Source organism: Alosa sapidissima, chromosome 1 (assembly GCF_018492685.1).
Source record: "Alosa sapidissima isolate fAloSap1 chromosome 1, fAloSap1.pri, whole genome shotgun sequence".
Taxonomy (NCBI): Eukaryota; Metazoa; Chordata; class Actinopteri; order Clupeiformes; family Clupeidae; genus Alosa; species Alosa sapidissima.
The window spans coordinates 28,789,055-28,861,143 of NC_055957.1; the positions used below are offsets into that span (position 1 = coordinate 28,789,055).

Sequence of the window (72,089 nt, forward strand, 5' to 3'; positions counted from 1 at the left end):
AAAGTTTCCAACTTAGAAAATTCCCGGAATTTTGCAACCCTAGCTATATACACCATGGGTCTCGTGCTAGCTACATTATGGATATTGTGCTACTGTTTATACACCTTATGCTAGCTACCCCATGGGCCTTTTGATAACTCTAGAGAAGACTCTAGTAGCTCCAACCATTGGATGAATTTCTTCTCTGGTTTATAATGGAGGCAATTTCAGGCCACCAGTCTGTCTCAGTGCTCATGGCATGATGGAGCTGAGATATAGCAGAGCCATCTGTACAGGATCAAGACGTGGGCCCTCAAGGTCTTACTACACATGTTCCAGTTGGTAGGGTTACTAATAGAGGGCTGCTGTGTAGCAGATTGTTTGTATTTGTGTGTTTGTGTTTAATTTGCTCGCCATCTATCAAGGTCAGACAATAGACTGTGTAAAAAAATTGTTTAAATTGGTTGTTAATCATCTGCTGACGAAGATGAAACAGAAACAGGGAAAAAAATGTGTTTGGAATTTTTAATCATAAAATAGTGTCTGGACAGTTTTTCATGCTTTGTGCCTAATTGTAATGTAATAATGATAAAAAAGTGAGTGTGTTTAATTAACTTGGGGTAAAAAATTGTCCTGTCAGCAAATATGATAATAGTGTTCTTCAGCAGATTCAGACAAGGGCGCAACTGTTTAGCGCTCCAAGGCTAAACTGTTCAAACACCAGGGAGTAAAAATATTTCAGCTAACTTAGTCAGTGTTTTGAGTTAACCAAGCGGAACAGCCCATTGTGGAGACATGTTAAACTTGTATAGTTAACTCTACAATAGAAATAGATAATCTATTAATTTGATCAAATATAAATAAATTCACTTACCGTATATACAAATACGTAGACTGACAAGTAAATATAGAGGATGTAGAGGTAGATCTGAAACCATGACTGATATCTACTGAAATGTAAAGTGACGTATTCCCATGTGTCAACTGAATTTGAGGGCACTGGGTAGGACCAGGCCTCAGGTCTCTGTGAAGGGATTGATGGGAGGATTTGTTTTTTACTGTGCCTCCTCAGGTCTATCACCAAGACGGCTGTGAGCGCGGAGATTCGTAAAGAGATTGAAGAAAACCAGAAGGTTAGTGGTTGAAACCTTAAGAACTTCCTGGCCAGTGATCCCTGTATGTTTGTGCTGTGTAGACTCCTACATTTGGCACATTGAAACGGTGGCAAGAGGAGCAGTCAAGAACATTGTTGCCGTTTTCTCGCAAATGAGTTAACAAACACATTCTAAGGGCACGCAAACAGTGACATTTTGTGAAACATCTGTGTTGACAAGAAGCTTTGACTTAGTTCACTGACACACCATGCGACACAAGCAAAACAAACGGCCACTCTTTTCTTGTGTGTCTACAACCCTCTTCTCACCCTCCACTCCTCCCCTGTCTTTTCAACTTGTGGTCCACGTCCTATCAGCGCTTGTCAGCCAAAGAAAGAGAGAAACGGATGGAGTAATTAACTTGTCTGTGACTCCTATAGACACACTTCCTTCATTGTTTTAGCAGTTGCGTTTACTGACTGCAGTCATTTCTCATTGCCTCCGTAATGAGGGCATGTAATAGGCCTCTTTCTCATCCTGTACAGTAATTGCACAACATGGAACATGACAAATGGACTCCTTTTCTCTCTTTTTCTTTTTCGTTTTTTTTTGTCTCCCCTAATGGCATTTATCTTGCGGTAATGAGGCTGGATTTGCAAACTAACCAACAAGAGAATGGAAAATGCTGTAATATTCGCATACACAAAAGCCCCCAGGCTCAGAGCAGTCTGGCAGAATTATAGATCTCCTTGGCTTTGGTTTCCATACAATTATTTGCAAACCCATTAATTTAAGGCGCTTTTACTGGTGTGCTACCAGAGTGTCTTTGCATATTTTGTTGCAGTTCTCATCTTTCCTTTCAATGCTTTGTTGTAATGTCTTTGTTGAAAACCACTTTTTTGATTTGGCCACACAATTCTTTTTCACATGTTTCTCTGCCGAGTCCACAACTTGCCACATATCCGATCCGTCTTTAGTGCTAGTTGTCCTCCACTTGTGCTTCTCCTGCAGCGATTAGTTAAGTGATGTCAATAGCTCATTCTGTAACACTGTCCTTATGGGTAAATGTCTGGATGAAGTTTTTTGGCATTAGTCTATTTAGAAGTAATTCTTTTTTATTTTCTGTATTAGTTAATTAGTTTACTCCATTAATCACAAAGTGTTATTTTACTGTTACTTTAGTTAGTAAAACTATCTAAAGACAATTTTACAGCAGTTTCCATGGCATTAAATGTAGGGGTATGGTTGATCAGCCATCATTGATATAGTTTTCTTCTCTTTCCTCTTTTCTTCAGTTCTTTAAAGGCACTCTGGGTCTTCAGCCAGGCGAGTCGGCCTTCTTCATCAACGGCCTCCACATTGACCTGGACGCGCAGGACATCTTCAGGTCAGCAGCACTGCGAAATACAGGCCACAGCTCCTGTCACGTTGTTATTATTCTGTGACGCATTCATTAGTCACTATCCCACTCGCTCTGTCCGCGCATGTCAGGGCCGGCGGCTGCAAGTGTGGATGGCTGTTCCACCGCGGCGTTAATCTGCGTGACCACTCTCCGTACTCTTGTCTGGATGAATTATTCAGACAGTGGAGAAACTGCAGCACACCATAGTCTAGCTTTCCCCAGACTACCGCACGCGTGCACTCATAGACATTTCACACACCTAATGAAGATCTTGTCTGTGGCTGTAATTGTTATGCACATACCGGCATCTTCAGCACTCACTTGTACCTTGCTCATCCTAGCACAACCCCACACACTAATGCCTCACCCAGCTAATGCCAGTCCTTATACAGTCACATCCCTTATTATGATTATGTTTGTGATGCAGTGTCTGTGATTATGATTGTGATGTGATATCTGTTATTATGATTATGTTTGTGACGTGGTGTCTGTGATTGTGATCATAGTAATGATGCGTTGTCTGAGATTATGATTGTGATGCTGTGTGAGTATGTGAGTGATTATGATTGCAACGTGGTGTCTGATTGTCAATATGATTGTGACGCGATTGTGATGTGGTGTGTAATTATGATCATGATTGAGACACGGTTGCGATTAAGATTGTGACACCATGTCTGATTATGAATATGACATGCTGTCTGATTGTGGTTGTCCTTGTGGTGTCTATGAATATGATTGTGATGCGGCATCTGTTATTGTGGTAATAATTGTGACGTGGTGTCTGTTTGTGATTCTGCCGCTGTGTGTGTGTGTCTCCCTCAGTGTGTTTGATGTGCTGCGTAACGAGGCTCGGGTGATGGAGGGTCTGCGCAGCCTGCTCATCGATACGCCCTTCATCCACGACATTCTCAAGCTCAACGTCCAGCCCTCCGACTCCGACTACGCCGTAGACATCCGCAGCCCCGCCATCAATGTGAGTTTGGACCATGACCTGGACAGTGCAGGACACATAAACGCACACTCTCTCCTTGTTTGTTGTGGATCAATAACCTGGCCTACATCTATAGACCAGAGATGGACAGTGTGTGCAATCTGTGGTATAACAAGGCAGCTGCAATGATAAATTCAGACAAATGGATGAATGCTTTGTTCTCGTTGCAGTGGATCAATAACCTGGAGACGGATCGGAGGTACGCCGGGTGGCCGTACAACGTCCAGGAGCTGCTGCGGCCCACCTTTCCTGGAGTCATCCGCCAGATCCGCAAAAACTTCCACAACCTGGTCAGTACAACACTACTGACGTATGTTGCTTTAAAGGAGTAAACAGGGAGAGTATGAGGGTTGCGACTGTAGTTACTGTGATGGTCAATATAATACAGACCTGTCAACAAAGATTAAGATCAACAAGATTAATGATCAGCATCAGCCTGGCTATAATGTGTGTGTGTGCGCTTCCGTGTGTGTGTGTTGCACCGCAGGTGATCATCCTGGACCCCAACCAGGAGAACTCTGCAGAGCTGCTGAGTGTGGCTGAGATGTTCTACAGCAACAACATCCCTCTGAGGTCAGTGTCTCCACAGGCTGGGCTCTCTGAAGGGTGGAGTACGTGTATGGATGGAGTGTGCTGATACTGGACACCTAGCTCAATGGCATGTGCGTTGTTGTTGTTGTGCAGGATTGGTTTGGTGTTTGTGGTGAATGATGAGGAGGACGTGGACGGCATGCAGGATGCTGGAGTCGCCATGCTGCGAGCCTTCAACTACATCGCTGATGAGGTGGACAACCAGCAAGCCTTTGATGCCATCATCAGTGTAAGTCTGCAAACAAAAGTGGATCACTTCATCAAGCTTTCACAAGAATCAAGCCACATCACATGCACTCACATTTCACGTTTTTTAAAAATGACTTTTGTGCAGTATATGACACCATGCTGTTGCAATTGATTACCTGACGTACATGTTTCAGTCCTTGAGCTTTATTCTTGAAGACAATATTAGTTGCTCATACCGCTATGTAAATGAATTTAGATATTTGAAAGATATTTGCAGTATGATCATTGTTTCTTAAAGATTGCATATGAAGGACTGAACTGAACTGAATGCATTCTTTGAGCACAGCACTAAAGCGATGTGTGTGTGCTGTGTCCCCCCCCAGATGCTGAACAGGGTCCCCAAGGGTGGGAATCTGAAGGTGGAGCACGTGGTGGGGGTCCTGGAGAAGAGCTACCCCTATGTGGAGGTCTCCAGCATTCTGGGCGCTGACTCAGCCTACGACAAAAACAGGAAGGTGAGCGACACCACCAGTGCTGAGTCGGACTCCGCATTCTAAAGCACTCAGTGACTGCAGCAGGCTGCTGTTCGTTAGTGTTATGGCACACGGCCACTGTTTTCTGGTCAAATCAGTGGATCTGTAAATATGCTTTTACTGCTTCAATGAAATATGGTCAATAGCTGAATCAACAGCATCTTTAGCCCTTTCGTGCCCGTGCCGAACATTCTATTTTTGGTGCTGGATGACCTTACACAAAAAAACTTATTTCTTGAGTATAATACATACCATCAATGGGATATACATAGCTGGCAGGCATTTCCGTCAAAATTTCAGTCTCGCCTTCAGCTGCTCCAACTACTACTGCCAGATTCTGCATTGCCAAACTTGAAATTAGGGCTGCACGATATTAGGAAAACATGCGATATGCGATAACATTATTGAGTACTGCGATAACGATATAACTTGCGATATTTAAATATTTAATGTTTTTCTCCACCTCATGTTTTTCTCCAACCTCATACGCTGCGCATCCCACGTTATTAGGCTACCGGCATGCCGAGTGCAGCAGAAAGTGAAAGTAAGGTGTTGCGATCACACAGTCCAACGAAGTAGGCTAAACAACTTTTACAAATAACGAATCCTGATTACCTCTCTGCTGCTGTCTGGGGCTTTTGCTAAATGCAAATCATGAAATACAAGCCTTACAGTGAAAGACAGATATCTTCTGATCCTATAACGATAACGAAAGAAAATGTACACAGAAAATGTATCGAAATTTATCGAAAATTAAGTAATCTTTGCGGTATGTCCATCGCAAATGTTGATATCGCGATAACGATAGATTTTACATATATCGTGCAGCCCTACTTGAAATAATAAGAAACTACTGACAACGGCAATGTCAATGGAGAAAAAGTGTACACAATACGTATTTCTCATTTGGTCAACGCTCCCTGATCCCTTCAGAGACTTGGTTCCCCAGTAGCAATGGATATTAGGGAGGGAAGGATATGGGAAGGGATATGTCAATGATCAATCCCAGAAAACTGTGAAACTGTTCTGGGGTCTCTTCGTCCCATGCCCCTGCACTGTGTGTTTGCATACGACGGCCTACTAAGCACAACCTCCCACCCGTTCCGGTTGGTAAAAACCACATATGCCTGGGACAACAACATATAAAAAACAACATAACAAGTCTATTTCAGTGTTTTAGTGGCAGTCTACACCACCCTGCGCACGCCACCTAAATCTATACCTTCTTCCTCCATCCTCACATGGTCTTCAACATTGTGAGCGCAAGCTCATCAGCAGTCAGCTACCTCTTCAGGCCTGCAAGGAGGTCTGTGTACGTCTTGTCATCCTCCATCTGAAACAACAGTAAAATCATACAAATGTAATACCTTTATTAATTTAAAAAATAAAATCACAAAACTACAGATGCGTGCGTGTGTGCACATACATACACAAGAAGAGGTAGCCTAAACTATTGAAGCATTCTGAGTAACTCAAAAATATTAAGTATGAAAAGTCATTTTATTACACATGGGTTTAGCTACCCTAAATCTGATTGCCTGGCTGGCATCAAGATAAAGACAGATTACATTTCACCTAGTAACTAACTGCTGAAATGCAATAATGACATTTCTGACATAATATGTGATTTCACATCATATTTTCTATAACTACATATTGAGAAGAGTAGAATATCAAGTCATGCCATCTTAGAAAATGTTGAGACAAGCACGTCTGATGTAGCAAGGTAAAACAGTTCACTACAAACTGCCTAGCAAGGTAATAACCCGAGGAGAGGCAATAAGTGAATTAGTACTACATTTCTGACAGAATCCGTGATTTCCCATCTTGTTTTCTACAACTACATATTGAGAGGAGTAAAAATATCAATCAACTTCATGTAGCAGCTAAGAGAACGCAACTTAGAAACGCGGCGCCACTGTTTTCTGGTCAAATCAGTGGATCTGTAAATATGCTTTTACTGCTTCAATGAAATATGGTCAATAGCTGAATCAACCGCATCTTTAATTATGTTTTTGTTGACCCGTGATTGAGTTCTAAAGCAGAGATTTCTCAGAACTCCTCTGCAGAGTCATCAGTCGTTTCTATATTTAATTTTTTGTGCATTAATGCGGTGTCTTTTTTTTTTTAAACCACAACCAGTTGTGTGTTTATTGATCGCTTTGAGAGACTGTGGTCTTTAAGCCAGAGCTGTTGTTTGTAGGGTTCCTTTGGTCTGGTATAATGCCCATGTGCCCTCCTTCAGGAGGGTAAGGCCTACTTTCAGCAGACTGGTGTGGGACCTCTGCCGGTGGTGCTGTACAACGGCATGCCCTACCAGAGAGAGCAGCTAGACCCAGACGAGATGGAGACGGTCACCATGCAGAAGATCCTGGAGACCACCACCTTCTTCCAGAGGGCCGTCTACCTGGTGAGTCCCACCCAGACACAGGCAGGGCGGCCAATGCATGAACAATATGCATGAATCTGTTCTGGGGACGGCAGGCAGAAAATTATGGTCTGGGGGATGATGGGAGATGATAGTCTGTAGGGTTTAGTCTGAGTCATATCCTATGATAAACAAATAAAGTTATGTTGGGATGGTTCATTTCATGTTGTCAAAGACCTAGTAGATAGAATTTCCAAGTATGTGTATAAAGCGGTCCTCTATCACTAGCCATGCCAAAATGTGACTAAATATCATTGGCAGGTGTTTGGAGGCTACGGCAAAGGCTCTGCTATGTGTAAAAAGTGTAAATGTGATCTCTCAATCTCTCTCTCTCTCCCTCTCCCTCTCCCTCTCTCTCTTTTCTTAGGGAGAGCTGGCCAGTGACCACGATGTGGTGGACTTCATCATGAACCAGCCTAATGTGGTCCCGCGCATCAACTCCAGGATCCTGTCCACCAGCAGGCACCACCTGGACCTCTCCCACACCAGTGAGTGTCCACCTCATCCCACCCTACCACCCTGCCATTATACCACCCTGCCATTATACCACCCTGCCATCATTTTAGTAATGAGGATTGTATTGCTAATTGAATACAATGAGCAAGACCCTAAGCTCAGACATCAGTGCATCAGCTCAATGCTCCCACATGTCGCTTTAGTTCACACCCCAGACACTTTGTTCACTGAGTGACTTTGTGCATTGTTTAAATTAAGTACCAGTAAGTGACTAGTACTGTAGGTAAAATGTGAGTAAATTAAAGCATTAAGGCTGAGTGAAATGTGTAAACTACTCCAAATCCCTCAGTAAGTTGGGGTTTGAAGAGCACTGATAGTCTGTGGCCAAAATCACAGGAGCATGCAGAGTTGCAGACGTTTGGAATTGTTTCTTTTCAGCACTGCTCGGGTCCCCATTATCACACGGCTGATTTTGTTCCTTTGTCACCTCATTCATAAAATGCACATGATTTACACTGGGCTGCCCTGGGAAGATTGGATTGTGTTTTTGAAAGAGCTGTACCGCTGGAAGGCCACTGGGGACCATCCCTGGCATTGGAATTCAGAGCGAAATGTGTTGTTGGTAGTGTGGGGTAAAAATCTGTTTGTTGAGAGGGAGACAGAAGTGAAGAATTTACATTGCCTATTTGTTCCAGCCATGAATACAAATCAGGATCCAAAAGCATGAATTTGAATTATGAATGAAACTTTCATTCATAACCATTTATTTTTCACAGTAACTAATACCATGAATCAGAGAGGACAGGTCAAAAACAAACCAAAAATGTATTCCCCAAATGTAAATCTACTTCCAACAGTTTTGTGTTTTTTTCCCCTCTCACTTTTCTGACCCCAGACAACCATTTCATCGATGACTACGCCCGCTTCCTCTTCCTGGACACGAGAGAGAAGAACACGGCGGTGGCCAACAGCATGAACTACATGACAAAGAAAGGTAAGGCTAGAGCCGACACCGATACCCATGTGAAATCGCCAACTCTGGGACGCAATGAGAGTTTGATGATAGATGTATTATCCTCTATCACCTGGTCCCTCAACACATACACACAAAGTCACTATGCTCAGTCCATTGGCCCTCTCTCTCTCTCACACACACACACACACACTCTTATACACAGAGACATGTAGAATGTGAAGGGCCCTGTACTGTTGCATTGAGATTTGTCAGACCTTATTTTTAAACAGCACTTTCTCTGCAGTGCACCCCCTAAATGAGGCCTTTTATCTTTCATTTTCTCTTGTTTCTCTCTCTCTCTCTTTCTCTTTGTGGTGCTATTAAAGGCATGTCCTCCAGGGAATCTTTTGGTAATTGCCTCTTCTTGCCTGAGCCCTTTAAAAGCTCTTGACTCATCTAGTCTCGTGTGTTTAACGTGACTAATAAGTGAAGCCTGCACCGTCCGCGACCAATGGATTCATTACGTTCCTGCTGCGCTTATGTGGATGTTAATGAACCATGCCCATACACACTACCACCCCTATGTGTGTGTGTGTGTGTGTGTGTGTGTGTGTGTGAGAGAGAAAGGGATCTCGACTGTAATCCCTTAGCCATTTCTTTCCCTGTATTTGTTATAGACGAAAAGGCATGTTGCAACAGACTAAAATCAGAATCATTACACGCATAGTTGTTTATAGATGTTATAGTTCTTATTTTCTGTTTTTCCTCTTTGTTTGACATCTGAGTCCCCTGTCTTTCATGGCTGTTATCTTAGCGTTTGCCTGTCCTGGAATGTCATGCCTGATATTAGGGCTGCACGATATATATAAAAAATCTATATCGACATCAACGCTTGCGATGGACATACCGCAAAGATTACTTAATGTTCGATAAATTTCGATACATTTTCTGTGCCGTGCGCATTCCATACAGTCTATGGTGTATTCACATTCTGAATGTCAACATATTTTACCAAGCCGATGCGGTCATGCTGCCCTAGAAGCCCGTCCCTACCAGTTTAGGTGTGTGGTGTTTTAGGTGTTGAGGCGGGAGCTAAGTCGTGATTGCTGAAGATAGTGAGTCGAGCGAGGTAGGCTACACTTGGGTGAAGAGGAATTGGTGACTAAAAGGAAAAGCATGTCTGTTATATGGGAATATTTTGGTTTTATGAAGGATGACGTGTTACAAACAGGCCCTAGGCCCATCAAAGGCTGGCAATGTGGAATATTCCACTGGTTGGTGCACAAGTGTTCAGATTGGCTGTCTATCCGTCTTTTACGAGGATTTTCTTGGAGCAGATCTTCCACACAACTTCGATAGCCAGTAGGCCTCTTAGCTGTCCACTTTCATCAGGCCATATATAGCCTAGGCTACATAATATTTTATATTGTTTATGTAGAAAATTATACATTTCTGTAATTATAGATTTACCCCCCCCCCCCCCCCCCAACCCTACAGTCTATGCTAGCAGCAAGCAGAATGGAGAAAAACATTAAATATACTGCTCAAAAATTAAGGGAACACTTCAATCATACACTGGATCGGTACTCTGACACTGTTTAGTTCTGAGCACAAGTAAAACTTTTGAGGCGAGTGTTTTATTTTGCAAGAACTGTCAGACATTCTGTGAATGGAGAAAAGGCTGGAAGGTTTACCAATGTGTTTTAACAATTGTGGAAAACCTGTGTTCCCTTAATTTTTTTGAGCAGTATATTTAAATATTGCAAGTTATATCGTTATCGCAGTACTCAATGATGTTATCGCATGTTTTTCTAATATCGTGCAGCCCTACCTGATATGCCTGTCTACTGATACTCTGTGACAGCTTTTTGTCCAAATAGATTTGTGATGACTGACCTGTCTGTTACAGTCAGTGACTTTTATAATGCACTCCTTAACCTGGGACATCATAATGCACTCCTTATTAGAGGTGAAAACTTCCAGACTCGGACAGGGAAAGTCCTGCCATGTTTTACCTGACCTATTAACCTCCAAATCTAGCAGTTTCTCCATCCATCTCCCACCTGGATTGGGCTAATCACCTAATTCATATGGCTACTTAATTTTTTATTATATACTTGATGAGATACTGTGTTCTTTGTATTACTGTTAATGGGGCCATTAAAAAAAAAAAAAAAACTCTGTTAACCTGGAGGTTGCACCACTAATACAAATATCCCATTTTCCAATTCCACCTTCTACTACCTTGTGTTATTGTGTATTTGCAGATGATGGCATCATCCGGCCAGTGACGTTCTGGGTGGTGGGCGACTTTGATCAGCCTTCAGGCAGACAGATGCTGTACGACGCCATCAGGCACATGGTAAGACGCCCATATGGCAGGAAGGACCAGCTGATGCCATTCTGGTATTTCCCCTTATTTCAGTTCCTTGATGGAGTTGGCGTTCTTGATCCATTCATCCATTGTCATGTAGCTATTCATCCATCTACTAGTATTTGATCGTGTTTTCTTTTCTATGACTTATGTGACTGTCTCCCATAACACCTTTTATGCCATGTTTGCATGTTTGAAGTAAAATTGTGTTACTGCATAATGTGTGCTCTTCACTGAAACTTGCCAGACTTTTGCCTCATGTCTAAGAGTAGATGTACAGGATGATGATCCATGGCATATGTAATGGAGTGGAGTCCCTGTGTTTATATGCCACTCTGCTTTGCTCTGGGCAGAAATCAAGTAACAACGTCCGGCTGGGCATGATCAACAACCCCAGCGAGAACCCCACCAACGAGAGCAGCCTGATTGCTCGCGCCATCTGGGCAGCCATGCAGACCCAGACCGCCAACAACGCCAAGAACTTTATCACTAAGATGGCCAAGGAGGAGACCGCTAAAGCCATATACGCTGGGGCAGACATCAGCGACTTCGCAGTTGGGGTACGAAAACCTTACTCAGCCTCCCTTCCTCTCTAGTGTTGTCTACTCCTGAACACTGAACCACAGTCAAAGATCACTGATTGCCAACTGCTCCACTTCAACCCTTTCTGCTGCAGTTGTTGAATTTCCCTGCTTCTATTGAGTAGTTTTAGTAGCAGGTTATCCTAGTTGCAGATGCCAATGTTGTGTCTGTAGCTCAGTGGCTAGAGCAGGCTGTTCAAAGGCAACAGCGCACATAGGGTTCCAATACGGGTCCAAATGCCCACAGGGACACAGGTTCGGTCCTGACCCATTGACCATTTTCCACCATCACTCCCATATCTTTATCCCACTCATAGCCTGTGAATGTCTACTGTCCTATGAAAGCCCCCGCCACAAACTCAAGTATAGGTGTCTACTTCTAAACAGTGAGCTAAAGATCATGTCACTGAAATGTGCAACTTCAACTGCTGAGTAAGCCAATATGAGTAATCATATTAATATAATCAAAGTTCCAGTTGGTCTCTTGTGTAATATGTGCACTGGTGCTTGTGTCTGTGGTGCAGGGCATGGATGTGTCTCTGTTTAAGAGCGCGTACAGCGGCCCCAAGGTGGACTTCCTGCTGTCCCACGCTGCCTACTGTCGGGATGTCCTCAAGCTACAGAAGGGTCAGAGGGCCGTCATCAGCAATGGCCGAGTGAGTGATTAGTGGTGACGCACCATAATGAGCCAATGCATTGCTAAAGTTACCATTTTTACAAAAGCTTTAATTTTGTCCATTATGTCAAACTGTGGGAACACGGATAGAAATGTTATACTTTTCCCTACATTTATTGACATCATTATCAGTACTGGGTACTATATCAATAATAATAATTTATGATATTTCTTGCAGATTATTGGTCCTCTGGAGGAAGGGGAGGTCTTTAATCAAGATGACTTCCTGCTTCTAGAGAGCATCATTTTGAAGACGTCTGGAGAGCGAATCAAGACCATTGTCCAGAGACTAGGCGTGGAAGAGGACAGGTATGACAACCAGTCAGCTTTTCATCATTTTTTTAATGAAGCCAAATTTTTCATTTCATTTTTAATTCTAGTCTTACATTTGTACCTGTAAGTTTTATGTGGAAGTTTTACTAGTGTGCATAAACATTTGGAGAAGTTGACAGTCCCTTTCTGGGTCAGCTCCTCAAACTTCTTAGAAGTACTGTGTGATGTGCGGCTCAACTTCTCGTCTCTCTTCCTGGAGCAATGCGATTAGAATGTCACACTTTCTAAAAGTGTAATCTCGGCGGTAATTACTATGTCTTAATGAAGTGTGTCAGTCGGGGGTAAAAAAAGAATCCATTATAGATGCGGCACTTTTAGAGTGTTTTCTGGAAGAGACGACAGAGAAAAGTGTGCTCGAGTGACGAGATGTTAATTATGGCCTCGGCAAAGTTCTGCCTGTCTGCCAATTAGCAGGGTGGCACTTGAAGTGGTATCAGGTGTCTCTATCTTCTCTGGCATCTGTCTCAATGACGAGTGTGATAGACAGAGGGTGTACCTGTTCACACACTCACACTTTTATTTTTGAGTTCCTCGGCAGGTATGTTTTGCTCAAACTAAAACTACTGCGTACTGTACTGTCCCCTTCCGTTTGCCCCCCCCCCCCCCCCCCCCCCCCCCCCCGCTTATTCTCCACTCTACCTCCAACTTCATCTACCTTTCTCCCTCCCTCTCTCTCTCTCTTTCTTTCTTTCTTTCTTTCTTTCTTTCTTTCTCTCTCTCAGGGCCAGTGATTTGGTGATGAAAGTGGACTCTTTGCTGTCATCACAGCCCAAAGGCGAGGCCAGGATGGAGTATGGCTTTGCCGATGACCGATACAGGTAGAGTCCTGCCGGAGGCCGGGCGCGCTTAATCACACGGCCCGCACTCACCTCCCCCCAGTCTGACTCCTCAGGCCATCTCCAAATGACTCAATGTCTGGATTTTTTGTCTCTCTCTTTTTTTAGTTTGTTTCTTTTTTGTCTTGCTTGTTTGTGTCATTTCTGTTGTTTCCTTGTACTGAATTAGCTGTTTTAGTAGGTTGTATGACCTTTGTTTGCTCACCTCTGATAGCTAGAGAGCAAGAGTATTAGTATCCTCGGCTCTAAGTTTTGTCCCTCCGTCCCCTGTAGTGCTGTGAAGATTAGGCCGAAAGAGGAGGAAGTGTACTTTGACGTGGTTGCCGTGGTCGACCCCGTGACCAGAGATGCACAGAAGTTGGCGCCTCTGCTCCTGGTAAGATTAAGAGCATCCCTTTAAAACTCACACATCATTTCCTGCGGTCAGAAACTGGCCCCTCCGCTCCTGTGATACCAACGTCCTCCTGTGAGGGGCGCTATCTGAGCCTGTGCCATTTTTCTCTCCTCAGGTGCTAAAGCAACTGGTCAATGTCCACCTGCGCATCTTCATGAACTGCCAGTCCCGACTCTCGGACATGCCGCTGAAGAGGTGAGACTCTGCTGGCTGGTGCAAGTGTTATGTTTCTATTTATGCTTGAGTTAGACTGCAGAACAGATTATATGGTGCCAATGTTGGCAGCATAATCATAGGTTGAGGAGGGTTAGATAAATAATAAATATAATGTAAATATATAATAATAATAATTTAAGGGTGTTTTTTTTTAAGTGATACCAATGCACAATGTAAAGACACATACAAGTTATTATCTGTGCACTATCAAACTGTACCCTCTAGCAGGCTGCTGGCGGCCATGTTGTTCAAGCGGAGCTATTTCTCTATGGCCTCTCCCCTCTGATCTTAGCTTTTACCGCTACGTGCTGGAGTCGGAGTTGAGCTTCCAGGCTGATAACAGCCTATCGCTGGGACCCATGGCCAAGTTCCTGGACATGCCCCAGTCGCCCCTATTCACCCTGAACATCAACACCCCCGACAGCTGGATGGTGGAGTCGGTCCATACACGCTACGACCTGGACAACATCTACCTGGAGGAGGTGAGCATGCTTCTGTGCTTAGGGGAACACTTTCTTTAGTGTGTTGTGTGGAAGTCATCATAAATGTACACAGTATTGCTCATGGCAATATTTTGCTACATATGCACCCAAAACAGCATAGTCTACCAACTGTGTTTTAGAACCTAGAAATGTAAATGCATACTGGTAGTGATTTGAATAACAATCTTATCTGTGTGTGTGTGTGTGTGTGTGTGTGTGTGTCAGGTGGACAGTGTTGTCCCTGCGGAGTATGAGCTAGAGTATCTGCTCCTGGAAGGCCACTGTTTTGACGTGAGCACAGGGCAGCCCCCCCGTGGCCTGCAGTTCACCCTGGGCACGGCCACTGACCCCGTCATCGTGGACACCATCGTCATGGCCAACCTGGTAAGGGGGAGAGAGAGAGACCGTATAACAGCTGGCTCTAAACACCAGGGTTGCCAGGTCTGCTACCTTGGTCTGCTACCTTGGTCTGCTACATGGTCACCAGACACATTCAGCAAAGAAATGTAGCCTGGGCCTCAGTAGTCTAAAGATGAATATCACTCATCTGAGAGTGTTTTGTTTTATTTATTTATTTATTTATTTATTTATTTTTGTAGTTTAAAACTGAGCAAAACTTGCTGGACCTCAGAAATAAGAGTTTACACACAGTTATACTTGTTGACTAGTGAGGATTATTTGCCTTGTTTATATTTTATAACCTGTAGTCTGGGGGTAGATGCTAGCCAGGTGGGCATTCTCTGGGTGCTCATGTTCAGTGTTGCTCTTTCAAAGACTCACACATGGGTCCTCTTAAAACTCGCCCACGCACACACACACACACTCACACTCACACAGACACACACACACTGTGGTTGGAACAGCAGGATCATGGAAGAAATTGGGGATTGCTATTGGCCTCAAAATACCGGCAGGCATCACAGACTGTCCTGAAGATGTTCTTATCAGGCCTGTGAGAGTTCTCTTTAGTGTTGCAGCTTTGTGCGTGCATATGTTTGTTTACTGTATGTGTGCCTGTGTAGTGGTGATGTTCTGTATCTCTCTCCTTCACAGGGCTACTTCCAGCTCAAGGCTAACCCAGGAGCCTGGGTCCTCAAACTCCGCAAGGGCAGATCTGAAGACATCTACAAAATCTACAGGTACAATTATGTGTGTATGTGTGTATGTACTGTACGTACGTGTGAGAGTTTGCTACTTTTGCTTTTCTGTTTGTGTGTGTATGTGTGTCCTCCTTTTGTGTGTGTTGTGTGTGTGTTTGTGTGTGGAGGTCATAGAGATATCTAAATAATTTACTGTCCTTGTCAGCCACGATGGCACCGACTCCCCTGCCGACGCTGATGATCTCATTGTGGTCCTCAACAACTTCAAGAGCAAGATCATCAAAGTGAAGGTGAGCAGGAGCCTCTCAAAGGCACCGCCTCTGCTGCCGCTGCCAGGAGGACAGAGGTGGCCTATGGGCTTTTTACGCCTTTATATTCAACTACACCTTTTTTTTTAACTGACCACTGAAACAGAACTGTGATTTTATTTCACTCTCATTTGTTAGTGAGAACAAATCCGCTTCACTCATGGTCCATTATGTGCTGTTGTGCGTGAATCACTCCGCCTGACATTGGGGTGGCCTTGGCAGGAAGACAGATGGCCAGAGAGAGACACAGACAGACAGACAGACAGACTTTTCAGTAGATAGACAAGGAGATGTCTAGATATACAGACAGGTTTGAAGACGTGCAGGGAAGAAGGAAGTTAACAAACTAATGGAGGAAGACGGAGTAAGGCAGACAGATAGAAAGACAGGCTCAGAGGAAGGCAGACAGACTGGGTGGCAGATAGACAGGCAGGCTCTTTATGTGTGCAGCTTCAGACAGCAACGAGCTGCAGCAGTTTAAAGGAGGCAGCCTGATCTCCCCTCAGCCCCCTTATTACACAGGACAGCCTGTCAGCTCTAATCACCACCTGTGTGTGTGTGTGTGTGTGTGTGGTCTCTGTATGGGGGCAACTTGTGTGTGTGTGTGTGTGTGTGTGTCTGAGAGTTCATATTCTGTTTGGAGGTTGTCTGAGTCAGTGTGTGTTTGTCTAAGGCCCTCATGTTGCCTGCATCAGTCAGCATGATGCCACTGGGCTTGGCACAATGTGTGTATCTTCTAGTAGTGAAATCATTCCTGTTGGATGTAGTTTCACCCATCACTGGAAGTGACAAGTATAAGGGAGTTAAGAGAGAAATAAAGCATGTCACTTTGGAGTTTTTACTCAAAAAAGGGAATACATTTGCTTTCAGAACAGTGACAAGTTGGACATTCCAACCTAGCTAGTCATAATACTTTGTTACAAGTACACAAATAACAGATAACTGCCTACACTTCTATATAGGAGCAGGCCAATTGACATGTCATATGGTCTGCTGAAGTGAAGCGCCATAAAGGATATGGATGTTGAGGCCGCCCTGCGCTGTTTAATGCGGTGTGCGTATTTTCGGTGCTGCAGGTCCAGAAGAAGCCGGAGAAGATGAACGAGGAGCTGCTGAGCGATGGTGCCCACGAGAACGACTCGGGATTCTGGGAATCTCTCACAAGGTACGAGTGAGAGATTACTGCAAGACATCATCACCAAACTGATTGTAAATCTCTGAGCACTTGATGGCAGACTTTTTTCCCCCTAATTGTTTTGCAGTCTGTCGAGCTGTTCGGTTGCATCTCTATGTATTGGTGGAGGGGGGTTTAATGGAGGCTCTCAGGTGCTCATTCTGTTTTTCGCTCATGCTTCAAACTCAAGTGTGTCATGTCCACAGAGGCTTCACGGGCGGGAGCAAGACGGACGAGAGCAAGCAGGAGAAGGACGACGTCATCAACATCTTCTCCGTGGCCTCGGGGCACCTGTACGAACGCTTCCTCAGGTGAGACAGAGGATGACCACCTCCACCTGGGTACACTCATTAAAAATGTCTTATTTCGATCAAATGTGAAATGGCACCTGAAGATCAGTCATTGATTTAACATTCTCAGGCCAAAGCTGAAACAATGACAGAACACAACAAATTGAGAGAATTGGCCTTGATTTTTTTTTTTTTTTGGTGAAAATGTCAGTCTGTCCCTGATGTTTTATTTAAGAGTAGGAAAGAGGAAAGTTAGTCTTAAGCTTTAGCGTGACCCCAGCGACATGGTGACATTCTCCGACATTTTGGTTTACTGCTGGAGGGATCCCTTCAGGATCAGGATGAGCTCGATTTCGAGTCCCCATCTCTTTCTCGGAGGGTTGGTGATCTTTGGAATTGCCTCCTCCAATCAGCCCCGACATCATTCCTGCTGATTGCATTCATTTCACTTGAAGGTCAGGGAGATGGCAATAAAGAGAGGGAGGAGTCCATCTGAAGTCTGATGACCAGGAGCTGACATTCTTCTGTCCGTATGTCTGTCTTTGCAGGATCATGATGCTCTCCGTGCTGAAGCACACAAAGACGCCCGTCAAGTTCTGGTTCCTGAAGAACTACCTGTCCCCAACATTCAAAGCAAGTATCTGCTGCAGGTGGCACTGTGAACAGCTGCACGTGTCAGATTGAAAGAGAATAGTGCGGGTTCATTTCCTCAGTCATATTATTGAGCATTATCATCTTGAACCAGAGAGCCCCAAAGTTATTAATTTTGGTTTTAATGATGAAAATCACTGGAAAGAGCTTATATTGTGTTGGTGCAGTGTTACAGAAAATTTGCCATTTTGTTCATTAGGAGATTGAAGATGGTATATCATCTTGCAAATAATATTGCATGTCCAACTAGTAGTTCCTACAGCTGGGTCACGTCTGCTCCTCCGTATTCATTTTCTCAGAAGTCAGGGAATGATCCCTCCAAGCTGTTCTCACTCTCCATCTCTCTCTCTGTCTGTTTGTCCATCATTCTGGAGATCTTGCCTCTTTTCATCTCTCTCTCTGTGTTTTTCAGGAGTTCATCCCTTACATGGCAGAGGAGTATGGCTTCCAGTATGAGCTCATCCAGTACAAGTGGCCCCGCTGGCTGCACCAGCAGACGGAGAAGCAGCGCATCATCTGGGGCTACAAGATCCTCTTCCTGGACGTGCTCTTCCCCCTGGCCGTGGACAAGATCCTCTTTGTGGACGCTGACCAGGTACCGCTCAGATAAGCTGCAGATGGTTAGTTCACCAGGTAACACAGTAATGCTGGAGATGGCAGTTGACCAGAGGGCCATACTACGAAGCGACTTATCCAAGTAGAAGTGATCGATGATATCAGAACACTGTATCTGCATCTGTGGTTTCAAAAGTGACCTGATCTTTACCTGGTAGTTCTTACCCTCAGGTGCTGCTCTGCTAGACTGTATTGTACCTACTCTTGCTCTAACAGGGGTCAGAGTCACTCTAGTCATGTTGAAATGCAGCTGGAGCTCACCACACCTTAGAGCAAGGAGTTGGGTGCAGTGCACTACTGCCCCCTAGGGAACATATATGGTATTTTTTTTTTTTATCATAATCATCATTAGACACAAAAAGACAACAATTGTAGGAATGGGAGAGGCAGAAGCAGTTTTTAGAGACTTGCACCTGCTGAAAGTGTATACAGTAGTACACAGTATAAGTATAAGTGTATATATAAGTATAAGTATATATACTCTTTTGATCCCGTGAGGGAAATTTGGTCTCTGCATTTATCCCAATCCGCGAATTAGTGAAACACACACAGCACACAGTGAACACACAGTGAGGTAAAGCACACACTAATCCCGGCACAGTGAGCTGCCTGCTACAGCGGCGCTCGGGGAGCAGTGAGGGGTTAGGTGCCTTGCTCAAGGGCACTTCAGCCGTGCCTACTGGTCAGGGTTCGAACCGGCAACCCTCCGGTTACAGGTCCGAAGTGCTAACCAGTACCACGGCTGCCCCAGTAGATTTTCTGTCATACAGCGCTGATATAACCGCTTGTCTCGCCATCTGTCCTCAGATCGTGCGCACTGACCTGAAGGAGCTACGTGACTTTGACCTGGAGGGGGCGCCGTACGGCTACACACCCTTCTGCGAGAGTCGCAGGGAGATGGACGGCTACCGCTTCTGGAAGTCTGGCTACTGGGCCAGCCACCTGGCCGGACGCAAGTACCACATCAGGTAAGGGCCGGCGCAGCGCAGTGGTGGCAAGAATGGGCTTAAAGATCAGAACCCTGAGAGCAGTCTAAGGAGTGTGTGTGTGTGTGTGTGTGTGTGTATATGTATGTCTTGTTTTTGATGTTTTGTGTGTGTGACATTTAAATGTGTTCATTAGTGAGGAGGCGGCAGCATTTTGGTGGGTGCTGTGTAAATTTGATTGACCTTTGCAAGTGTTTTTTTGCCCCTCCTGTCACTAGACTTGATTTTTGTTGTTTATGACAGAGGTGTGTGTGTGTGTGTGTGTGTGTGTTGCTCGAACTCCCTCTTCCCATTATTGTACATGTCCGTAAGGGAGATTATTGGTGCAGAAACAGTCATTTCTACAGGTACACTGCTATGTGTATGTATACAACACAAATAAAGGCTTTTCTCAAGTGCATTCAAGCACACTGATACACTAACATCACTAAAATAGCATAATGTAGATATTCAGATAGCCATGTTGTATGGTAAGTCAAGACCACAGATGACTACAGCTTTTACACATTTGTGAGTAGCCTCTCGTATTTGAGAGTAAATGCTGGTCATTTAAAGGAGGAAAGTTTCCATTTGCAGTTCTCTCCATCTGCACACCACTCCTCTTTGAACAAACAAAAACTAGACACAAACTAAAAGAAATTGTGATTCACCCCCCCCCCCCCCCCCCACACATGGAGCTGAGGCAGCTGATCTCCTGTGAATTCGGCTCAGACATGGTCACAGAGTTTGACACCCACACACACACCATACCTGGCATAAACGCTTTCCTCTAGTGGGGAGCACTGTAGACTTTGAGCGGCGTCCTGGGATTGGGGGTGTTGGGTTGACATTTAGAGTGCCGCGGTGGCCAGCGCAGATGAATGGCCACTCCTGATATAATTCACTTATCTCACCAGCAGGAAAGCTTTATGGGCTGCTATGGGGAGCAAAAAATATCATATTTTGGTGAATTCTCATAGTTCAGACGCTATTGATTTCATAAATCTCTGAAACAGTGTGTATGCAACAAAGTATCACTACAGTGGTGTACAGTAGTGTGTATTTATCATTATAGTCATTAACTTATGACTTTTATAGTCTATAACGTATGACCACTTCATGACTATAAATAAACTATGTTTGTTATTTGAAGTTGAATTTTCCTTGTTTTCTCATTTGTAAAGCAATTTAAATGAATGCAGTGTGTGATTATTTGCCTTGCCGTACTTACAAAGGTCATGTTCCTAATTGTAACCTTATAATATTAGTTTGGTGTAATAATTAGTTAATACACACTGTGACATGAGTTATTACAGTGTAATTAACTGTGAGGGCACAGTTAAGGGGTATGTAATTGTTGCCTGTATGTCTGATTTATGCCATATATATTCTGCTCTCATCTGTCTTATCTGTCTCTCTCTCTCTCTCGTGTGTGTGTGTGTGTGACAGTGCCCTGTATGTGGTGGACCTAAAGAAGTTCAGGAAGATTGCAGCAGGGGACCGTCTGAGGGGACAGTACCAGGGACTCAGTCAAGATCCCAACAGTCTCTCTAACCTGGACCAGGTGAGGCAGCTTCTCACTCACCTACCAATAATGAGAACTTATTTGAACTCTTGACTACAGTGGCAACATTAGTTAATTGTATATTTACCATGTCTTTGTTGAACATTTGTTGAATAGTTATTGTTGTAAGATACTTTATAGTTATGTTACCCATATAGTTATGTTACCCAAGAGATTGTCACAAAATGTTGTAGCCTGCTTCTGTGCGGTTTTATTGTCTTCATTATATTTTATAGTCCATTTGCTGTAAATATTTGTATTTTTATGGACAAAACAAAAGGTTTTGGAATGTGTGTCCATTTGAAATGCACAGTGCTGATGCAAGCTCTGCTGCTCTCCTCAGGATCTGCCCAACAACATGATCCATCAGGTCCCCATCAAGTCCCTCCCTCAGGAGTGGCTGTGGTGCGAGACCTGGTGTGACGACGCGTCCAAGAAGAAGGCCAAGACTATCGATCTGGTGGGTAGATGGCACCCAGCCGCTTACCTTCTGTTCAATTCTATTCTCTTAAAGAAAAGCAAAAAAGAGTAATATTGTTCCCTGTACAATCATTCTGGTTAAAACAGTGGATCCCAGACCTTTAATGGCAAAGCCCTCTTTGAGGAATGGCAACCATTCTCCTCCACCACCATGTAAAGACTGAGACAGTCACATATCACCTGCAATTTACTCCTTAAAAAAGACGTCCATCAGCTGTTGCATTTCTTGAGCAATGGTTTTTGCATTTGAACAGTTAAGCATGCTCCATTAAATCAGTTAGCCATTTTTATATTTCATATTCATATTTAATTTATAAAATAAAGTAAATGAAGTAGGATAAACAATTGGTCCTGACCACAAACTGCTGACATGCACCACATAATCAGCAGTCCCTCTGCTAGAGCACAACATTCCACTGAGCATGACCTGAAGTCTGATCTATTGTATCACCCCCAGTGCACTGAGCATGACCTGAAGTCTGATCTATTGTATCACCCCCAGTGCAATAACCCCCAGACCAAAGAGCCCAAACTACAGGCGGCCGTGCGCATCGTGGCCGAGTGGAGCGACTACGACAAGGAGGTGAAGCGCTTCCACAGAAAGTTCCAGAAGGATAAGGAGAGTGGAGGAAGTAGCACAGAGGACGACCAGAGCGCACAAACAGGTGGGCCCGCTGGAGATATCGCACACTGCCTGCCTGATAGGAGTCTGCTTTGAAGACCTGATTAGAGAAGGTTGGAGATGAATGGATGGAGATGTAATCATTAACTATATTTTCCCCTCCTTCCTTCCTTTTTTCTGCTCCCTTTATCCCTCCCTCTCTCTCTCACACACACACTCACATACACACATACATACGCACACACACATTCTCTCTCTCTTTCTCTCTCTCTCACACACTCACATACATACGCGCACACACACATTCTCTCTCTTTCTGTCTTTCTTTCTCTCTTTTTCTGTCTTTCTTTCTGTCTCTGTGTTGCAGATTCTGACCCGCATACCGAACTGTGAGCACAGCCCTTACAGTTGAGGAAGACTCGACTCTGTTTAAAGAGTTGCTTGCGTGTTTGTTTTTTTGAACTGAAGCCAATTCTCATGGAACATGGCTGCTATTTGAGCTGAGAGACTTGATCCAAAAAAAGAAACATCTATCCGTCTTTGGTTTGTGATTAGCTAAGGTGTAGGGTTGTAGGTATGGCATCGCCTAGTGTTTGGGAGAGGAGAGAGGTCTGGGCTCAGAGCTCATATTTAGAGAATTGGTCACATCTGGCCTCATTGGTACTGTACGTCCCATGCTCTCTCATTTAGAGTTTTTGACTTGTGAGCCCAGGTATATACACACACACACACACATTGATTTGATTGTGATTTATTTGTTGCACAACATAGAATGCTTTTCTGATTAATTGTTAAAATATTTGTTAAAAGTAAATTTGTAGTACATTTTCTGTGTATATGTGTGTGTGTGTGAGAAAGGGAGAGAGAGAGAGAGTCTGCACGTGTGTGGTGGGACCATGGAGTAGTAGTTTGTATCTCTGCATTACCTTACATGAGTGGAGCCATTGTGTGTGTGTGAATTTATTTGTTTGTTTGTGTGTGTTTGTGATGTCTTTCAGACTTTCGAAGAGAAAAGAATACAACACATTTGTATAAACCATAAGACCACTGCTCCATTTGCCTCATAAAGCCACCCCTCATATAGAATAGTGTCAGACTCAGGGAGGAATACTTAGGCCTGTCACAAGCATGGACAGCATGGTAACAAGTGTGATTTTACTCCAAATGCAATGTGTATCAGGCCTATGCAGTGAAAAAAAACCTTGGCATTCCAGTCCAGTGCCACTTCTGAAGCATTCAGATGAAGCCACTATATATGTTTTCATTACTGTTAGGATTTAAGGGTCAAAGCCACACGTTTCAGAGACCAGATCAGCACTGGGTTAATGGCTGACGGCTCACGGTCTCGCTCGTCCTAGCTCTGTATTTTCTGATGAAATGTATACAGGAAGGAGGCAATCAAGTCTCCTAATGGAAGTTCCCTTTCAACAAAGCACAGTTCGGAGACAATGAAGTCTCAAGGCTCCAGTTAGTTTCTCCTGAACCAGCAGGTAGTGAATGGCGTCCTCTACTGGCACCAGTCAGAATTGCATGGATAAAACAAAAAATAATAATTTCCAAATGGCTGGATTTTATAATCCTCCTCTATTTCGGCTGATGTCTTTGGTTATGATAGTCTTTTTGCGGAGAGTGATTGGCCACTATTTAAGGTTTCCTCTTTTATTGTCATCACAGCCATAAACAAAAAGCTCAATCTGCATCTGAAACAGGTTTGCGGCACAAGCAGTCCTATCCCATAGTCCACTGCTCCTACCCGTGTGTAGAGGCTGGCTGCTCTTTTGGGGGAACTTGACCACTTGGCTGATGCTGTTATGAACTCCCCCCATCCCTTGAGAGGTTTCATTTGTGTTCCCCCCAAATGCCTTTCTGAGAGACAGCATAGTTGGTGATGAGCAGATTGTGCTGTACTTTGTGCCTTTTCCTGTAAGGAAGAGTGAAGGTGCAAAGGCCCCTTTGGCCATCATGCTGTTTGTGTGTGTGTGTTTTTTTCAGCTGTTCTCCGTTTTTTGGGTATGTGTCAATCATTCTGGGGATAAAAAAGCAGACTACTTTCTAGTCACTTGTGGACTTTTGTTTGATTCTAAGATTGTATGAAGTGAATTATGGCATATCAATATTTTGTAATAAAATACAACTACCAAACACAACATTTCTGTGGTGTCCTTTCTATAATGTGTTCAGTAAAGTGCTGTGCTGTCCAGAGATAAGACTCAAGTCACCCCTTGTGTGCTGATGTTCTTTGCACTCATCAGTTTAACAGGGGAGCTGAGATATCAGAAGATGTAAAACGGTAACACTTTTCAAATATTGAAAATGGTAGGCTTTATTTTGAAAATAGATGTTCTGCCTCAGAGAGGTGAAAAGACCATGAATTTCTAATGTAAATTTGGTGCTCAGAAATGAGTGAATAATATTGCACCTGGTAACACATTTAGTGACTGTAGTGGCCTTGGTAGACTGTTTGGTTTTAACACTGAATCCTTTATTATCCTTTTTTAAAGGGTCTGAGAAAGTCTGAACCTTCCAAGCTTGTTCTCCTCTGGATACACATGATGTCACCTACCTATGAATAATTACATTTGGGTCATTCTGTGTCAAATCAGACAAAATCCAGGAAAATGGTTAATGCACCGTCTCACATTCTGCTCAGTTTGTCTACCTAATATTTACTGTAGGTCGCAAAATTAAGACCTGTAAAATATTTTTGTTAAATTCAAATGTTAATACATTTGTATCACCTTCGATTTTGGATCATTTTTACACTCAGAAATGCCTGTATCCATATGGCACCAATCATTATTTTGTCTGCAAATGCAATAGTTTATTCATGTTGAGTCAATATTTGAAATCTAACAAATGCACATGAAGATAGTATAAAACAAGGTGTGGTTGCATTTTTTGGTAATGTTCATAGGACTAAAATGGTATGTGGGGTAGCTTGCCTTGTAGGAACACAAAAATCAACGTGGGAATAGCGCAGTTTGTAGTAATTTTGTGTATAAAGTGCCAATAATGTACCATTTTTCATTCATACATAAATACACTAAATGTTACATTTATAAAACTGTTAAATGTTATAAAACATTTATATGAAACCGTTATTGCGTGACAGAGCAGAAATGGGGCTTTCCAACGAGACCACGCACTTGTCTGTACTTTAAAGTATGAAAAACAAAAAAAATCATGAAATTAAATCAAATTGCATGATATTTACAGTCTATACTTCTCTGCGTTCACCTGCGCACCCATTACTCTCGTTTGAATTACTCGCGAACCCGAGAATGCATAGATATGGCACGCATGTCATATGAAAGAGGAGACACAGAGCTACCATTTGATACCAAGTACATCCTTCTGGGTTATAAAACAGAAAAAGTGACAGCAAAATAATTACAGTGCATGCAAATGCACTGTACTTTTCTTCCTAGGCAACAACTTTTTCTTATTATTCTTCCGCTTAACACTTTTTCCGTACGCAATTTCTCTTGAACAGTTTAACTTAGAAACTTTGTTCAAACGTAACGTAACGTGTAACCTAGAGCACTTGTATCAATTGACTTGTTGTCGTGCAAGAAAATCAAAGCGATCTGTAGAATTTTATTAATGAGAAATGATTTCACAGATGCACAACTTCGGATGCATTAGTTCACATTTGGGTTTACAAATGCACGAATGTTGTGCATGTTCTCAGATTATGAAACACGGATGTGCAAATGTGTTTCGCACCAACTGCGCTGCAACGATTGGAGCAAAAGTGTCGAGTGCATGACTCTTGAAAGTTGTGACTCACAGGATAGGATTTGTGTACCTGTAAAAAGGATTTGTGAACCCGTAGCCCCTATTTTGTGTTAACAGGATATAAAAAAAAAATATGTACAACTTCAACTTTACTGTTACACTTTTATGACTTTAGTGTGCACATGCAAAATCTGCAGTTAAATGTGCTCGCCACTTTTGCACCCAATATACCTTCATATCTATGCCAGGTGTTCAGGCCACCTGCAGCCTCAGGCTTTAAGCATACAATCTGGGTCAATTAAGACTACACATCCTATTTAACTGTTTCCTCTGCCCAAAACTGTTTCAAAAATAAAAGTCCTCACTACAATAATCCACTGTTAAACAATTTAACCCATTAAACTACTCAACATTTTACATTCAACTTTTAAACGGTCTACTTTTAAACTATCATTAAACTATCTATCTATTAAAGATGAACTGAACTGAAAGAATCAACATTGATAATGTGTTGATTATGACAATTAAAAATAAATGACACTAAAAAAAATAATTTAAAAAATCAATACGTAGCCTTTTTTAAGCAACACCAAAATTGCTTTTGTTAGTATTAGAACGCTGCCAGTTTCAATGACGTCACTGGCATGGTAGGACCTGAGAAGTTCTATAGGCAACAGCTGCAGCATATTCTGTATACACGAAAATTTGTAATTTTAATGGCATGGGTTACAAATTTGAGCCTGTGAGGGACAGGCCTGTAGTGTCTTGACTACCACTAGATGGGTTTCAGGCTCCAGCTCAACCTTCAGTAGGATCATTTGGGTGAAAATGACTGTGTGGGCGCTGCTGGAGCATGTACACTGGAATCTATCTGTTGCAAAGCAGTGGCGAAACGTAGGGGAAATGTTCAAAGAAGCCAAAGTGACGGGAAAAATATGTTTATTTATGTATGTGTTTATTTCGGGGTGTATACATTTTGTGCAATGTACAACATAGATACATTTTGTGCGGCACAACATAGGCTACTGTAGACCTAGCCTACAGGTCATGTAGAAAACTGGACGAGGGGCGCTTGAGACAGCAACACGCACGCTGTCTCCCTCCATCCCTCACACACACACACACATTGCCTACTGTACATCCTCCACACAACTGCATACTCACTCACCACCACTACATTAGGCCTATGCGAAGGCTACGGTGCATATACAAATAAGCTATATAACACGCATTGTCACGTCAATGTAGGCTAACGCAGTATGGACTACTGGCACTCGTAACAGCAACTCACACGGGCTCTCTCTCTCCCTCCCTTGAAACTGTTAAAAACTTCCTTACCCCAAGTTGACCCCAGATACACGGAGGATACACGAGTTTGCCGTTTATTTTAGGCTAACATTAGTGGAGAGTTTGCAGATTTTTACCTTGTGGATGTTGATATTGCACGAGTCTCTTGGATAGCAGCACTGCGAGTTAAACTCCCTCGCATCAACAATCTGCCCTGAGACGGTGAACAACTGGCTTCAGGGTGAGTAGAAAGGGACACTGGATTCTGTTTACAGACCCGCTGTGGTTTAGTTACCAGCTAGTAAAAGCATTATTATCGATCTGTGATATCGTCGGAGTCATGGTTTATACTCTCTATGGTCGGAGTGCTAGCTTGTGGAGTTTGCCATAAGTGTGTTTCCAAGGTGTTAGCTGCTAGCCCTTTCCTAGGTTGGATCGTATGGTAGCTTATCTAACACTGGACCTCATCTGAGGCTACTTCGATATATTATTCCAAAGGGGACAGATAGGCTACTGCACTTAAAACTTTAAACGATTGAACGAACCTTCCCAGACTTTGTAATTGCGACCAGTGACTGCATTGGGTGAACGAAGCCGAAGTTGAAACTTAGGCTCCATGGCACATAGACTGTGGGCTCGCCCTTTTATGAATTGAAAAAGACTACAAGCTGCTCCACCGAGTTTGCAATAAAGTAAGCGAGAAAAGGGTTTTTTAAGTCAGGATATGGCAAGTCAATGGCATTTATTCGTCCAAAGTTACAGACCAGTTTCCATAGTGCACATCTTATCAATAGTTTGAATGTCGTATGTGTTTCTGCTCATTGACAAAATTGCGTTCAGTATGATTCATGCCAAATTAATTTTCCCTGTTAAAGTGTTCACCTTTGTTTCACTAGTTTGGTTTCATTTTGTATGAGATTTTGTGATGTAGGCTAGCCTATGATAAATGGCTTATGGCCAATATGTAACTCAGCTAGGCCTAATGTTAGTTTCCTCAGCCATGTCAACTAGCCTCAGACTCATTATCTGCTATGGCTGCTAGTGCTAGTGCAGAGTAGCTTACCATGCCAGTGACGTAGCCAATTGTTGAAATCCAACATGGCGGCGCCCGTGTAACAACAACACCACTTTCAACGTACAATTTTATCCCTTTTAATAAATTCAGCCATTTTAATCATTGTACCAATGAGAAGAAATAAAATACATCTGTTATATCACCTTTACTTCAAATTCCAGTTCAGTTCATCTTTAAACTAGCTGTCTATCAACAACTTTTAAACTGTCTACATTCAACTTTTAAACTATATACATTCAACTCAATCATTAAACTATCTATCTATTAAACTAGCTGTCTATCAACAACTTTTAACTTGTCATCAACTACGTCAACACTTGTCATCAACTATAGAGTGTCCCAGTGACTTCCGTTTTACTTCCGCTACAAGGGACCTGTCTTTCAAAAAAATATGAACAGGAGTTAATGGAGAGATAACAATTATTTTTTGGTCCAGTTTGAATTGTGCCACGAATTTCACATATGATGTGTGGGAATTTAAAAGATAATTTTTCACGTCAAGAAAGTACTGTTGTTCGATAGACTTCAAAAGTTATGTTGGTTTTGTGCGAATCCGCTCAGTGGACTACATCTCTCGTCTCGAACGATGTACGTCACCAACGTAATGAAACGATAAGATTAGCATGCTAGCTGTTATGCTAGTTAACGGTTGCATCTTGCTGCCTGCTATGTCACTTAACAGTATCTAATGTACAGTCTATGGACGAATACAACTTACCTGATGTGTTTAATCCTCTGACTCATGGTATTTTCATCGGCAAAGAAAGCCCAATTAAGATCTGTTGCTGGTATGCTTGTACAATCTAGTGTGGCTGTGAATGAGCTAACGTCACTAGCGCGATTGATGGGTTTGTAGTCGTTGGAATTACGATCTTTCACAATGTTGTAATTCAATAGTTACGAAACAAACTGCAAATGTCTTTACATGAAAAATTGTCTTTAACATTGACAAACATCATATGGGTAATTTAAGGCACAAGTCAACCAGGACCAGAAAATCATTTATTTTTCGCCATAGACTGGCGTTCAAATTTTTTTAAAAGATAGGTCCCATGGAGGCAAATGGAAGTGGCGTCACTGGGACACTCAATGACTCCTACCTACTGTAGCTAGTTAGGCCATCCTTAAAAATATTTTCGTTTGCCGTAACCCGACCGACCCTGTCAATTTAGAACCGACCCAAATATTTTTTTTTTTCCCCTTTTAGTCCGACCGACTTGCCGGTTGTAAACTTGCGTTAATACCGACCGATTGTTTTTTTTTACTCTAAACAACCAATACAAATGCAATAAAATAATATTTCTTTTAGTAGGCCCAAGTATTGTGAATATAAATTGCCTACATGCAAACGTGGCTCACTTAAAAAAAAAACCTGTGGCGTCATCTCTACACCATTGGTTTTACGCATGTCACACTATGGCCTACGCTTCGTTTCATTCACACAAACTGATAACGCTTTTACTTGGCACGAAGTTCTGGAAGAACTGTGGCCAGATCTTTTCTCATCCCTTCTCCCCCTAGTCTAACGGTGACCGTGTCGGAGTATTGAAATTGGTTGTGGTCTATTCAGCATTTCTCAAAATATGGGTCCGCAACATGGAGACTGCTGGTCCGCGAAGTCGTGGAGTGAAATTAGGCCCGGTGCTTCATCTGATAATTTGCTGCGCAGTTGATCAAGAAACCGCGGATCGACGAAAAAAGAAAACAAACGTTTCTGCTATCGATGTCATTAAACATGGAGCCCTACAATTAAGTGGTGGTATGAGCATTCATTCAATGCGCGTCTGCGCGAGAGAAACTGAAACTAATCGATAACGTTGGTATCAAAGCTCCGCTTCAACCTGTTGGAAGGCTATTTATTTATTTAACGAAACTTGTTGAACGACGTTGTTTTTTGGAACTTCCTTAGAAACAGAGCAGAGACTGTATAATACACTGTATAACATTGAGTATTGTATAGTCAAATTTCAATATAACGTGGCCAAGAGCTATTGTAGCCTTCTTTCTGGGTACATGTAGATGAGCCTTATGACTCAAAAGTCTGCCATGACCGGGCCTCAGGTCAAAGAAGTTTGAGAAAGGCTGGTCTATATAACCTGCATCAGAATGAGGTTTGCAATCGTGCGCCTGAAGGCACGGGTTGAAGACCCAGTCAGTTACGTCACGATATGCACATTTGTGTAAATTCATTCCTACGTAATCACCATGACCAAAATTGTACTTTTTTTTTTACTTTGAATCTTGAAAAAAAAAAATATTGACCTACCTACCGACCCATTTTTATTTTTTTTTGGCCGTTACTGCAAACAAAAATATTTTTAAGGATGGTTAGCATTTTAAGATTTTTAGCAAAACTGCTAGAAAACATTAGCTAAGTTGCATGGTTAGCATGTTAGCATATTTAGCAATGCTAACATAGTTAGCATGTTTAAGAAAACTGCTAGAAAACATTAGCTAAGTAGCATGGTTATCATAGTTAAAAATGTTAGCATAACTGCTAGCAAACATTAGAGCCATCCCAGCAAACACACTAACGCGGCCGCAACATGATTTTCCAACCAATGTTTATGTTGCTGCCACGTTATTTAGCAACATTACCGCGACATATCGGCGACATGCAGGCAACCTTCCTGCAACTTAATGGCCACGTAACCGCAACGTTATAGCAACATTGAAACCCATGTTGGAGGTCGCCAGAATGTTGTCAGGATGTAAAAAAAAACCAGCTCTGGGCGGATCTGCAGATGCAGTCCTCATTTGCCCACTCACTTGGTTTAAGAAGAACAGAGCGACATTTCACATTTGATTACACCATTTATTTAAATTAATTTAATTTGGGAGTTCCTGCCGATGACTTGACGTGCTGCTGCTGCCGGGCCTGCAAGCAAAGAAGAAAACCTTTAGCTTTCAGGTAAGAGCTGCACTTTTTTTGAATTTGTGCAGACTGTCCCGAAGTTTTACTTGCGTTTTATTGTGCTGCATACTCCGGGTTCCGAGCAGTGGCAGCTTCTCCTTCCCCTTCAGGTTGCTGCCTCCAAATTTAGTAGTGTGGGCTACAGAAAACAACATTTCAATTAAGAGAGGCACAACATAGGCAATGTTTTCTGTCACCAACCATGAGAGAAAGGGTTCCACTTTCATCTCACACACACAGGCTACTTGCTCGTGTCTTAGAACATGCCAAACTAACGTCTTCTCTGGGGAGTCCGTTACTGCATATATCTCATAAAATCATAGCACACCATCTACTAATTACACTTGTCATATTCAATAACATTCACATATCATATTAATATTAAAACACTAACATTACAGTACAGTAAAGTACAGTAACAAAGCAGTACAATAAACGTAAATCTCCGATTGTTTTTGATATCATTCAATTAGCTCAAAGTTATCCTAGCATGCTACATGCTAGCCCCATTCTAATGCAATTGCTGCTACGCGATGCTAATCACTCGCTAGCCTTAACAATCTTTGCTAGCAGTTAAATTACTCACCGGCGTTCAAAAGAAGTGGATAAAGACGTGAAAACAATGAGGAAAGATTAAGGACAAAGTAGAAATAGTAAAACGACTTAAGAGGTATTAAAAATGATTCACGATAGAAAGGTGTCAAGGAGTAAAAGGTTTTGATTCAAAGTCTATTCATTCAAGTGTAACGTTATCGAGTCCATTGAACGTAAAATAAACAAATTCTGGTATCCAAGCAAAGCATTTCCCGTTGACTAGAAAATCGTATGTCCTTCTGGATTTTTAATTATTTTGTACCTATTTATTTAACATTGGCAACTAATTTTGGGTTTAGTAACCAATGCTTAGGTGGGTTACACCTTCACCCCTCTCCATCCAAAAAGCGTTGCAATATGACTGCCGAGTGGAGGGACTTGCCTAAAAGGACTTTGGATCAGTCAAACTCAGCTAGCTAGACAAAATTGTTCTTGTATAGCTGTCTTTGCACACTTTTTCATTTTGCTTGATATTTTATTAAACTGTGAGTGTGTGAACAGAAAGTATTAAGACATTCTTACCTTTTTTTCTTTTCCAGGGACCGAACTGAAGAGGGATCGATCCACAATTTTGGAGACAACCGGAGGCAAAATTGATAACCCTGACTCAGTTGCGACAGCAGAACCAGCATCTCTACGGCTTAAGGACAACTTTAGCATGGATTGGCACCACTTAGCCTACTTGCTGATCGAATAATTTGGTGAATACAATAATAATTGAATTATAATTAAGCTGGTGTTGTAATGTAGAATTATTTTTTTCATGCTATGATTTCATACAACATTTGGGTTCTATGGAATTATTTGTTTTCTTATTGGACAGGAGACAGCTATTCCCAAAAGTGGGAATATCCCAGGTCAATAGAATAATCTGGTGTTTTAAGGTTAATTAGTCGGCGGCAGAATTAATGTATTGAATCAACACAGCATTTGTGATCGCGGGGTTGTTACCTTCGCCACTCGGCCTCAAAACCTCGAGGTTACAGCCAAACAAAACACCTGTGATTATATCATTACCCAACACTCCTACTCACACAATTTCAAATTGCTTAACCTCATTTCAGCCTTGGTAACTGAATACTAAAATTAAACTCAGGTTGATTGTCAGTTATCAGTCTTATCCTGTGGGTCATGTGCACTGCTGTTATTTTCGTATAACTTAAATTTGGACTATAAAGCATAGTTTGGATTAGATTCTGATTAGCAGTCAGTGTTTTAGCTACTCTCCACCTCAGCCTCTCCAAGGTCTTTATGCTCTCTCCTGGTTAACCAAAGCCTACCCTGCAACGTGGTTTGTTTGTACACATCACTTGAATTCATGAAACACATGAATTTTACTTCAAATGTTAATAGAAAGAATTGTCAGTGTGATTTATTAATGTGTTCCCTACATGCATTTAAAATAAATAATTCATCAATTCAGTATCTGAATATATTTGATTGCAATTTTTTTTAACTGGGTCAGAGTTTGTGGAAATTAGAAAATTGTAGTTCTGGATGGTCAACATTAATCTCAGTTTAGCATTATTTTTGTGGGGATGAGTCATCAGGTAGTAAATAAACAGTACAAACCAGTGGTCCATTTTTCTGGCTGGAAGATAGTTTGACTTAAAAAAAAAAAAAAGAAATAATATCTCTGATTATTATTGCATTTGAGATAACCTCATCTAACAATTGGTGTTGGGAAACGGCAACATTGCTAAATGACCATAGGGCCACGTTATGGCCACGTTGCTCAAGTCACCAAATGGCAACGTTACCAAATGACCATAGCGCCACGTTGCGGCCACGTTATTTAGACCACTAAATGGCAACGTTGCCAAATGACCATAGGGCCACGTTATGGCCACGTTGCTCAAGTCACCAAATGACCACTTCATAGTGGCAACGTTGTGGCCACGTTGCAGGAAGGTTGCCAGAAGGTTAGTTGGCCGTGACCAACTGGCAACTTATAGGCAACGTGGCTGTTTAGTTGTGTGTTAGCTGGGATTCCAACTTTCAGTTATCTTTAAATATCTACCTATACGCCATTAAACTATTTGAATATCAACATTCATTAAACTTCCAGTCTGTCAACAACTTTTAAACTATTTACCTTCAACTTTTAAACGGTCTATTTTTAAACTATCATTAAACTATCTATCTATTAAACTAGGTGTCTATCAACACCTTTTAAACTATCTACATTTATTTTTTAAACAGTCTACTTTTAAACTACCATTAAACTATCTATCTATTAAAATAGCTGTATATCAACAACTTTTACACTATGTACATTCAACTTTTAAACTTTAAAGCTATCTACATTCAACTTTTAAACGGTCTACTTTTGAACTATCAACTTTTATTAAGCTATGCAACCACCATGTCTGTCCTAGCATCACCACAGTAACCAGCTCTGTATTATCTATTTTAACTATTAACGTTTTTCATGTGACGTATTCTAGGTTCTATAGCTTTGTTTACATCCACCTGGTAGGCAAGGGACAAGTTGAACCCATTGAACATCGTTGTCTGCAGCTGCCTCTCAGTAGGCTATATAAGTATATATACTTTTTTGATCCTGTGAGGGAAATTTGGTCTCTGCATTTAACCCAATCGGTGAATTAGTGAAACACAAACAGCACACAGTGAGGTGAAGCACACACTAATCCCAGCGCAGTGAGCTGCCTGCTACAATGGCAATGGAGCAGTGAGGGGTTAGGTGCCTTGATCAAGGGCACTTCAGCCGCGGCCCACTGGTCGGGGCTCGAACCGGCAACCCTCCGGTTGCAAGTCCAGAGTGCTAACCAGTGGGCCACGGCTGCCCTCATCTGCCTACATCTCTGTATTTCAGCAATGTCAACATTTCAGGCATCAATAAAGGTGATGATGAAACGTTATCCCATTGTTCAATATTTGATAGCCTGTCCCATGAACGTTATTTCCCTAAAATCGCCCTGATTTGGTGCATTGATCTGTATCGATAACGTTATGGGAGAACCTGCATGTAGCCTATGGTAGCCTAACTTTTTTTCTCTGTTCAAAACTCGGTTTACACGAAGACGATAGACTTTCTTAGAAGCTGTGAAATTTGGCCAGAAAGGAACATGTCTTCCCTCTGAAAGTTAACACAAAATCAAACAATATTAGATAATTTAACTTCAACTGAACAGCGACAGGTTTTGGTAGGCAGTAGACTCAGCAGACGTTAAAACGGTAGCCTACATAGCAGTCATGAATCCTGTAACATATTATAACATATAACAGTGATGGCTTATTCGAAGACGATCTGCATGGATATATAACCACCCAGAAAAATGAGTGATACAGTTCATTAATTGTATGAAGCTTTTTTATTAGTTCAGTGCAGCATCCGCTATATTAGGCTGTTATGCCAGCTCAGCTTTTAAATATGCTGTTTTTGGTCATGTGGACTTGATTAAACGGGTAAAGATAATTCATAAACTGCTTATTTCTTACATTACTGAAGCAGTAGGACCTAGGGTTCAACTGTGGTGTTTGAGGTTGCTGTGTTAAGTTCAGCTCAAAAATCAGTTTATTTTTACATACGGGAGTTAGCATTCGTCATTTTTACATTCGTCTGTTTAACTGAAGTTCAAATAGACATGTTTGTGATGCTCCACTTTGTTGTTTAATAAAGCTTTACAACACGATGCGTCGGCGTTGGAAGTGTCAGGTTGTCTGTAGTAGGCTAGGCTACATGCGCTGGACCATGAATATGCCACCAAATAAATAAAAATAAACTCCACGTGGGTCTCTGAACCACTACTAAATTAAAGGGACACCAGGCAACGTTTTCGTGTTAATTAATCATCTTCGTAAGTCGGTATATGGTTAAATGACTCATTACGGGGCAAATGAAGGCTCTCTCGCCCACCCCTACTGCCTGTAGGAAGAATATCCCACTTGCAAGTTCGGTGTATCCTACCCGCCGACCGAAGCAGGATCAGTTTACAGCACAGGCAGGCTAACGAAACGCTAGAGATTGTTGGTGTGTATAATGGCAGAGCCGGCGAAGAAGCAGCGAAAACCCTTGACGGAAGACGCAAAGAAAAGGAAAAGAGCTTCAGACCGAGCGAGGGGGAGTTTCTTAGAGAAAAAGCATCAGGCTTGCCTGGTGTCCCTTTAAACTGCTTGCATGATAATCTGACACCAACCTGCTTGCGCCACTAACCAGTTGACACTTCCCAGTGAAATTGGTGATATGTAGGCCTACTAGTAAATGAGGTCAACTAGTATGTGTATGAGAAACACATTATACTTTTTGTCAGTCACTTTGGTGCCTTTTTCACTTCAGCAATAGCAATTGCTGACTTGTTTGTGTAAACTACATCACTACTGAATAAGCTCTTTCACATTGTAGGAACTTGACAGTTCCTAGAACCCATTTTTGTGCATTCGGACAGCATGGAACTGGGGAATTAAAGAGTTCCTCTGACCGCTATATGTTCCTATAACTGTTTGTGCCCATACTTTGGGGTTGGGGTCTTTTATCTTGACTGATGTGCATGCCAAAGCAGCATTTAAAAATATCTGTAAAAATAATGCAGCTTCTGCTTAAATTTGAGAACATATTTTATTAACAATGCTGATTCTTTTTCTATGCCTTGGTATACCATGCACTTCTAGTCAATACACTTCAGTAGCTAGTAACTAAATGCTGTCCGTTTCATTCATTCATGTTCATGTAATGATTGGGCTACTAGGGCCATCCTTGAAAATAACGACCCAAATATTTTTTCTTTTACTCCCGGTTGTAAACTTACGTTAAGACCAACCAAATATGTTTTTACAACTAATACAAATGCAATAAAATAATATGTATTATATTTTAGTAGCCATTATCTCTTTTAAATAAAAACCTGCGGTGTCATCTACACCATTGGTTTACCCATGTCAGACTATGGCATATGCTTTGTTTCATCAGCTACCAGGAGGAAATCATTTCTAATTATCCAGTTAGTAATAAGTGCAACTATGTTCTTAGAACCATTGGGTCCGAATGTACCTAATGATGAGATGAGTTTTTTGTCATTTCTTGGCCATCCCTAGTACGTCTGAATGGCTTGTGTATTCTGGGCTAATGTCTGTGTACTCTAGTAGAAGTTGAGTTGCTTTGCATTTCCATTTTAGGTGATCTGAAGTCCCCTTATTCTGCTTGTAAACTAACCTTTCTGGTCCTTTCTTTTCCCAGTTTTTTTATTGGAAAAACTTCCAAATTGGTATGGACATTGCACTCTGAAAATGAATAGTAAACAGATATGTGTTAACAAGTGTCATTGTAGCTAGAGACAGAGGCGGACAGAGTACACAGCTTCATTACTTGAGTAAAAGTACAGATACCCTTTGCTAAATTTTACTCAAGTACAAGTAAAAGTACAACAGTCAGATGTCTACTTAAGTAAAAGTACTGAAGTGCTTGTTTTTAGTGTTTTTAATGAGTAGCCTACATTTTCTAAATATTGCATTACTACTGCCACAGTGCTTACATTTATGTACAGAAACGTCCTACATGGAGTTATGAAAAATGTTAATGTTAAAGGGACACCAGGCAATGTTTTTGTGTTAATTACTCATCTTCGTAAGTCGGTATATGGTTAAATGACTCATTACAGGATGAATGAAGACTCTCTCGCCCGCCCCTACTGCCTGTAGGATGTGGTTTATATATCATGGTGTTCTTAACTGGACAGTGGCTGTGGCCTCCATCTTTCACCCAGCGCAATGTGGAAGCAGGCGCTACGCAATTGTTATTGCTAGTATGTGGCCGGCTGTTTATTCCGCCACCTGGCCTAAAGTGAAATGCACTGAGATGTGCTCTTATGAACCCCTTGCTTTTAAAGAGAATGTCTGTAGATAAATATGTACAAAAAAGTATACACACTTGATTTCTTGCGTCTCTGGCCAACAATAAGTAACTGGTGGACCTAGAAGACAAAGGACAGTCAACTATGAGAGACACATCAGCAAAAAATGTTAAATGTAAAAGTCTTAGCCTATACATTTTGGGAGCAAGTCATGGCTGGGCTGTGAAGTAGGTGTTGTTTAATAGCCTGCTTGCAGCTGTTCATATGCCACGTTCAGTAAGTCATTTTATCTTACTGCTAACAGTACTCCTAAATTGCTAAAACTCCTAAGGCCCCGTTAGGCTATGGTACGGTATCTAAACTTAAATCACGTAGGCCTAGTTGTGTAATTTCTGTTCGATCTATTCAATCTTAGTCCACTTAGTCCATCTTAGTTTACTTAGTCTTCCGTTCATACATTAAGTGCTTGATTTGGAAAGAATTAGGTATATGAGGAGTACAGTAGATCAGAACATACAAGCAGACAGAAGTGCACTCCAAAGTAGGCTATAGTCACTTATTCTAAAACATAATCTACAAAAACGTGTAAACATCAATTAAGCTACATTATTTCCAACCATGACCATGATAAACAGATGGAAATAATAGTATTTCAAATGCATGACCAACATATAGCTTGTGAAACAAGGCAGACAAACCAATCTTCGTATCGTAGTGTAGTCAGTTAATTAAACCAGGTAATTCACCTCTTTTGCACGTCTTTCCAATTAATACTAACTAATACACATATTAGTTTTTCTCCATTGGTTTGGCTCATTTCTTGATACAGAAATTACATTCTCAAAATAACAAAGACAAACCTCCAAACTACTTGGCAATTGTTCACAACAGAATTGAATTTATCATTAATTTCATCAAATTGCAAATGTCTTACTCTTAGTACATGTCTCAATGTCTCAGTATATCTTTGCAAATGATTAATGACAGGTAGCCTCCATATAGCACAATTTCAAAGTGAATAGATCTTGTTGGTCTAAACTGAATGTTGATTCTCAGTCTAATGATTGTTCTCTCCAAATCATGTAGGCATCATTTGATTGTACAAGTTATGACATGCACAATATTCTGTTCAATTGTCAAAATTAGCCAAGAACATAATACCATGAATACCATATATATATATATATATATATATTTATACAGCACTGTAGGCTACATATAATTTTCCTTGTTTTTTTGTTTATGTGTTTATATTGCACTATATTTTCTTTTTACAGTTTTTCTCAGTCACTTTGGTACATTTCTCAGATCAGAATTGAAATTCTCAAAACTAACTGTTCAATCTTCACATCATTGTGTCACTTGTGCACATCAAAAAAGCAGTTCCTCATTTCTCTACTCTTACCGTAAAATCCTATTTTTTTTCTTTTTCCGTTTTATACACAATTATATTGTGGTAGCTAGACAAGAAATGACTACAGTAACCATTGTCAATGAAGGACTGGGCTAAGACTGAGAGGTGGACATGAGGGATTTTTCAATGGTCCTCTGCCATAGTGACAAAACATCTAAACATTTTGACTTGCAGTGCTTACACAATACCAAAGGGGCGATGCATTTTGGGGGGCACTAACTATTTATATGAGAAAGACATTTAGATTTTGACTAGGGCTGTCAATCGATTAAAAAAATAATCTAATTAATTACATACTCCAGTGATATTACATTACATTACATTTGGCTGACGCTTTTTTAACCAAAGCGACTAACAACATGGTAAACAGTAAGTTTTAGAACAATTCTCACAATTTTAGGACAGTTTAAAAAAACATTAGAGTACAGTAAGAATAAGTGCGTCGGTGAGTGCTGTATTTTAACAGTTACTTGTCAGTTTAAAACGGCTGGTGAGTGCTAGGATCAGTAAGACTTGTTGTAAGTGTTGCTATGAGAGTAGATGTTCTCTAAAGAGCTGGGTCTTCAGGAGTTTTTTGAAAGTGGAAAAGGATGTCCCTGCCCTTGTAGGAACTGGCAGTGTGTTCCACCAACGAGGAACAACAGATGAGAAAAGTTTGGATTGGCTTGAGCGTACCGGTGGTAGAGCTAGACGTCGTTCGTCAGAGGAGCGCAGCGGTCAGGAGGTAGTGTAAGTCTGTATGAGGGCATTCAAGTAGGTGGGAGCAGAACCGGAGACTACTTTGTAGGCAAGCGTTAGAGACTTGAATTTGATGCGGGCCGCCATAGGTAGCCAGTGTAGCTGGATGAGCAGCGGGGTAACATGTGCCCTTTTGGGTTGGTTGTAGACCAGGCGCGCCGCCGCGTTCTGGATCATCTGAAGTGGTTTCACTGCGCAGGCTGGGAGACCTGTCAGGAGGGCATTGCAGTAGTCGAGTCGTGAGATGACTATTGCCTGAACCAGAAGTTGGGTAGCATCTTGAGTCAAGTAAGTCCTGATTTTCCGTATGTTGTAGAGTGCGAAACGGCATGACCGGGCGACTGAGGCAACATGATCTGAGAAGTTTAGTTGGTTGTCGAGAACAACTCCTAGATTTCTTGCAGTCCTGGTCGGTGAAACAGACAGGGAGTCAAATTTGATGTTGATGTCGTGGTGTATGGTAGGTTTAGCTGGGATGACCAGCAGTTCAGTCTTTGAGAGGTTCAGCTGGAGGTGGTGTGCCTTCATCCATGTAGCTATGTCTGAAAGGCAATCCGAGATCCGTGCTGAAACCAGGGGGTCGTCAGGTGGAAAGGACAGATAGAGCTGTGTGTCGTCTGCATAGCAGTGGTATGAGAAGCCGTGCGAACGGATAATCTGTCCCAAGGAGGTGGTGTAGATAGCAAAGAGGAGGGGGCCCAGCACTGAGCCCTGGGGGACCCCTGTGGTGAGATGGTGAGGTGCAGATAGCTGACCAAGCCATGATACGTTAAACGAGCGTCCTGTGAGGTAGGATTCAAACCAGGAGAGAGCAGAACCGGAGATTCCCATGTCAGCGAGTATAGAGAGAAGGATACGGTGATTAACTGTGTCAAAGGCAGCCGATAAGTCAAGCAGAATGAGTACTGATGACCGAGCGGTCGCCCTGGCTTCTTTTAAGGCTTCTGTTACAGACAGCAGAGCCGTTTCGGTAGAGTGGCCGCTTTTGAACCCAGACTGATTTGGATCCAGAAGGTTGTTCTGTGAAAGGAAGTCAGAGACCTGTTTGGAGACTGCTCGTTCAATGCCTTTGGATAGGAAAGGCAGTAGTGAGACAGGGCGGTAGTTCTCGACTTGAGCAGGGTTGAGAGAAGCTTTCTTAAGTAACGGTGTTACCCGGGCCATTTTGAACGCTGTTGGAAATGTGCCGGAGGTTAGCGAGGCATTGATCACATGTGTGATAGCTGGAGCGATGGTCGGGCTGATGGACTGAAGTAGGCTCGTAGGTATAGGGTCCAGCGAGCATGTGGTAGGATGGCTGCATGTCAGGAGTCTGGACACTTCACTCTCGGAGAGAGGCGTGAATGCTGAAAAAGATGTTCCAGCAGTCCCTAGAGGTTGTAGGAGTGCGGTATCTGAGTCAGATGCGTTGAGTGGGCATGTAGAGAATTGACTGCTGATTGCCGCCACTTTGTTTGTAAAAAATGAGGCGAGGGTATCTGCAGTAAGGCTGGATGGAGGAGGAGGCAGCTGAGGGTTGAGTAGCGATTTGAAGGTTGAGAAAAGTTTTCGAGTGTCTGTAGCGCTGTTGATTTTGTCATTGTAGAAAGCAGTCTTAGCAGCAGTGATGCTGGCTGAGAAGGAGGTCAGGAGTGTCTGGTAGTTTTTGAGGTCGTCAGCTAGTTTGGATTTGTGCCATTTCCTCTCCGCGGCTCTGAGTTTGGTGCGCTGTGATCGGAGGGTATCATTTAGCCATGGATGAGAATGTTTGGATCGAGCTGGCCTTGTGGTAAGAGGGTACAGCTCGTCTAGACACGAGGTCAGTGTGGAGCAGAGCGAGTCAGTGGCTTCATTAACCTCCAGAGAGGAGAAGGTGTTGAGTGGAGGTAGACCGGAGGCAACCACAGAGAAGAAGTGCGTTGGAGACAGGTTCCGGATGTTGCGGCGGAACGTGACCATCGGCTGAGGAGCCGGAGGCTGTTCTGTCAGGCTGACGTTGAACTGGATGAAGAAGTGGTCAGAAAGATGGAGAGGCGTCACCATGAGGGTGTCTGTGCTGCAGTTCCGAGTGAAAATCAAGTCAAGCTCTTTGCCAGCTTTGTGAGTCGGTGGGCTTTGAACCAGTTCGAGGTCAAAGGAGTGGACCAGGGCCAAAAAGTCCGCTGAGCCTGGGGCATCTAAGTGGATGTTCATATCACCGAGAACAAGAAGCGGACAGTCATGCTCAGGGATGGAGGATAGCAGAGTGTCAAGTTAAAAATTAATTGATATGCAAATTCCTTGCTGCACACATTGCAGAGGACTTTATTTTAATCAACACTTTATTTTTATCAACACCATCAGGCCGTTGTTTAAAAGTAAATGTTCCAATCAATGATCTAGTCAGCACATTTTCTTCTCTCGCCTTCATTTTACAGTCTAATGGTTACTGACTACACTGGCTCAGGGTCAAAGGTCATACGGAATTGATTAATCTGCGTTTTTTTTTTTTAATCAGTTATTTTTTCTCAAATTAATTAATCAAAATTAATCAGTTATTTTGACAGCCCTAGTTTTGACACGAGTGAACTGTTTTGGGAGAGATATAAGCTTTTGCAGGTGAACCATGGTGTTGCGCTGAACCATGCAGGGGCCGTATTCACAAAGCCTTTTATCTTACCACTAGGAGTACTCTTAAAGCCCTCCTTACACTGACAGACTTAGCAAAGATTTGGAAAAGATTTTTGAAAGACTAGTCTCAGACCGTCTCCCATCTAAAGACAAGTGATAGAGTTGTTGAGTCACAGACTAGTCACAGACTATGATTTTGCAACAACTAGGGATCATGCAGGGTCACTATTTACAAGACTGCTACTAGATTCCTTTAAATTATTTCCATCATGCACTACATATCAACAGGAACTCATATGATCGCCTACTCATATCAAAGTCATTTTTTCGTGTTTCTGCAGCATTGTTTCATGTGTGACATCCCTAACAAATATAGAGTTGTTCTGTCACGTGGAATAGCCGACTAGTCTTCGCTGCTATGGATGACGTCATTACTCATGCACAAGCTTGACTGAAGTGACCACCTTGATTGGTTTGATAGGTGGTCACTTCAGTCAAGCTTATGCATGAGTAATGACATCATCCATAGCAATGAAGACTCACTCTTACTTTAAGAGTTGTCGTTTTTCCTGACTAAGAGTACCCTGGAAATCCAGAGTTCTCGCGAGAGCACAATGGAATTGTCTCTGCGAGACACTCTGGCAAAGAGCAATGATGCACGTTACTTTTCCCCCTTGCATTCCGGGGAACTAGCTAAACTGATGACAGCGCTGCAACGTTGGAGGACAGTACACATTGGTCGTAGTGTTATCCGATTGCGTCAAAGTCCGAAATCATTCAGAGTAAATGTAACCTGCGTTGTGTTGAACCTGCGCGATTCAGTCCTGCACACGCCCTGACTCGAACCCGTGAACAGCAGCACCTCGGATCGGGAGGCGAGCACGCTAACAATTGAGCCAATAGCCGAGGCTACTGGCTTGCCTGCCAGCAGCACTCTTGAGGTGTCGGGGAGTGAGGTTTACCAACGTTCCACAAGCACAGCTAAGCTAGCTGGCATCCGTTACACTCACCCCCCTAAACCTCACTCCCGATCCAGGTCACGGCACCAATGTAACATAAACATGGTCTAGTGTTATCCAATTACGTGCAGTGAGATTTTTAAATGCATGCTTGTTGCCGCCCCTCGAGTTGGGCCATTACATTGCTCTTTGCCAGACCCTCAATCTTTCTAGATTATCAGGGTCTGGATTTTCCAGGCCATACTAAGAGTAGGTTTGAAAGGCTTTGAGAAAACTAGCTAAACTCTTTTAGTGTGATTTAGGAGTACTCCTAGTTGTAAGATAAAATGCTTTGTGAATACGGGCCCTGAACAACAGGGCATATGAAACTTGGTGGGAATGTAGCCCCACTAGACTTTTACAGAAAAATGTTGTTTGGTCCCCACCCATCTCTTTTCCCAAGTGGTCTATCTTCAAACAGATTTTGATACCATGCTGAAGACCTACTGGGTGCTCACTTAGCGTTACGATGTACACATGTGACAACATGATGTAATGGTTTAACTAATAGTTTTGAGAATTTGAGAATTGAATTTCCAACCTGAGAAATGCACCAAAGTGACTGAGAAAAACTGTAACACCACTTAAAGTAATTTTGGATTACATAAGGTCTTTCACATCATATGATGTCATAGTGATGATTACTACCATGGCAGTTGCAGTCCCTTCCTCTCCTGCCTCCATGGCACTCTCCTCTCTCTCTTCTGCCTCCTCTCTCTCCTCTGCCTCCTCTCGCTCTTGCTCTCCTGCCTCCACGGCTGCCTCTCTCTCCTCTACCTCTTCATGCTCCTCTGCCTCCTCTTGCTCTCCTGCCTCTCTCTCCTCTACCTCCTCACACTCCTCTGCCCCCTCTGGCTCCCCTGCATCCATGGCTACTTCTGCCTCCACGGACCTCTCCTCCTCTGCCTCCACGGCTGCCTCCTCACCTGCCTCCTCTTATTGAAATAAATTACAATGATGTTAAGTCAAGGTTTGTTTGCCACAGTATCTCTTAAACATTGTTTCTTGTGTTAAAATACACAGAATGTATTTGAGCACCTAATTAACAGTTAATCATTACACAAAATGTATACATTAAAAACAAAATAAATGTTCTTACGTCTGTTTTTTTTTGCTGGTTCCTCTCCTGGTGGAGTCCATCCTTTCATATTTTAAAGAAGATAGATAGATAGATAAATAGATAGATACTTTATTGATCCCCAAGAAAAAAAACAATATGTAAAGCTAGGGTGTGCTGATAAATTATGTTGGACAAGTGACAGATAAAAAACAAACATACCCTCTAACAGGTTTCTGTACAGAAACTGAATCTGTTTGATTATGTTCTTAGCCAGGTCTGGGAGGTCATATGGGAACACACATTCTGTCCCCAGACCTGGCTAGTATTGGAATAGGCCCCGGTAAGAAGTAGGGGCCTCATCCCCAGGGCCTTTAGTTTTTCCACCTGAAGGAGTTGGAAGACAAACAGTTGTTTCATAAAGCACAAAAACAAATGAGGGTCAGAGGCAATGTGATGTGTGATTTTCAGCAAGTTGAAAACATGACAGTTGTCATGAGAGTGTCTGTGTGAAAGGAATAACCAGCATGGTTTTCTTCCTGCTCTGCAACTTAGCTGTAAACCATGGGCACATACCAGTTGAATGCAGGTCAAAGTGTTTGCTTTACGTGGCCAATCATAAACCACACCATAATATAGTACATTGGCTAATTCAACACCACACCACAATATGGTTCTCTTTATATTAATATAACTTTTTACAGGGCTTGCCATTTTTAGAACCACCCAGATAAGTAAACCATTGAAATTAGAGGGTGGGGGTTCAGTCAATTCCTGGTGTAAAAAATGTGGGGGAACTGACTGAAAAGCACTCTCACTGCACCACAGCTGAGATGCCTTTGAGCAAGGCAGATAGCCCCAATGGCTGCCAACAACCCATCATGTGTGTGTGCTCCTGGTGTGCTTTATGCTCATAAAATGTCTGTGTGGATTAGATTAGGGAATTAGATAAGTAAGGGATAATGTATAGAACGCCGGTCATTAATGGGAAAATAACACTGCATGAAAAGTGTGATTTTCGTCCCCGTAAACGACCGGAGATCTCCCTCATTTTCGGTAGTTGACGACAATTTGCAACCCGCGCTTGTCGCTGTTTGTCTGTGCCATAAATTGTCGGAAACAGACAATGACGTATGTGGAGAGCTTTCAGAGGGCTAATAGCCCTAATTAGCATATGAATGCAGCAAAACCGTTGAATATCCTTACTCAGTATTGGATGAAACCACTACTTTCAAACAAGAAAAATCACTCGTGATTGGCAGCAAAACCACATCTGGCCAGGCCAGGCTTGAATTTCCTTACTCAGTATTGGATGAAACCACAACTTTCGAACAAGTAAAATCACTCATGATTGGTTGGCAGATCCCCAATAATAATGTGTATATATATATATATATATATTCATATTATGCTGTATATTCATGTTATCCTATGTAGGCTACTACACTATTATTAGGCTACCATCAAGGACATGAATGAATTTATAGAGGAAATGAACATTTGCCAGGAACATGTTTATGCAAAGAGCGAGCTTTATTAAATCAAACACAACTATATACAAAGCGAGGATCTGCCCACACATGGGTAGAGGATGATCCAAAAACTACAACTCCGTGAACTGTCCGTTTGCCTCCTTGGGGTTGTAGGTAACTGGCGGCGTTCTTTCCGAGGCAGGTCCGTTATGCAGACGCCTATTGTGCATGGCTCTGTACTTCGGCGTCGCCTCTATCCGGGACTGCAGCTTCGCACAGAGTTCAGAGAGCTCCGGCCTACGAAATGACGGCGTCCGTACAATCCATCCAGAGACCCCGCCAACAACGCCATCTTCTTCGTCAGACATGAGGTCTACGGTGGCGGACTTCCAGAGTTCCACCTCGTCATCTGCTAGCACACTCTGTCTCGATTCCAGCAGCTGTAAAAAAACAATGAATCAGTACTGTGCGATGCGATGCACTGCGTATGGACACAACACATCTATCAATGCACCTGAAAAAGTGTCACCAAATAAAGTCTTACCCTCTTTCTTCTCGCTCGACTCCGAGCTGAACTCTTCACAGCTTCCGCCCGCAATGAGTTTTCTGGCTGGGTATATCTAAAGCTCCTGCGTACCGTCTCGTAATATGTCTTACAGGCGGCTGGAAAACAATTAAATGAGAGTGGTATGAATAAAAATCAAACGCAAGTCACAGTAACATTAAACAAGGAAGGAGAAACAGTAAAAACAAGTCACTTACACACAATGTCATCTTTATCAACATCGTGTAAATCTGGACTTCCAGATATTGCTCCGAGCAAATAGGAGGTCACCGCCTCATTATGAGGCGAGATTAGTCTGTGAAAACAAAATGTAGTTATGATCGGTATCTATCCTATGGTCTCTATACGTATCCATTTCCTTATAGCCTACCGCAGAATGAAAGCATATTCTTTAAATCTTACCCTTGCTCCGGTTCGTAGCGCCTGCAATTTGTCTCAGAGTTGTGAAGACGGCGTACTGCTTCCTGTAAATGACGACACAAAAAAAATACACTTTAATAAAGCTGGTTCTGCTCACTTGTTCTTTTGCAAGGCTACTAGGCTACTCTTAGCTTTGGTTTTAGGCTAGGGTACTTTTAGCTTAGCTAGCAGTCATCGAACATATTCTTACCGCAAGCTTGGGATTGTGCACCAGTCTTCACTTCTTAAAGTTTGTCTCTCCCGCACAGTTTTTCGACTCCAGAGCAGCCAACCGGTCCTCTATGGACAGCAACCTAGAGTTTACCTAATTGCTTGAATGACTTGCAGACAGCTCCGAGCAAAGAGGAGGTCCCGACCCCATTAAGAGGCAAAGTTAGTCTGTGAAAACAAAATGTACAGTTAAGATCTGTATCTATCAACGTAGCCTATCTATTTCCTTATAGCCTACAGCAGAATGAAAGCATAGTATTCTTTAAATCTTACCATTGCTCCGGTAGCGCCTATGTGTCTCCGAGTGAACCCTGGTAGGCTACGGCTGGCTCTGATTTTCCGAAAGCAGATGTCCATTCTCCTGTGCTCGTTTAAAGGTCCCCTCTTCTAGAAGGAATGAGCGCAGACGATCGCGGGCGCGTTGTTTATGATTCACATCCACATACATCCAAATAACTTGAAGTAGTAGCCTAATGAAACTGTAGGCTAGCCTTTCTGTTCTGCTGAATCCAAGTACAGCTCGCTGCAGCCTGTGGGAAGGCGAGGCTTGGAGATGCTCCTCTCTGAATTTGCCGCCGCACACTGACTGTTGTTTATCCTATCAGCTGTTCTGGTGGAAGCGCGACCACAGTGCAACCACTGCTCACTAGAGGAAGTGTCTCCCCTGCTGGCGTGGGGGCGTAACGGTTGGACTTAGTGATTTATTGAAGTGACCCTGCTGTGGCGTATAGATTGAGAATGTTTTGGACTGTGTAAATAGTCTACTACTATTTCCCTGGTACTAGACTACTTACACAGTCCAAAACATTCTGTCAGACACCAAACAGGACGAGGACCACAAAAGCGTCACGTTCAAAAGTTTATTTAAGGGTTGGGGGTTAAGGAGGTTTCAGGGGTTCCGGGGGGGGTACAGGAGTTCCAAGAGTCTGCGTGTGTGTGTTCCCCCAGTAGCCGAACAGCGATGGCAGGAGCTGGATGATCCGGGAAGTCCTGGGGGAAACACACACACAACAGCAATTGAAACGAAGCAGCAGTACAGTCAAGGACTAGGCGGTATTCGTAGAAGAGGGACGGAAGGCAGGTCAAGATTACCGGGGCTGGAGAACACAGAAGTAGTCGAGCGGGTCCGGGATCACAGGCAAAGAGTCAGAGGCGTTTTCCAAAATAGGCAGGTAACTGGTGCTGGTTGCAGACGATCTGACAAGTGTGGACTGAAAAGCAAGGCTTTATATACAGGGCATGATGAGTGGTGAATGCAGTGCAGCTGGTAGGTAACGAGGGTGAGGCAGAGCAGAGCAGAGCAGGAACAGGTGGAGGTCAGACTTCAATCAGCGTGTGTTACCAGGCAGAGAGAGAGCTCATGACACATTCTCAGTCTATACGCCACACAGCAGGGTCACTTATATAGGTATATATTTTTTATTCAACAAAAATATATGCAGTTTTGCATATATTTTTGTTGAATGAAGATAGTGATAAAGACAATCATTTATATATTTGCCTCTGAAATTCTCATTGTGTTGGTGTGAAGAGAAAATCTGAATCTAAACTCTATCGACTGTTTTAAGTCAGGTTACATTATTGGAGCTTGCAGGGAACAGACATGTCATACCCAGCATCATTTCTGCCTGTTGAGCGTATTACTGGGAGTTGTTTAAGCAAGACCAAAGGCCACAGTCATGCCAGCATGCACAGTTGCCCCCTGCTACCCTGATTTGCATTTGTATAGCTCACAGCATTTTCATTTACATGTTAAAGCCTCCCCTAGAATTAGGAGGAGGGGGGTCATGGGGGGACGACTGCCAAGCAAGGCCCACGTCAATTTCTGACAATTCATGGCAGTTTTCGGCATTGCCTGCAAATTGCCGCGAACAGCCATTAAACTGAACTTCCACGACAATCTACAGTGCAGCATACTGACGGAAATCACACTTTTCATGCAGTGTAAGTCCCGACAGGGCGAACCGGACCCCGACGCGCAGCGGAGGGCTCTTGTTCCGCCCTGAAGGGACTTATTTTCACAGTAATGACCGGCGTTCTATACATTATCCCGCTTATTATACGGCTACTTGCCAAAACGAAATAATAAACTCCCGACGATATGACTTTAGCCTACATAACCTAGCCTATTTGTTACCGTTCATCGTGGCATTTGCTGAGAAACAAATAGTTCACAACAACACACGCAGCTGAACTTGAATCAAACATTCTTTAGAACACAGCTGATCAACCGTCTGCTTTCACGTTTGAATGAAGTTCCAGTCCTTGTGTAGTGATATGAAAGACATTAATCAGAAGCACAAAACCCGTTGCCATTGACAGCGGTGATTAAATGCTTTGCCGGTGATTTATGTAGATTTAACATAGGCATATAGACAGATATGTACAGTATGAACAGGTATAACAGTTTAAGAACCACTGGTCTACAGTATGATGGCATTAACATAAGAAGTAGAATATTGGTATGTATGAGTGTATAGTGCAGTATGTACATTTGTAATATAAATATAATGCGGTTCAACAGGCGAGGGTGTTGTGTGTGTGTGTGTGGGGGGGGGGGGGTCGGTATTGGTATGTGCAGTAATATTATAGCAGTAGTAACATAAGTGTCTATGCAGTAATAACAGTATAGATAGGTACAGTTGACTATGGAGTATAGTCTACAGTGTGATGGCATTAACATTATAAGAGCAGTAGGAATATTGGTACTGATATGTATAAGTGTAGTTACAGTGTGTACTTTTTGTAATATAAACAGGATGCTATGAGTAGGATAGGGTAGTGCCACCTCCTTGTTGTCCCTGTCAAGAGGTCCATGGTCGAGGTGCAGCTCAACAGGCAAGGATGCGTCGGTGGTGGTGGTGGGGTGTTAGTAGCTTGGTTAGAGTTAGTGTTCTTGCAGAGTTAGTATTCAGTAGGGTGACAGCTGCAGGGAAGATGCTTCCTCTTTTTCAAACTGTGCACTAAAATCTATTGTACATTCAAAGATCAACTGGACAGCTGCATCTTACCATGATATGCGCATCGTTTACCACATGGGAAACGTTAACGATTTCTCCTTGTGGCCTCCGCCCAGCTCAAACTCCTCTCTCTAAATTTTGAGAGTCGTTTTGATGTTCTTGCTTGCATCTTAAATGAATTCACATTAAGCATTAACACACCTGACACTCACTCTCATCTTTAATGTACTTATCATCATTTATAGGAGAGAATGGGGGGGGGGGGTCCCAACAGCTGCTATTAATTAAGTTGAATTGGGACATCAGGAAAACGTTATTACTGTATTCACAAAACATTATTAATTACATGTAGTTGTATTAACTCTGTAACAGATTGCATAAAGCTAGCTCAAATACAAAAGCACTTCTTGACTAAGGTTATTATTATGCGCATTCATCTGCGGATTACATTCGATTGCACATGCCTGTTTTGGACAAGCATGCTAAAAAGCATGCTATCTAATAGCCTTACCATGGGTATTGCTAACAAAGTTACTATTACAACACCAACCTACCGCCTATAATGGCACTTTATTAGGATATGTACAATCTATTGATTAGCCTATATAGATCATGCTATTCAACAACTTCAACATTACTAATTATGTGTGCTGTAGGGTAACGTTAGGTTATTTGCAAGCAAGCATACTGTAGGCTAACAGTTAACGTTTCCTAACTTTAGCTGATACACCAAAACCAAACAACGAATAGTATGAATACTAGAGGCTAACAAACCTAACGACAGTACTACTAACAAACCTAACGATACTAATCTTACAATTTTGCAAAATTATGGGGGAGAAAATGGAAATATGATGAAATATAGGCTAGTACAATGTAATCATTACAAACGATTGACCTCTTACCTTGACATTTCCCTCCAATTTTCCTCCAAGCTGAATGGAAGCTGGGTTGATATTTTTTTACTAGTTCGTCAAATGACACGCCGTAACAGGCTGATCCACAATGGGCGTGAAAAAACACGCTAAAAGACTGAAAGGCGTATACATGACACGCTAAATTGCTTTAAAAGTGGCGTGCTATTTTACGCCATCTCGTGAGATCACGTTGGTCTACAACGTTCTCAGCGCAGTTTTCTCTGATTGTTGATTCGCTGACTAGGCTATTTTAATCCGGTCCGCGACACCTTCACGGAACACGCTGCTATTTAGACATGAGGCAGACCGACATAAAGTGTGGCCGCCCATTCTTCTCTAGGAACTACTCGCGAAGTAGCCTCACAGACATCACATGAAATAACTTTTTCCCATCTTTTATAAGGTGCTATTTGCTGTGATAAATGGTTCGCGAGAAAATTAAATTTCAAGAAATAATCATATTAGGCTACTATAGCTCTGCTATTCATATAGGAGGAATATCTCACAAACTTTTCGTTCCACACATGACAAACCGTAAACCAGAATAAACAGCAGACCTTACCGAACACAAAGGTGTCATGCAATCCCCTGTACAATAAGCCGTTCCAGAGTAATCCGGTTTTGAAATGGTAGCACATTTCTATATGGTCTCCAATTTTGGGCTTTAAGTGTCTTAAAACTGAGCTGTGCTTAAATACCTACATGTGTAAATATTAAAATCAGAGGATATACAGCTCATGAGTTTGTCGATGTAGCCATGATGATTTGTTTTCACAAAATGCTAAGCATGCATGTATTTAAGTGTCTTAAAAAAGTGTGCTTATATTGGTCAATGCATAATTCCATAACAGGCCAAATAGAAAATAAATGTTAAATATAGCCTAGACATAATATTAAAATCAGATGATGTAGGATAGTATAGAGTTAGATAAAGTTGGATGGCTCCAGAACTCACACCAGTGGATTGGGTCTTAAAGGAGCCACACCACTTTTATGACACTATAGTTGACCTTTAGATTTGTTGCTACTGGGCATGAAGGGCAGGCCAATTATGAGTTCTGTCCAACATTGATGGTAGGTTTAGAAAAAAAAGTCAGCACATTTTAATCATATTGCAATAATACCAATAACCGTGATCATTTTGGTCATGATTTTTCATCAAATGTTCATACTGTATCTCTAGTGGCTGGTAGACTTTGGAATCTACCAGCCACAATGGTAGGTGGAAAAAAATATTTTAGGCTATTTCCATCCCTGATACAAACGTACACTCATACACACATTCATAAGTCTCAATCTGTCCATTTCGTTCCACAAAACTCGCCAGAAGTCATCATTTAAGGGGTTATTTTTTTATTTTTTCTACTGAGCTACTACCTTTTTCAGGTGGGCAGGGGGGCCCTTTTCATGTCTGTGCCCAGGGGCCCAGTGGCTCATAATCCTTCCATGCCACGGGGTTAAAACACTGGTCTTGTTTTCAAGTGCAATCAATAATTTAACTGTACATTTTGAAGAAACTTTTCCATTCTATTAGTTTTTTTTTTTAAAACATAAATCAGGGATTATACTGTACATAGCAAAAAAGTCAGGGGACAAACATTTTTAAAATTAGGTTAAGGGAAAAATGTAATGCACACGCACTATGACTTCACAAAATCTCACTCCAGCCGAACACCCGAAGTTGGCAACCCTGCCAATGTTAATTTAACTCTGGGACCCTGGTCCCTACACCTGAGAACCACTGATGTAGCCTATGGTAATAATGCTGAATGAGCCAAACAAAAATGTCCTATGTAGCCTACGCAGCAAAATTTTGGTTGACCCCATCAAATCTCACTCCAAGGTTTTTTGAAAAGTTGGCAGCCCTGAACTTTAATGCAGCAGTTTTGAACAAATTTGTGCAGCATTGTCACGATGCTAAGCGGATTTAATAGCAATTTAGCCCATCGTGTTCTATGCAATGCTTCTATGTGGCAACAACAACAATCCTTCAACAATCGTTAATGTTTTGTTAAATGCACATGCAGAAGAGGGGTTGCGCCGCAGCTGTTTCATTACAATAGAGAGCGAGGTGGGGCAAGGAAAGGCTGCGGGCGTAAAAAGCAGCTCAATGAAAGAATTTTATATAATCTTTAATTTAAAAAGTACAACATAGAACATGTATGTGTGGCGGCCGGTTTTGATTTCGTGGCACCCCGCCACAGATGAATCAATGTATGGGAAACACTGTGGTCATATTGGATGCTGATCATGGATCACTCTTCTCCAAACATGCACAACTCAGCTTTCCCTGGATTTCTTTTTGACCCAGGGACATGGCCTGAGTACGGTGTGCATTTTAGGACATCCTCAGCTGTCAGACATCAGATGAAAAGGCATCAGGTTTCAGGAAATATGACAACAGTTGTCATATTTCTGACGGACCGGTAGCAGGGACGTTGATAGTATTTTGTGAGGTGGTGCTGGGGGTTCAGGGGTGTCTCCCCCAGGAAAATTTAGAAATTCTGACTGTTAAATAGGCCTACACCATTTTAACAGTTTGGAAGGGGGAATGGGGACGCTCAAAAGCAAGGCTGTCACCAAGGAACTTTGTAATATCTATGCCATTTGGAAAACTGTGATGTGATGACTTGACTCAGGTCATAGGTTCCCATGTGCTGTAATGGGATTTATACTGGCATACTGTGATGCTAGCTACTTGTGTTGGTAGGCCAGTTGTCTGCAATCATATAATTCCTTAAGTTGTATTTTGAGATAACTTGAATCACTAATATTCCTAATTAAAATTATCACAATTGTGAAATTCTGCCCTGCCTCATCAATCATAATTTTATTTAGGTCTCAACATGTCAGTATTTCTTGTAGTGCAGAATTGTGACCACACAGGGGCAGCAGCACCATATGTAATGGTCATAGCCAAAGGTATACAAACATGATAAAAGGTAGCCTCAGACACCGTCAATATGCATGCCTCTTTCTGCCTTAACGATTGTTAATGAAATATGTTTAATAACATATTCCATAACATTATATAACTAACATCATCACAACATATTATATAAGTAATGGAAACATTAGTCAGTTTTCACAATGTGGTAGGCTAATATTAAAACAGTGCAGCTGTAGATTTTGTGTTGCAGTAAAGTCATAAGCAACACTACAGAACATGAAATGAGATCACAATTGTAACTGGTGTTTTGTTTGCCTTTAATCAAACAGACACTTTATTGTACACAGTGGCCTAGCTGTTTGTCTGCACACTCTTTGATGTGAGTGTATAGGGCTAGACTACCCATGATGCTTCAGCTGTAATGAAGGCCCCATTGCTTCACCGCCTCAGCTAAATGAGAATCCATCTGCTCACGATACGGCTGCTTTTAATACCATTTCACACCATAGCATATGGAAATAGCTGACCAGCAGGGCCATCACCAAGTCAAAGAGAACTCTTTGTGTGTGTGTGTGTGTGTGTATGTGTGTGACAATCTGTCTCTCACTCCAGACACACTCTAGTCCTAACTGACATGGCTTCTGTATGTCATCTATATATCCACCAGCATCTATAAATAAGTCGGTAACGCTTTAGAATAACATGTGCTTATTAGGTATTAACAGTGCATAATAAGCAGTTAACAATTTATTACTAACAGTTAGTTAACTGTTGTTATCCTTTAATAACATTAACTAACGGTTAACATGCCGCTTGTAAGTGTTAATAAGCAGCCTTTTAAGTGACTTACAAGCATATTTGTTAACAGCTAACATGCAGCTTGTAAGTGTTAACAAGCAGCTTGTTAATGCTTGTTAATGTTGTATAAGACAAAGAGGTGGATAACTAATACGCTTATAAGACCTTTCTTATTTATTTGTAGAAAATTTTGCAGCCCCCCAATCTAAAGCGAGGACCATGTAGCCTATAGCTCCACAAGCCCAACCTTCTATCTCTACTGCATCTATCTATCTAGCTTGGTTTAGCTGTGCGAAATGCACCATCAAAATTGCTGCAGTGAGCAGGAGTAGAACCCTGGTCTCCTGAGTCATAGAGTGATTTGCTAGTAACTGAGCTAAACTAGGCTACTTTACTGTAACAGTATTGATGAAATTGTTCAGTATTGAAATTGAAATTTTGTTCACAGCTATGCGCTGACAAGTGACTAGCAGTTGAGGAGCTTTGCTTAAACTTAATATACTGTTGCAAGTTCACTTGAGTATAAACTATCCACTTTAACTAATGTCAGTAATGTTATTCATCTAGTTGCACTGTAAAAAATTTACCGTAAAATTTACAGTAACTTACTGGCAACAATTGGCCAGTAAGTTACTGTGAATTCGTTTTACAGTAAAGCTACTGTACTTCCATTTACAGTATTTTTTGTATTTACTGTAAAAAAACTACTGTGAAATTTACAGTAACTTACTGGCCAATTGTTGCCAGTAAGTTACTGTGAATTCATTTTACAGTAAAGGTACTGTACTTCCATTTACAGTAACTTACTGGCCAACTGTGAATTCATTTTACAGTAAAGGTACTGTACTTCCATTTACAGTAACTTACTGGCCAATTGTTGCCAGTAAGTTACTGTGAATTCATTTTACAGTAAATGTACTGTACTTCCATTTACAGTAACTTACTGGCCAATTGTTGCCAGTAAGTTACTGTGAATTCATTTTACAGTAAAGGTACTGTACTTCCATTTACAGTATAGTATGCATTTGCTGTAAAATACAACACAATTAAACACTGATTTTATTGTATTTACAGTATTGATTGTTTTACTGTAGAAGAAATATAAATTACATACTGTGATTTCAATTGTATTTACAGAATTTAAATACTGTATCACTAGCCATCTTTAATAGAATCAACCATATTCTAAAATATTTAAATTAACTGCAAAAAAGCAAGAAAATTGTTAACAGTTATTTATTTAACAATAGGAACAAGACAAGGTATGATATAATATGTAATAGTATATGTAATATTATGTGTATAATATAATAATACATGCACCTAATAATATAATTTAATACTACATACACCTAATACATACTCAATGTATTGGCCTATTATGTATGATATAATATATAGTATGTAATATTAATAATACATAAAATTAATAATAATAATAATAATAATACCTAATAATATAATATAATAATACATACACCTAATACATATAATATAATAATACATACAATTCTCAATGTATTGGCCTATTATAGGTATGATATAATAGTATATGTATATTATATTGAATAATATAGACTAATATAATAATACATAGTGTATAATATAATATATGTGTATAATATAATATATAATATATGTATAATATAATATGTGTATAATATAATATAATATAATGATATATAGGCCTAATACAGTTGTCAGTACAGTTCTCAACCTCAACAGTGGAACAGTGGGTTGGTGCTTAGATGGGTGGTCCTCACCAGGTACAACATAATAAAACATTGAACAGTAAAATATAACATTTAGAACATTCAAATAAAATAACAAATAGAAAATGTACATGAAACCTTATGCAACCTTGCATGCCCTGACCAGAATCAGTTGGAACCCTGAAATTAAAGAAGAAAACACATTAATAATTATATTGATTACAATTACTTTGTACTGCGCCACATGTGATGAGGGTCTAAGATGGTGATGTCGGAGTTGTGTCAAAATACTTATACTATTATTATTATTATTATTAATAATACAAAGTATGATTATTTTTTTTATTATACCCATATATACTTATATTATCATTATTTTTTATTACACACCTGCCAACCTTGAAGAATTTTTTTGGGTAGCACCTTGAGCCGAAAAAAAAAAAAAAAAAAAAAAATCACGTCGGACTTCATGCATGCAGCCAAAAACGTGGCGATTTTCTAGGCTGATTTGACATGGAACTATATTGTCATTACAGCGTAATAATCAAGGAACACCATGGGCACAGCAGCACAATGATATCATGCAGCACCTGAAAACAGTCCCTACAGGCTAACTTCCAGCAACAAGGTTGAGCTGCAGCAGACGAATCGGTTAGTGACTGGATTATTACGCCTGAATGAGAGTATAGTTCCATGTCAAATCAGCCTAGAAAATCGCTACATTTGATTTTTCGTTGGTCTTGTTACACTTTCTAACTTGAGGAGACAAGTTCTAAATAGGAAAATGCGTAGAGGTTGGCAGGTCTGTTATTATTATTAAAGCTATTATCAGAACCTCACCTTCATCTAGTCAAGCAAGTAGAACTCTGTGAAATCCCTAATAAATGAGAGGACACTGGGGTTCATGTATGTAGTTTTCCTCTTCACCACCCTCCCAGTCATCTTGCTGATCTGCTCCTTGGCAGTGCACTTGGATGAGTCAGGATTGATCCTGACTAAAAACCTATGAACAGTATAGGAGTGGGACAATATGTAAATGTTAATGCATAACTGTAAGAGTAATGAGCAAAGTAGAATCATACATGAAGGCCAGCTGACAGGCATTTCACATCACAACAGGAGTTAGACAAGGCTGTACTGTTTACTTTCTCCATACTATTCCGCTAAGCGGTCAACTGGATCATGCGGCAAGCCACTGACAATAGGTGCCCAATGGACCCTGTTTACACAACTGGACGACCTAGACTTTGCAGATGATATCACATTACTATCCCAAAACCACCAACAAATGCAAGAGAAATTGAGAGAGGCAGACCAGAATGCACCTCAGACAGGTCTCCACATTAGCACACAGAAGACCAAAAGTGCTCAAGGGTAACATCACACTCAAGACCAAACTACAGCTATTCAATTCAAGCATGAGAAAAAACATACTGCTCTACAGATCTGAGATGTGGAAAACAACAAGGAACCTCCTGAACAAGCTACATGTCTTCACCAACCACTGCTTCAAACATATTTTTAACATCAGATGGCCTGAAAAATGGTTTGGGCACATATTGCATAAATCAAACTCTGGAACTCCCTCCCCCAACCTCTTTATGACTAAATCAAACTCTGGAACTCCCTCCCCCAACCTCTTCTTTTCTTCAAAACACATCAAAACCTTTTTGTTTAATGATCACTTCTCATCCACACCCAACACAGCTCTATAGCTCTCTTGTGTTTCCGACTCAAGTGTGAGGCTAATGATGAGCGGACACGAAAATGTTTTACACAGTTAACATAAGGGCATGATACTTTTGTGCCATCTTTAATGTGCCTATGGAGATGTTCACGTAAGCTTGAAAAATCTGACACAAAACTACAGCCATTAACATTGCAAGCTCCATCAACTCCATTGATTTGCCTTACACGTCTAGAGCTAGCTCTCTTGTGAAAACGGTACATGTGGCTTTGAACGGCGCTACGTGTCACAAAAGTGGCAAAGCATTCTGCTACACCACATGGAAATCTATAGTTAGCTAAATGTCTATGTAAATTCACATGCCGGACAAATATAGAAATGGAAGCGGTGGTGAAGCTGCAGTGTTTGCATGAGTAATTCATTGTAGTAATTCATGTATACTCCTAAGTAGCTGGATACCTGTGGCTCAGGCACACCACAGCCTGACAGAGGTGGCACAGAAAACTTGTTTTGCTCGTAGTAATGGTAAAGGTACTCACATTATTTTCTGGAAGTCCACAGATGATCCGCGAGTCCAGAGGGCAAAGGTGTGTGGGGGGGGGGGGGGGGGGGATCTTCTCCCGCCTAGAAGCTAGCTAGCTATAAGCTAACGTTACCTCCCGCTTAGCAACGGTTGTGGAGAGCTTAGGAGCTACCTCGTTTTCCCTCTCAAGTCAAGTAAAGTCAACTCAAGTCAAGTCAAGGCAAAAGGTGAGGCAAAGACGGGGGGAAAACACAGGATAAAGCCTTGCGTAAATAAACCTAAATACTTCTGACAATTCACGGAGCTTTTCTGTCAACTACTCACTACGGAGTCAGAATTCCAAGTGACGGTTTTGCGGTTTTTCCCAAAGATTCCAGAGCTTTTCTGCGGTTTGCGATGACGTGACTAGTTCTACACACAAAAACAGAGCCTTATAAGGCTCTGAAAAAAACATATTTTTGCCAAGACGAGATTAAAGTCGACATATTGAACTCGACATTTCGAGAATAATGTTGAAATATCATGTCGACTTTAATCTCGACGTGTCGACATTAAACTCAACATTTTGAGAATAACGTTGACATTTCATCTTGATATCCATCATAACTAGTTTGGAGAGAGAACGACTGGTTAAGGGTAGCAACTGAGACGATTGAAAAATGAGGACGAATGAAACATTCCAGTTTCCTTCGAGTGCAATGATAGACAGACATCATTTGGACAAACATAGAATATATTAAAACCGCCCATGTCGCAGTATTGCGACAAGCGTCATTAATGAATAAAACCAGTCTATGAAACAGACGATAGACGCGAGTACAGTGTAAAATCTCATTTGTACTCTTGACCACTAGTTGGCAGACACCCAGAGCTTCGATTCAAGCTCAACCTTTTTTTCCCCAAAGTTTTCAGGAAGCACCAGAGAATGCGAAAAACACGCGAGAAACACACGAAGAAGACGTGTATTTCCTCCATAACGCGGAAGCGATGCGGACCATAGTTTTGCACAAATTGAAGCAGAAATACACCAAATGTTGAAAAAAAAATTCACGAGTGATGAAGTCTTGGATCTGTTATTCACCTATTCTGATTCTGAAGGAGAATATCTGCCTTTTGGAGAATATGATCGATCGTCTATTGACTGCAGTCACGGTGCATCTGTGAATGGAGGTTCGTCTTTGCGACAGTGTCCACTAAGCATACAATGCTTATTACCCTCTGCCCAACATAGCTGGAGGTGCCAGTGGCAATAGTGATGATAGTGTCCGATATGGACGTGGTATAGACAGCAGGGGTTGTAAAAATAGGGCTCTGAAGAACTACAAAGTCACCCACGATATGGAACTGATTTGACCAGGCTACTTTATTTATTGTATAGTAGCATAGGGTTTGTGATTAGTAGCCTAATACTTTACTATTGTTGGTTTACATGTGACTGTCTTCCTGTTCATTTTTTATGTCGGTGAAATGACAAAAAGAAAGAAAAACTGCTCAAATATGTTCAACATCTAGTATTTACTGAAATGTACATAATTCCCGGTGGTTACCATCCAGTGACGTCATAATATGCTAATTAGATGAGTAAATTTACCCCCTTTATAAACTTCTGTTCATACTCAATGATTTTCACATTTACAGTATTATCTCTGACCACTTGCAAGCCATGGCCAAAAAATCCATTTTTTTTAACCCTGGCGGCTAAAGGGTAACCTCCGTCTATGGAGCGACGAATAAAGCTGTCCTCCCGGCCAGGCAACCCCATGTCTAAGTAAATGCACACATATCTGTGTTTATGCTATATTTTTATGCAGGTGAAACATGGAAAAGCAGTTTTAGAAAAAAAAAAAAAGAGTTCTGCCATGCCATATGGCCACGTGACTGGGTCATGAAGGGCACTTATTGGATGTATGGTGGCCTTACCCACTTAAAAACAGAGTGAAATAACATTTTGTGGCCTACAATAGAAACATATAATTGGAAACATGTATTATTCTAGCTATATAAATGGCATAATGCATTTATGGATACGATTTTGTCCAAAGCGACATACACAAAACAATATAATAGCCTATTTAAATTTAACAGGGAACAAATTAAAATGTTGGTCAGACTATAATAAGGAGAATAGCAATATTAAATGTCATGCCAATTCAATCAATAGCCTATAATGGAATAAACAATGAAAATGAGGGGGCGGGGGCAATAATAAGCAATAATGTCCATTCAATCAATAACATAAAAACAATAGCATGGCAGCCTAATTGCATGTGCATCATTATGAGTAAAAATAAAGATAATATAAGAAAAAAAAGGAAAATACAGTAGTTTACTTTACTTTTTACAGTACTATAGTGGCGGTGTTGTGATTTATTTACAGTAATGCTTTGACTACTGTGATTTCTACAGTAACACTTGGACTACTGTGTTTTTGTCTTGTGTTCAAGGTTTTACTGTAAATTTTACAACAGCTTACTGTAAAAACCATATACAGTACCGTTACTGTGAAATCTACTGTAAATTACTGTAGATTTCACAGCCATTTTTTACAGTGTGTCATTTTAAAGAAGAACATTCGCCTATGTTTGCGACATTGAACGCACCCACTTGTCGTCTTTAACTCTCGGTTGCTATGTAACCAAACTATAAACAAAGCTGGCATAATATCAAAAATCCTTGATTAACCCCCTCTGATAATATCTTTAGACTGCTGACAAACTGACTGTTCACTGAACAAAGATTATGGAAATTAAATGCCACTTTTTTTTATCAGAAACATATTTGTAAAAGGCATAACTGGTATGATATAGAACATTAACAGAATATAGAATCAAGATGATCATTACATTCAAAGACAGGAACATGGCTCAGTCAGTAGCACTTCACTCTTTGCCACAGGAGACCAAGGTTCAATTCCTGCTCGCTGCTGCACTAGATAGATGCAGTAGATATATAGAGATAGAAGGTTGGGCTTGTAGAATAGGCTACATGGTCCTCGCTTTAGATTGGGGGGCTGCAAAATGTACTACATATAGGTAAGAAAGGTCTTATAAGCGTATTAGTTATCCACCTCTTTGTCTTATACACCATTAACAAGCATTAACAAGCTGCTTGTTAACACTTACAAGCTGCATGTTAACTGTTAACAAATATGCTTGTAAGTAACTTAAAAAGCTGCATGTTAACCGTTAGTTAATGTTATTAAAGGATAACAACAGTTAACTAACTGTTAGTAATGAATTGTTAACTGCTTATTATGCACTGTTAATACATAATAAGCACATGTTATTCTAAAGCGTTACCAATAAGTCTCTTTTCAAAACAGGCCTTACTTGAGTTTGGCTCTGGGAACGACTAGCTGACCAGTTCCAGTAGATCCAAGATCACTAGCAGGTGTATGTCATTGACATTTCTGCAATGGTTTTTTTAGGGCCCAGGACATTTGGTCTTGTATACGATTAGTAGTAGTACCTTGAATTAAATTTGGACATTAACTGGCAGCCTGTGCAAAGACTTGAGGATTGGAGTAATTATGGTCTCTTTTCTTGGCTTTGGTCAAAGGTCTGGCAGCAGTGTACTGCTGTACTTGTTTGATGGATTTCTTGGGGAGGCCAGTGAGAAGAGCGTTGCAGTAGTCAACCCTACAGGATATGACTATGTTTTCTAAACAAACCTGATTTGTATCTGAGGTGCCAAAATATAATCCATATATAACTACACATTCATCAGCAACACTAAACACTTCTCTATATAATCTACACATTCATTAGCAAACACTTCAATAAACACTTCACTACACAGTTGTCAAATGATCACTGCTTTGTGATCATGGATGTAATTTAAAACTGTGGTTCTCATAAAAACGAAGGTATCAAATAGGCTTTCTCTACTGCTGTAATGACATGATTATATCTGTCTCACACAGGAGCTTTCAAACAGATGAGATGAGATGGGATCCCTCCCAGGTTTGCAGTTACGCCTTGATTATCCCAGTGAACGAACTGCATTAGAAAAACAGAGAGGCTGTGAGGAGTTAATGACTGTGTGCTGAAAAAGAGGAGAGAAACAGCTTGAAAGGAAAGGAGAGAAATAAAAGTTTGTCTGTATCAATTGCTAGACAGAGTTAGATCATTTATATGTAGATGATAGTTTAAGCCTGGATCCATTCTCTTTTTTGTTTCTCTCCAACTCTCTTCAGCTTCTGTCTCCCCATTTTCTCTGTGTCAGTCTGTCGTTACCATGACGACGCTCATGCCATTTATCTCTGTGTTTTAGGAACGGACTGTTCATCCTTTGCAGTGTTGCTTTTTTTCCCGACCTGTTTTTTTAAGGGGATGAATTTGCATGTTGATGAGTTTGTGCTCACTCTTTTCCTTCTTTCTTTTTCTATCTTTTCTTCTCCTTTATCTGCCCTGTGTACCTCTATCTGTGACCTCTCTCTCTCTCTCTCTGGTGAGACCCAGGGGAATAGTATGATGAAGAGTATAGGGACAAATGCAAAGGGGACAGAAGCAGGAAAGAAAGTGAGGGATGAAAAGAAATAGAGGAATAGGAAGAGACTGAGATAAAGGGAGGTAGACAGAAAGACATGGAATGGCTGAAAAAGCAGTACGAAAGGGAGAGGGACAGCCGCTAAAACAAAGAGAGAGAGAGAAAAAAGGAAAAGATGTCAAAAAATGATAGAGGACGAGTGAGAGTGGGCATGCCTCCTGTTGCTGGTGGACATGGCATGGCGTTACGAGATGCGACGGCAGCAGTGGGGGACTGGGTGTCCGTGGGGAATTGTGTGACAGCCGCATGCATATGCAGATGGCCACGGTCACCCGTCCTTCCCAAAGAGGCCCCAGATTTAACACACTGCCCTTAACCATCAGCCGGGCATACATCTGCCACTCTCCCTCTCTCTGTCTGTCCCCAACACTCACCCGGGCTTATATCTGCTACCACAACTGCTGCCCCCCTTCTGCTCTGCCAGTCTCCCTCTGTCTCCCTATACCATATCTGTCTGTCTCTATCTCTCTTCGTCTCAGTGCCTGCTTGGTTGGCACTGCCCACTCTCGCCCTGGTGCCAAGCTCAAAGCGCTGGCACCTCTTTGATCTCTTTAACCGGCGGCAGGCTGTGCCAGCCGGACGAACCCGTGGCCAATCTGTTCTCCCCACCGGTAAGCCGTGGCGTGTGTGGTGCCTGGTGGTTGGGTGGGTGGGTTACTGGGGCCGTGGTGATGGTGTCCTGCAGACTGACACGGTGAGACAGGTCGTCTCTCTCACTGGTGCTCCTCATTCAGAGGCTGCATTTCCATCCTGTCTGAATGGGCTCTCCTCGCCAGCAGAGAGAGGAAATGAGACAGGGTCCAAAAACAGTGTGATGGCCTCGACCTCCCATCCACTCCAGTGTGCTTAACATGCAGCCATTCACCAGGGAAGAGCCTATGGGAAAGCTCCGCTGATATATAAAACCCTCTTAGTGGGCAGCGAGTTATATAATCGTATCACACTAATTATGGCTGGAGGTCCATCAAGCACCGGATGAGTGCAAGTTTGATAAAAAGGGGCGCAAACTCTACAGAAGCGGTGTATCTCATTATACAAGGACCTCCACTTCATATCATCCTGTAAAAACAGTAATGGAGATCTGCTTGTTGCCTGACTTTTCATCTGACAGAAACATCATTAGGAATCTGGTGTTGTTTCCATATTTTTTTTTTACTGGGTCCTAAAGTGAGCCAAGTTGTGTAACAGTTCTATGCAGGCTTGTCTGAAAGTATATAGAAATAATGAGTTGCCTTAATATGAGTGAGAGAACCTCTATGTCAGTGCTGTTTTTGCACAGCATGCTTCTAGAGCACTGTGAATTAGTAAGTTGTATCAAGACACTAGTGGAAACAGTGGAAATACAAAGGAGGATATGGGGAGGTTGAGGAGGAACTTTTTTTTGGTGGTGAAAATGATGTGTTATCTGTATAGAGGTACACTGGGGCATATTGACATTTTAACTTGAATGTCATTGGCCAGGCCTAATCTATAGCCTCTCTCATGTCTGGTGACCCGTGTCACCGCTCTCGTCCTGTCACCCTCCATCTCAGGCTCAATCAGCAGCAGCCATCGATCACACCAGACCATGAGAGACAGAGAGAGAGAAAGAGGGAGGGAGAGAGAGTTACTGTCTCCCTGTTATATATCTCCCAGAGACTCTCAAGCCATCTGTCCACCTTTCTTGGTTTTGAGGGTCAAGTCTCAGACTCTTTGTCTCTGTTTCAAATACACATACATACTGTATGCTCAAACACATCTCTCTCTCTGTCTCTCTCTCACACACACACATACACACACACTCAGAGAGAGAGAGAGAGAGACTGAGAAACACTTTTCCTCTTCTCTCACATTCATTCTTTCCCTCTCACTTGCTCATCCTGCCCCTCCCTCTGTGCCTTTTACTTGGCTATCTGTAATCTCACATTATGTCCTTCCCTTCTCCCTGTGGCCTCTTGCTATCTCTCTCTTTTTGTCCATTATTCTTCTGACAGACAGAGCATGAAAGTCCACCCTCTAACACTAGGACTGGAAGTGTCTGTCAAGGGGGAAAAAAAAAATCTCTGACAAGGGATTGGTTTATTTGAAGTCTATTATATCTGGAAAGATCCTTCAGTATCTTGTCACAGATGTTAGATATTCGCCCTTCAATAAGTCAAACTCATCTCCCAAAAATAGCTGGTGCCTGCAAAAGTCTGCAATGTGCTCAGCATCTTGAGATGTCCGCTGTGGTCAAGATGACATTGGCAGTAGCTTTATACTTTATTGGCTTGTTAGCAGCTGTTTTAATTATATTTCATTGTCATTTATTTATTTCAGCAGGGGCAGTGTACAAATAACATTAACCTTGTACAAAACTGGGTGAGATGCATTGCACCAGGTTATAGCAAATAGCTAATATCTGCAAATACTGTAGTCTCTGGGCAGGTGTCCATGTATACTGCACTTGGCCATCAAATAATGTAAACTTTGAATTAAAGGTGGCCATTGGCTGATGCTGCCAGTGTTATCCCTTTGATTCTCTTGTTTTCTTTTCTCTGATTGCACATACTGTATAGTGATTTAAGTTCTGATATACCATTCTGATATCTTTTGCCATGCCTGTGACTTCCTATTTTTTTATAAGCTACATGCTACACAACCAGTTACAGCTGGCACGAGACAGTGTTTCGAGCCATTGCCTGTAGGGGGCACTATTTATCTGTGAGAGTGTGAGAATGTTGTACTTTTCTCTCTTTTGTAACTTTGCTTATCTGATCATTTTAACTGGGAAATGAATCCCAATGTTTGACAGCATTAAGTGTTTCTGTATTAGCTTGAAAAAGCGAGGAGGAGGAATGCAAACTCAAGTAGAGGTGCTGGCCAGGAGGTTATCAGAAATAGATGTACCGCATAGTGGTACAAAATATGACCTCTACTCTCCATCCCCTACTTCTTCCCTACTGTTGCAACTCTTGCTATGTGTAGGTAAGTGAGTGTGTGTGTTTGCTTGTGTGTGTGTGTGTGTGTGTGTGTGTGTGTGAGAGAGAGAGAGAGAGAGAGAGAGAGAGAGAGAGAGAGAGAGAGAGATGGTCCTGCCTTTCTCTCAACAGAAAGAAAAGTTCAGCATCAACATTGTGTGCATGTTTCTCTGTGTGTGTCTTTGGGTATGGTGTGTTTGTGTTTGAATGTCTGCTAGACTGCCCTGCATGTTGAAACATTATGCTAAATGGGGTATCCAGTGCTTTGAAAAGTGTTCCAATTAAATTCCAATTCTGTGATATTGGGACAGGCCAGAACTTGTGCACTTCTGTTAACACCAGACTAATGATGTTTGGACGGATAACAGAACACCCAAGGAACAAGCAAACTGACATAAATTTGAACGAATAGTTAGGGGCAACAGCGAAAATAGAGGTTAAGGTTGGGTGCAGGTATATTTGTGTTGCAAAATCTTGTGTAAGACACTTGGATGGAGTAATTGATGGAGATTACCATAATGACAGAAATGTTGTCCTGGATCCATGTTCGCTTTGTGACACCTCTGGTAAATCCAAAACTAAGGATCAGAGAGAGAAGGGTATTAGTAAAATTCTGATATGGGTTTTTTATTAATCTATGGATTATTTCCCATCATGATAGGAAGCACTTCACAACTGAAAGGATATCCATCCTATGGGATGACATAAATCCTCTTTTACAGATGAGATTGCCCCCATTTTGTGTGAAGGATTAAAATGAATTGAATTGGATATTTCTAATCAAGATTGCAATAGTATATTAATGACCCAGGCTGTGTCTCTAGGACCATTAGGCTTTGTATCTGGATCTTATTTGGTATGAAAATGGGACCACATCATGACCAGATCCATTTTCAGCCACCCTCCCGGAGGCCTTAGGACAGTGTATTGCTGAGTGGTTTAGGAGGACCTATTCTTAGAAGCATCATTGATTCACATCCTGAACAAATAAGAAAGTTAAGAACTGCTGAACAGGACTGAACCTGAAGGTATATGGAGAAGCGCCCGAAACACCATCAGCACTCCTGGTAAAGCTGACTAAAAGAGGTATAAAAACATATTTGTATCTCAATATTTGATATATACTGTATACTATTATCTTTATGATGTATATTTTTCCACAGGATGAGTTTGCTTCACATCAAGGTTGGACTTTTCCTCATTCCTCTACACTACGTGAACGTGTATGTTTTTCAAAGTTAATTTGCCATATCTGACTTTGTTAATCATGCCGAGGCTATCAGAATAGTATATCCATGCAAGGTAGTGGGCACCTGTTCTAGTTTAGTCTACAGTAGGCTATTTTTCAGTTCCTCTTGCATGGCTTTTAGCTTACTTTTCCATGGCTTAGGATGCGTTATACCATGCAGAAATAGAAAAGGGTTTTTGGACTACTGATGAGTCATGGCTCATTCTTTGGCTCATAAATAAGATGGATAAGGACCTGTATCACTTGCTAAGATCGTTATTTCACAGGCTACAACTTAAAACAAGATAGGCCACATATTATTATAACATGTTTATAACCATGTCATAATCACCATGTCCTATGACAGAGTTTTCTAGTAAAGTGTTACCTCTAATGACAGAATCTGCCAGCTTGAGCCTCAGCTTCACTCATTTTCTTTCAAAGCCGCAAACAAGGCTGCTGATCTGCAGGGTCTTTGAGGGAGCCTGCTCACAACTCGCTGTTTGAAGACATGCCCTTCGGATATAGCCAAGAGGAACAACCTGCCGAGCTTAAAAAATCAGAGCACCCAGGCAACCCTGATGTCTTCATACCTCCATACATCATTGGCCAGGCGAGCGGAGGGAGCTCTGTCTGAATCCGTGAGTTCATACTTGATTGAGCAGGCCTTTGGACCATTGGCCAGATCCATATTCGTGTAATGGATGAGTCGGGTCTATGAGCCAAGGCTGAAATCCATTTCCATGTGATTGATTAAGCTGGCCTGCGAGCCGATACCTCACACTCGATTAGCCAGGCTCATTTATGCGCCCCTTCAGAGGAGCCCCTGCTAGCGGGCATGTTTTTATCTGTTATTCCTGTGTATTAAGCTAATAATTTTCTCTAAATTTATTAGCAACCACTTTCGTTGCCCCTGACCCATAACTGTGACATTCTCCATTACAGTTAACTGATCATTTTCAAGATTTTTTTTTACAGTGTTAAAGGTAGACCGCAGGCAGGGTTGTTTTTATATCTGCTGATGCTGTGGACTTAATCTCTTTCATCATTACTAATAACATAAAATAAATGTACCAACCTCTTTGGAACGTATTTACAGTGGCCAGTACAGGCCTTAACTGTCAGTGGATCTAGCACTGGATATGAAGAACAATTTCCCCTCTCTCCGTCAGTTTGGTGACTGATGGGTAATAACCAGATCAGCTAGACGTATCAGTTGGACGTGATGCTCTGTTGTCACCAGCCTATTTGAGGGCATTGACGGAACTGCTGTAAACACATCTGATATACAAAGAAGGGGCGGAATCAGATTATCATTGATTGACAGACCCTGAGAAGCCACCACTATTGATTAACGCTGCTGTGGAGGTTAAGGTGTACCACTGTGTGAGGTACACAAGTGCATGAACACACACACTCACAGTGTGTGTGTGTGTGTGGAACACTCAGCAGGTGTCTGTCAACATCGTGTCTGACCTGCAGTGTGTGCCTGATGGATGTTATTGAAGCTGACAGCGCCCGTTAAATTAAACAGACCCACTGACCACGATCTAATTCACACACACACATACATGTTGTACAAACATAAATGCACACACACACGCACACATACATATACATATACACATTCTCATATACTCACCGCATGTTGGCCGTGGTCGATATCTCCGTAACTCATCTTTGTGTCTCTGTCTGCACGTTCCATTTATTAGACCACTCCTCATCCAGGGTCACAGTCTTTGTCTTGGGGGCCCCCTGTTCCTCAGGCTGGCGTAGGCTCCCTGTGTGTGTGTGTGTGTGTGTGTGTGTGTGTGTGTGTGGTGGTCACAGGAGTCACTCTTAATGTCTCTGGCTGAACAGGTGGTTGCTGGAGTAAAATACATCAGCCTTACCTAAATCAAATATGGATTTCCTCACAGCTCTCCCTAAAACACAATAGTTGGATGGTAAAGCTCAGGGAATGGTTAGGGTCCATGGGGAGAAGGAAGTACATCTCTGTGTTGACTCAAGAAGACAACCAGGGAGGTAAAAAAGGGAAAATAACAAAAACAATCATTTGTCTGCTCTGAGGAGGAAATGAGAATTTTGCCTCAGATGATTTGTGCGCACACGTGTGTGTGTGTGTGTGTGTGTGTGTGTGTGCTTCTATTACGCAAAAGCCCAGTATTTTCAATTCCCTGCGCCAAACAGCCTGTTCCAGCGTTTCAGTGAGGGTTTCAGACAGTGATGGAGGTTGTAGCGACTCTGGTTGATTATAATCCAAACAGTTTCAGTGTGATAAAACTATTCCTCTGACAGTGTGCAACTTTCTGATTTGATTGCTCTGTGAGTAAAATGAAAACTGGATTAGTTTTCATTGTAATTTCAGAAAGGCTCAATTTTTCTCCACGGAGAGAATCCCAGAGTTATCCGTGTGCATGACTGGAAATGCATCTGCTTGATCTGCATCCACTCATAGAAATGCATCTTGGATAAGATTCCACTTTTTTCCCCCTCCAGCAGTGGTTGAACTTGAGGCACTGAGCTCTGGGAACTACTGTAAATTCTGTGCTAAGACGCCATTGACGTGGCTTTGAGCAGATCGGAGGAGGAGAGAGTATCAGTAACAGCGCATTGATTAGTTGGTGCTGGCGGACATCTCTCTGTGTGATGAACACTGGGGTGCTAGAGACTGGGAACAGTACTCCAATCACTCTTTTATTCAGCTTTACTTAATGGATCCCCTCCCCCTTCCTCCTACTCTATGTCAGGGTGATGCCATTATAATTTAAGTGGCCCGTGCATGTCAGGTAGGAAGCGATTGGCTGCCATTTGCCTGAGATGATTGCCCATTGGCTGGCAATTGCTCAAGACTATTTCTGATTGGTTGCCGTTTGGCAGTCACCTGTTATTTATTCACCTTACCGCCTCCAAGCTAATTTTTCTCCTTAATGAAATGCATTGCTTGCCCTAACTGGCTTCTCAGAAGCAGGTGATGGATGGTTGAGTGGCCGTGAGTTTGTGTGTGAGAGGGGGTGGGGTGATGGAGGTGTCAATAACCCCATCAGGGCCCGATACCACCGCTACGCCTGGTGTAAAAGAACCTCAAAGGCGCTGACGAGCCGAGGAAATGAATAGTGCTGGTGCTCGCACCTTAATTCCTCGGGGCGTCCATGCCTTCAGGAGCCAACGGTCAGCCCATCTGTCTACGGAGAGAAAGAGAGAGGAGGAGGAGGAGAGGAGGAGGAAGACTGATGGAGTAATCGCAGGCCCCAGAATAAAATTACACTTACTGCAATTTATTAGATTCTAAGTGAATAAATGTAAATGACATAAAGCAAATGCGTTTTACCTTTAAGCCATGTGTGCTTTGATTACAGGGCACAATTATGAACATGTGTAGATACCGTGCCTTAAAAACTCATGGTGCTGGCTATTCCGTACCAATGTGTTTTAATTAACAGGAAACATTTTCACAGCAAGGGGTCGCCACATTTACATGAAATGACAGGCCACATTTACATGAATTGCAGGCTTAATCATAGATTAAGATGAGTGTAAATATGTGTGGACCTTCCTAGTGTATGTGGAGAGTTGCTCAGGGCAAGAGGCATCACCCGTTGCGACAGTCTACCTGTCCAAACATGCAGGAGAGGAGAGGGAGTCAGGAAGCCCAAACATCTGAGAGTCTGGCAGGACTGTGCCAGTGTGTCCTCCACAGCTGCAAACATGCATCAACCTCACTGAATGCATGTATATGTGTATATGTATGTGGGAAAGAGAAAATGTGTATGTGTGTGCGTGCATCATGCATCACAGCATGCTTCTGCTGTAGACTTTGAGGACTGTGTGTGTGTGTGTGGTTGTGTGTGTATGTGCCCTCCCCGCCTGTTGGCTCGCTGCTGGCCCCTTACCCTCAGGGAGCCAGACATGAAAGCAGGGAGTGGGAGACGGCCTGTCGTCTTTTGGTGTGTGTGTGTGTGTGTGTGTGTGTGTGTGTGTGTGTGCGTGTGTGTTTGGTGTGTAACGGCGGGGAGGGAGACTGTTGTCAGGCTGATCAGAGGAGGCTACTGGTCTGTGACAGCGTCCTGACTCAGAGGGAGGGGACACAAAGTGACACAAGAAGTCTGGGAAATAAATACAGACACATATAAATAAATAAAAAAACATGTCTGGAAATAATTTCAAGAATCTGAAGGACAACCGGTATTCCTGTGTGTCAGGTGCAGTTGTTTAATGCATTTATTTGACACAGTGCTTCTTTTAATTAATTTTCAACACCTGTCAAAACCATTCCTTTTAAAGCACTTTGAGTCACCAATCAATCTAACACCTTGATGAAGTACAATGTTGCCTGGCAGTATGAACACACACACATATATACACACACACACACACACACACAGTCACAGGACATCAGTGGAGCTTTTTCTCAGGTGTGTTTTGGCTTCAATCAGCATTAGTGCCTTTCCATCCTCAAACGTCTGCCTCTTTCATTAGCTTCAGTACCGGCTCAAGGGGAAATGCCATTTTCATGCCACTTTTGCTGCCGCCGCCGGTACTTCCTGTCCCTGTGCCGTCCTTCGCCACATTCCCTGCGCACCAGAGCTGATCCCATTTCGCCTCTGAGAGCGACGATGATTTCATATCCTCCCATGGCGCACCTGTTGACCCGTGTCTCTTCCAAGAACAAATCTCTCGCTCTCTCTTCATCTCTCTTCCCCCTCTTTTTGTCCCTCTCTTTCTTC

The 72,089-nt window shown here is 41.9% G+C and overlaps 1 protein-coding gene and 4 long non-coding RNA genes across 6 annotated transcripts in view; 1 reads left to right on the forward strand and 4 right to left on the reverse strand.

The window, feature by feature from the left end:
- The window catches only part of uggt1 (UDP-glucose glycoprotein glucosyltransferase 1), a 30,794-nt gene extending 6,368 nt beyond the window's left edge, over positions 1–24,426 (forward strand). For both annotated transcript variants that reach the window (XM_042098872.1, XM_042098881.1), the window contains exons 11-40: positions 1,052–1,112; positions 2,369–2,460; positions 3,298–3,448; positions 3,637–3,756; positions 3,954–4,039; positions 4,151–4,286; positions 4,630–4,761; positions 7,025–7,189; positions 7,575–7,695; positions 8,559–8,657; positions 10,886–10,980; positions 11,346–11,552; positions 12,098–12,229; positions 12,428–12,558; positions 13,305–13,400; positions 13,692–13,794; positions 13,928–14,007; positions 14,321–14,510; positions 14,736–14,894; positions 15,564–15,649; positions 15,816–15,900; positions 16,995–17,083; positions 17,299–17,403; positions 17,931–18,015; positions 18,446–18,628; positions 19,456–19,616; positions 21,063–21,177; positions 21,521–21,637; positions 22,160–22,322; positions 22,647–24,426. In XM_042098872.1, the coding sequence (XP_041954806.1) occupies positions 1,052–1,112; positions 2,369–2,460; positions 3,298–3,448; positions 3,637–3,756; positions 3,954–4,039; positions 4,151–4,286; positions 4,630–4,761; positions 7,025–7,189; positions 7,575–7,695; positions 8,559–8,657; positions 10,886–10,980; positions 11,346–11,552; positions 12,098–12,229; positions 12,428–12,558; positions 13,305–13,400; positions 13,692–13,794; positions 13,928–14,007; positions 14,321–14,510; positions 14,736–14,894; positions 15,564–15,649; positions 15,816–15,900; positions 16,995–17,083; positions 17,299–17,403; positions 17,931–18,015; positions 18,446–18,628; positions 19,456–19,616; positions 21,063–21,177; positions 21,521–21,637; positions 22,160–22,322; positions 22,647–22,672 (3,571 nt within the window). In that variant the 3' untranslated portion in view covers positions 22,673–24,426. The remainder of the gene's footprint in view (positions 1–1,051; positions 1,113–2,368; positions 2,461–3,297; positions 3,449–3,636; positions 3,757–3,953; positions 4,040–4,150; positions 4,287–4,629; positions 4,762–7,024; positions 7,190–7,574; positions 7,696–8,558; positions 8,658–10,885; positions 10,981–11,345; positions 11,553–12,097; positions 12,230–12,427; positions 12,559–13,304; positions 13,401–13,691; positions 13,795–13,927; positions 14,008–14,320; positions 14,511–14,735; positions 14,895–15,563; positions 15,650–15,815; positions 15,901–16,994; positions 17,084–17,298; positions 17,404–17,930; positions 18,016–18,445; positions 18,629–19,455; positions 19,617–21,062; positions 21,178–21,520; positions 21,638–22,159; positions 22,323–22,646) is intronic.
- An 11,516-nt stretch (positions 24,427–35,942) lies between these two features.
- Positions 35,943–44,147, reverse strand: LOC121714807. The gene is made up of 3 exons (XR_006033443.1): positions 44,085–44,147; positions 37,775–37,817; positions 35,943–37,128 (listed from the first exon to the last, which is right to left on the reverse strand). It is a non-coding gene; the product is annotated as an uncharacterized LOC121714807 (long non-coding RNA).
- An 85-nt stretch (positions 44,148–44,232) lies between these two features.
- LOC121714776 lies at positions 44,233–51,420 on the reverse strand. Its single transcript, XR_006033428.1, has 5 exons — positions 51,026–51,420; positions 50,172–50,289; positions 44,716–44,880; positions 44,536–44,577; positions 44,233–44,371 (listed from the first exon to the last, which is right to left on the reverse strand). It is a non-coding gene; the product is annotated as an uncharacterized LOC121714776 (long non-coding RNA).
- On the reverse strand, positions 46,356–47,531 carry LOC121714754. The gene is made up of 6 exons (XR_006033418.1): positions 47,434–47,531; positions 47,141–47,328; positions 46,933–46,994; positions 46,728–46,825; positions 46,510–46,628; positions 46,356–46,405 (listed from the first exon to the last, which is right to left on the reverse strand). It is a non-coding gene; the product is annotated as an uncharacterized LOC121714754 (long non-coding RNA).
- Positions 51,421–56,582: 5,162 nt separating the features above from the next.
- Positions 56,583–58,713, reverse strand: LOC121714800. Its single transcript, XR_006033442.1, has 3 exons — positions 58,664–58,713; positions 57,278–57,440; positions 56,583–56,617 (listed from the first exon to the last, which is right to left on the reverse strand). It is a non-coding gene; the product is annotated as an uncharacterized LOC121714800 (long non-coding RNA).
- Positions 58,714–72,089: the final 13,376 nt, after the last annotated feature.